Here is a 72,089-nt window from a genome sequence, read left to right as displayed (position 1 = left end):
CTACTACATTAGTCCACTTACGATTGCTTAACATAGCGCTAAATTGTCTTATGACACACTAACATAACTACTAACTACTAACTTTAATTCAAGCATTTAATTTCTTGCAATTTATTTTAATGCAATTTACTTTCTTGCTCATTTGTTCATATTGCTTTTCCCTTTGCTCACTTGAGCACATATTTTATGTTTATGTCATTTTCCTTTTGCTCATTTGAGCTCATTATTGTATATAAATATATTGTTGCTTTGTGTTTGTTTTGTCTTTAATTGTGTGACCCAATGCAAAAAGGAGAAAGGACTTAGAATTAGGACCTTACCTATGCTTAAAGGAGTTCAAGAGCAACTAGGCCCCATGCCTTTAGAATGCTAAATTTGTTGAAGAGCCGCTAGGCCTCATGCCTTTAGAATGCTAAATTGAAAAAGTTGACTTCAAAGAACTTCCTTTCTAAAACTCATTCTTTGTCCATTCTTCTTATTGTGTTATGAACTTTTTGATGTTTGCTCTTGTGTGATAGGGATTCCATCTTGAGATAGTAAGAAGGACCATTGTCATGAGTAGCCAAGTTAAGAGAGACAAACCAAATGGAGATCCTAGGAGCTTGAATCTAAATATTTATTTGATTGCTTGAGTGATTGCTAAGTCCAAAGGAAAAGGGCATCTTGAATCATCTTTATGATTTCAAGAAAAGGAACTCCAAGGGTTTTATCTCTTCTCTTATCTTTGTATGATTTAGGACTAGCCCTTCTCTTCTTCTCCTCACTCTAACCCAAGCCAAACTCTTTATGTGCAAACTTTGACTTTGTTTCAAATTAGAAACCTAGGCCTTATGCCTTTGACTTTTCAAAATCTTTTCATTAATACTCATTGTGAATAAACTTTAATTCAACTTTGACTTCTTTTTGTAAATAAATCTAACTTGTAAATATAACTCACTTCAAGTTGATTTTGTGGTTCCAATGTCCACCTTTGTTAAAACTTTTCACAAACATTAGCCATAGGTTTGAGTTATCATAGTGGTTGATGTAAACCTCACCTTATCCTTAGTGATTGGACTATAAGTCTTCCATACTTATTATAGGGTTAACCTCACTAGTATGTTGAAGCTCTCCTCACATGGTGGATTGTTGGTTTAGGTTGAGTTTTCTCCCTTTGATAACAAAAGACCTTAAGGCTTTTGATCAAATCAATTCACCAATCTTTGAGATTTTTACCCCGAACTACGAGGTTTTGATCCTACCTTTGTGATGGTACATAGGCAATGGGTTCATCCATTCAAACAACAAAATTGTAAATATAATGTATATTCTCTTCTCATCCCCTCAATCTTTTGCACATATTTTTACAAATACCAACCTACAACACACATTTTGCAAAAAGAGGTTCCCTTAGAGTACTAAGGATGTTTTGGGTGCTTAAAACCTTCCCATTTCATAACCAACCCCCTTACCCAGATCTCTGACATTTTTATTAGTTTTTGATTTGATAAAACTTCTTACTTGGCTTTTGTTCGCTTTTTAGCCTTTCCTTTGGACAAATAAAAGTGTGGTGGCGACTCGAATTGTATGCTTACTTTTGGTTTAGTCAATAAGCCATAAGGTAACGAATACCCCGCTACAATTACATCTATGAATGTTGGATAGAATACCATCAAAGAGAATATCCATCACCGGTTAGGATGAACATATCAAGGATAGACTCCGAGGGGGACAAATAGGGATTACATCTATCAGTTACTGGATAGAAGACCACAAAAAGGATATCTGTCACCGGTTAAGGTGAACATATCAAGGATAAACTCTACAAGGGGAGAAAAAGCAGGATTTACAACTACCGGTTACTGGGAAGAAGACCGCAAAGAGAAGGAAACCCGTCATCGGTTAGGATGAACATATCATGGATTAACTCTCTATGAAACTAATAGGGATTACAACTACCTTTTTACTGGGTAGAATACCATCAAAGAGAGAATATTCGTCACCGGTTAGGATGAACATATCAAGGATACACTCAAGGAAAGGGAAGAAAATATCCGTCATGGGTTAGGATGAACATATCAAGGATATACTTCCTGGGGAGACGTAAAAACGAATCCGCTAGGGAGAAAAGCGGGGGTTACTTTTGCCGGGTATTGGGCAAGAAGTAACAAACTGAAAACAAAGAAGAATGTTATCAGTTACTGGGTAATAGACTCTTAGGGGACCATAAATCTCTATCTAGGTAAGATCTAGAAAGAAACGGTCAATCAAAACTCAACCCGATGAGGATATAACTGAAGGGGAGTGGTTCCATCTAGATAATCAACTGGGGAGGAAGCTGAAATGATAATTATCCACGAGGAAATAACTCAATGGGGAAAGGAGAAAGATTAAAGTCTTTCTGCCTATGGGGTTGACGCTCTACAATTGAAGGAGGACAGACACACCAAATCTGTATGGGGATGAAGTACCACCATAAAGGAGAAACAGAATCACCAAAAATGAATATCAAGGTGTAATGATGCAATAATGGAGTTATGTGTGTGTGTGTGTGTGTGTGTATATATATATATATATATATATATATATATATATATATATATATATATATATATATATATATATATATATATATATATATATATATATATATATATATATATATATATATATATATATATATATATATATATATGATGATTATGCTGACAAAATGATCACAAAGGATACGAAAATGTCTCTGATCTGAATCATCAATACAAATCCTAGCCAATCCACAAAAGAGAGAAACAACTGATGGAGAAAAGATTATTATCTCAAAGGCTCAACCCTAGTTGGGGAAGAAGAGAGCAGATCTGCTGAGGAAACTGCTACAAATTCCGTAGGGAATTTTAGGTCAACACCATATCAAATGGGAGACAACCCTACAGGGGAGCAAACACAAATAGTTGCTCAAAAACCAGGAGGAAACTCTGACTGAAAGCGAATCTGATGGAGACTTCCGGGGAAACCAAAGTTCTGCCGACATCAATGCAAACTGCTGCAATACAATGCCTACACTTAGCTGGAGAACCAACACATACTCAGCTGGGAGAATGGTGAATTAACAGCTGGGGAAATCAACAAATACCAGGTGTTAAACATGCTGTCGGGGATGAAAGAGGAATCATACCTACTCCTTTGGGGAGAACCAATAATGCTCCGCATTTAGGGCTTACTGCTTTCAAACCACTATTGATATTCTTTTTAATGAAATTGATTGTTTAGAATTAATGCTTTTATATGTTTAAGAAAATATGTTTTTAATTAAAACTTTAATTTTCAAAAAATTATCATAATAAAATTTAAAACTATTTGGCTGAATTAAATAAGAGTAGAAACAATTGGATAAAAGCTCAACTTTATTTGACAAAATGGTAGTCTGTAAATGACAAGACTCCATAGATCTTTACAAAAATTTGAAAATGATAATTTACATGGAAAAGGGATACATTGAATACAATGATCACTAATGCTTCTACCAACTCATGATATCCACTGTGCTCTTGACTGCTACCAGGGATCAGAATCCAACGGTGTACTCAAGAAAGTCTTTAGAACTGAAGATCAACAGGATGCAGTTACTTGCCATAATCCCTAATTTTTGCATAAATTTCCCCAAGGCGGGGTACTCAATTTATCAGGATAATTCTTTCTGTTTTATGTCTCTAACTTTTTCCCGGAGCGTTCTTTCGGGTTTTCAATCCACCGAGATGCTCATTTTTTCTTAAGCCGCCCTTTCGGATTTTCAACTTAGCGAGTTGTTCTTTCCTTTTTAGGCGAAGTATTTCTTGACTGCATTTGCGTTCATATTTTTTGGATCAATATTAAAATTAATATGAATTAATGAAAATAAAGAAAATAAAATGAAATTCAAATATTCAAAAAAAAAACTTGGACCACTTGATCTCCCTCATTAATTGAGGTGGCAGATCAAGTGGATCCAAACGCGTATTCCACCATGTACAAGAGTCAGCGCGCCACACAAATGGTATTTAAAACTAACGTTCATGATTAAAACAAAATGTAGCGATCATGTGGCTCGGGACAGTCCAACTCATCACCAGAGGAAAGTGTCGCAACCTGTGAAAAAACAACCGACGAAAAAGGAAAATGACAGAAGAGTCGCCACTGTGCGTTATTTATCCCAAAGGGGGGAAAGGAAATGCTCGAAGTAAACCTGGAGAAAGGAAAGGAAAAGACAAGGTCTCGCAACCAAATCTTGGGTTCGGGAGTCGATTATGCGAAGGGAAGGTATTAGCACCCCTACGCATCCGTTGTACTCTACGGGATCCACTCTTGCTGTTCTTGTCTAAAGGGTGTGGGCTTATTTAATGGGTTATTTACTAAAAGAGGGATCAAAATAAAATGACTCGCACGGATGTCGCATCCACTGCATACGTATCTCATCTGAATATGAGAATCAGAGTCTTCGTAGCTCGGCTACCTACGGGTTAAAGAGAAGTGTGCTCGGTAAGACATCGCGTCTTATGCCTACGTATCTCATCCGGAATGAGAATCAGAGCAAAACGTAGATCGGCTGACCTATTTTGTTTGTTTTGTGTTTTTTAGATGAACGACATTACTACGCAATCTACCGGATGCTTGACCTTTGGAGACTTACTCGCCTGTAGTAGAAGGAGTTAACGTGTTCTTAGGAGAAGAAAAATCAATGAGTTTGTTTGTGTTTTAGGAATGCTCATGCAAAAAGGAAGTCCTAGACGAAGGAACCGTGCTACCTTAATTGACATGCAAACGAGAGACTATACGAAGCCTAGCGATCCTATGGGGAGACGATCACACCATACAAAACATGTATCTTAGAGTAACGTGCCAACATGGGGCTTAAACACACGTGGGTAGGGCTTTAGTCAAGAGGGGTCATATCAATCTCGACAAACAAGCCATGGAAAGGTAATCAAATGGGCCCTTAACCACTGACACTGAACGTCAGGGTGAGGAGATCAAAAGGGTAATGAGGATAAGACCTCATAGCTCTTAACCCTGGACAGGGTGAGCTCATGACAAAAAGTGGGGATTCAGAAAGGTGGAACCCTCTCCACTGACCGACTGGATAAAAGATCTTGGGATTTTGTTCTGAAGCATCGACACGTAGTGTGAGCATAAAGAACGACACACTGAATAACGGGGGATTGACTAATAATCCCTTTTATCCGTCAATTGCCTCTTCATGGAGGTCTTTAGGCACAAAAGTAAACACACAATAACATCGCCTCCTATCGAGGTCTTCCAGCTAAGAAAGCGGTAAAATGCGGGAAAGAAAAAAGGGATCAGGAGATCTACCACACGGATAAAGATCCGAAGTAACAGCAACTAAAGGGACGAGAAACCCAGAGATCTCTCAAGCTGGCACCATCAAAGAAAGCAAGTCAGTATAAGTAATCGGAATGAATCTCCAAGTGGTATCCCACAAATAAAGCGGAATACCAAGCAGGCTATCTCCTCAAGAGTCATGTGAGCCCTCACAAAAACTCAACAAACAGGTTAGAATAATAAGATGCAATCAAGAATTGCACCAAACAAAAGAAACATAACAATAACAGTGTCAGGTAAACAGTGCACGGATGCAATAGAAAACATGTCACAACAAAACACAAAACAGATTAGAGCAAGCAAAAAAAACAACTACTGTCACGCTCGCTGCTGCTTCGCTTAGCGTGGTGCTAGTGAAGCTTCGCTACATGCTCGCCTAGCGAGGCGCTAGCGAATGACTGCGGGTTTTAGATTCTTCCTTGATAACAGTCCGATTTCAGGGACCCCAAACCCTATGGTACACACTTCAGAAACTAAACGATTAAACATTCAAGGCATTGTTTTAAACCCACATGTGAAACCTAACGATACCCACTCTTCCAAATTCCTCATACATTTAGAAATTTCAAATTGAAGGCGTAAAGTAATAGGAATAGGGCAAACCTGATTGGCGAGATCGGTTGAAATTGAATTGCACCCTTGGGTTTGCAGAGCAATCTCAGGGTTTATATGAGAGGGAATTGGTTCTTTGCAGATGAATTCCCTTCGGTCTCTAGAGGCTGTTCTGAATTCTGTTAGCTCTTCACTAGGGTTTTATCCCGAGGAAACTTCAGAGTCTCCTCAGCTTTCATCCATTCTCCCCTTTTTATAACCTGATTTTCGTGGCTTTGTGGGCTCAAATGAGAGAGGTCCAAGTCCAAGATTTTTCTGTTATATATATTTTTTTTAAAACGCGCAGACTTCGCCTAGCGAAGGATTTGCTCGCCTAGCGAGCATGACAGTTGAGATTCGCTAAGCGAACCATGCTGCTCGCCTAGCGAGCATGACAGCTCAGGGAAGTCTTTCCAAATTTGGTAACCTGTGCATCAGACCTTTGTTCCTTCAAGAGTACTATGTTGACTGATGAATAGACCCCATTTGAACATGTTGGAAGTAAATCAAATCATTCTCTAGCCATTTGACCTTCAGTTGACCAAAGTTGACCAGAGGTAATTCAGATGAACTTTGCTGAAATGCAATATGAAATGTTAAATGACCTAAAATGAATGCATGAATGAGGGAGGCAAATTTGTGGTGCTACAGCTGCCCCTATTCAATCAACTGTGAACCTGAACGGATGAAAGCAGCGACTATCAGACTTTCGAGGTAAATAGGGATTGAATACCAAAAGAACCGGAGAATTTGCACTCTGTAGGTGACGAATCAAAGAATGCGAGGCCATTTACCGATGGCGGCTTCAAAACAAAATTGATATTTACCGATATCAAAGAAAGCGAGGCCATTTACCGATGGCGGCTTCAAAACAAAATTTGATATTTACCGATATCAAAGAAAGCGAGGCCATTTACCGATGGCGGCTTCAAAAGCAAATTGATATTTACCGATATCAAAGAAAGCGAGGCCATTTACCGATGGCGGCTTCAAAACGAATTTGATATTTACCGATATCAAAGAAAGCGAGGCCATTTACCGATGGCGGCTTCAAAACAAAATTTGATATTTACCGATATCAAAGAAAGCGAGGCCATTTACCGATGGCGGCTTCGCTGGGGAGAAAGAAAGATGTTTACAAGACCAGACATTTACCGATGACTGGGAAGGAACTCGATGTTTACCGACATTGAACAATGATGTTTACAAGACCAGACATTTACCGATGACTGGGAAGGAACTCGATGTTTACCGACATCGAACAATGATGTTTACAAGATCAGACATTTACCGATGACTGGGAAGGAACTCGATGTTTACCGACATCGAACAAAAAATGTTTACAGACACCAAGGAAAGAATACATTTATGAAACGAAACCATTTACCGATGGCAAGAATGAAATACTCGATATTTATGGATAGCGAATATGCTGGGGAATCTTGAGTGACAAAACCATTTACCGATGGTTAACAAGCGGCTGATGTTTACCGACATCGAACAAAGGTGTTTACCGACACCAAAAAAGGAAAGGACACACACGGGTGTTAACAGAACGATTTTTGAGATATCATGAGGGACATGCCATTTACCGGTGGCCAACGATTGGAATTCGATGTTTACCGACATCAAAAGATGATGTTCGCCGACATCAAAGAAAAGCACAGACATTTTACGGGGATCAACACAACATTTACCGGTATCGCAAGGATGATATTCACATATTTCAAAATAAGGCAGACACTTGTCGGGGGGTAAATCGGAAGAGGATCAGGCTCTCCTTTCACGGATTGGTGAGAAAATAAATCTCACTGGGATTATCGATTCTGAACGTTGCCAAGAGCAACTGCTGCAAATGTGCTATACTGATGTTGAAAAATGATCCGTCTCTTCTGGGGATATGATCCAACCTGGTTTAATGCGTGTATGCATATGTTTGAGTTTTTTCATGGCGTAATGCTCCATACTGAATGGAAATGCTATGCGATTTGAGAATGTGAATGCAAATGATGATTACTACATGCGAGATCCAAAGGGAGGAAAACTCCTGCTGGGAAAGCAAATGATCACTTTACTGAGCACACAACTCTGTGGGGACATACAATAATTCTGCTGAGGATACTTACTGATCTGACATTCTCGGTACGGTAGAAAACCAACTCAACGGGGGAGTCACTTGTCGGGAAAACACCAACCTCACGACCATGCTGGGGAAACAAATCCTGAACTCGACTTAGACTACCCAACCTCTTACACGACTGGACCGTGTTGAAACAACAGGGTCTTCCTTCGAACAAACTTTGGATCATCTGCTTTAGCCATCAATCAAAGATAGTAACCTGCAAAACGGCAAGACATGCATGCCCCAGGGGATCGTATGGACAAAATATACTCAAGTGTACTCAACATTCAAAATGATTTTCAGATGTTTTATCTTTCCGCACGTCATTGTCCCGCCTTCATGTTTTTAGATGCAATGTTTATCAAAAATTCGGATGTTTTTGCAAACAAAACAGTAAAAATAAAAAACAAGAGAGCAATTTGATGGAATAACGACTTTTATTGATTGAAAATGGCCTATAAAGGCAAATACATCAGGAAGCAATTCCTAGGAAGAGGTAATTGCGCCAAAAGAGAAAATAAACTATCCTATTGGCAATGTGAACACGGCATTCCACTATTTTCCAATTCTGTTATAACTCATAGATCTTCAATTTCCCCAATATTCTTTGCTTTCTGAGAATAGTGATTGGACCGATCATATCCTTCAAGATGGTAGACACTGAAACGTGATGAAGTACAGATAATTCAGACTGTAGTCTTCGCTTTAATCCCTCTTTTGCCTGGACCGCCTTTTCAGGTTTTCAATCCACCGGGATACCCATTTTTGCCTAAGCCGCCTTTGCAGGTTTTCGACTTACCGGGTGTACATATTATTTTTTATTCTTTATCCCTAACTTTTTCCCGAACCTTTTTTCTTTTCTTTTTCTCTTGGTTCGCCGGGATGCTCTTTTTTGCCTGGACTTTCTTTTTTTGTCCAGCGGGTCAGTTTATGCGAAGTATTTTTTGACTACGTCTGAATTCACAGGAGACGGAAAATCTTCACCATCCATAGTTGTAAGCATCAAGGCTCCACCAGAAAAGACCTTTTTAACAACATATGGACCTTCATAATTCGGAGTCCACTTGCCTCTGTTATCTGTACCAGGAGGAAGCATCCTCTTCAAAACTAAGTCGCCTATCTGATAGCTTCGAGGACGCACTTTCTGATCAAAGGCCTTCTTCATCCTTCTCTGATATAGTTGTCCATGGCACACAGCTGCTAATCTCTTTTCCTCAATTAAATTTAACTAATCAAACCTGGCTTGAACCCACTCAGCCTCGTCGAGTTTTACATCCATCATCACCCTTAAAGAAGGGATTTCAACTTCTACTGGCAAGACTGCCTCCATGCCATACACAAGTGAAAACGGAGTTGCCCCGGTTGACGTACGCACTGAGGTACGATACCCATGCAAAGAGAAATGCAACATCTCATGCCAATCCTTATACGTCACAACCATCTTTTGCACAATCTTCTTAATGTTCTTGTTTGCCGCCTCTACAACACCATTCATCTTTGGTCTGTAAGGAGAAGAATTGTGGTGTTCGATCTTAAAGTCTCTGCAAAGCTCTTTCATCATCTTGTTATTGAGATTCGAACCATTATCAGTGATGATTCTCTCAGGAACCCCATAACGACAAATAATTTCTTTCTTAATGAACCGAGCAACCACTTGTCTGGTAACATTGGCATAGGAAGCCGCTTCCACCCACTTGGTAAAGTAATCAATCGCGACTAGGATGAAGCGATGTCTATTAGAAGCAGTAGGTTCAATCCTTCCAATCATATCGATGCCCCACATCGCGAATGGCCAAGGAGAATTCATAACATTCAGAGGGTTTGGTGGTACATGCACTTTATCTGCATAGATCTGACAGTTGTGGCACTTCCGAGCGTATTTGAAACAATCAGATTCCATGGTTATCCAGTAATAACCGGCTCTTAACAACTTCTTGGCCATTGTATGACCACCAGCATGGGTACCGAAAGATCCCTCGTGTACTTCCTGCATTAACATGTCTGCTTCGTGTCTAACCACGCATCTGAGCAGAACCATGTCAAAGTTCCTCTTGTACAACACATCATCCTTGTTCAAGTAAAAGCTTCCAGCTAGCCTTCTCAGTGTCTTCTTGTCATTCTTTGACGCTCCTTCAGGATACTCTTGGCTTTTGAGGAAATTCTTAATATCATGAAACCACGGTTTCTCATCAATAACAGACTCGACTGCAAACACATACGCAGGCCTCTCGAGTCGATTCACAGCAACATGTGGCACATGATTCTGCCAATGAACTTTAATCATGGAAGACAATATGGCCAAGGCATCAGCCATTTGATTTTCATCTCGGGGTACATGATACAACTTTACTGTCTTGAAGAAAGTCAGGATCCTTCTGGTGTAATCTCTATAAGGAATCAAATGCGGCTGATGAGTATTCCAGTCTCCATTGACTTGGTTAATCACTAGAGCAGAATCTCCATAAATGTCCATAGTTTTGATCCTTAGATCGATGGCTTCCTCAATCCCCATGATACAGGCCTCGTATTCAGCTTCGTTGTTGGTTACTTCAAAAGTCAATCTGGCGGAAAAAGGTATGTGTGCACCTTTAGGATTAATGAGTACTGCCCCAACACCATTTCCATTCATATTTACCGCCCCATCAAACATCAGTGTCCACTTGTCATCGGGATCCGTTCCTTCCTCGACAAGAGGCTCTTCACAATCTTTCATCTTTAAGTACATGATATCTTCATCGGGGAATTCAAACATCATCGGCTGATAGTCATCAATTGGTTGCTCGGCAAGGTAGTCAGACAGAATACTACCCTTGATGGCCTTTTGCGACATGTACTGGATATCATACTCTGTTAGAATCATCTGCCAACGAGCCACTCGTCCGGTAAGAGCCGGCTTTTCAAAGATATACTTTACCGGGTCCATCTTAGAAATCAACAAGGTAGTATGGTTCAACATATACTGTCTTAGTCGGCGAGCAGCCCATGCCAAAGTGCAACAAGTTTTCTCGAGCAGCGAATATCTTGTTTCACAGTCGGTAAACTTTTTGCTAAGGTAGTATATTGCATGCTCTTTTCGACCAGACTCGTCATGTTGTCCCAATACACACCCCATCGAATTCTCTGTTACTGAAAGGTACATTATTAGAGGCCTCCCAGAAACTGGAGGTATAAGAATCAGAGGTTTCTGCAAATATTCTTTTATCTTATCAAAAGCTTTTTGACAATCATCGTTCCACCTGATTGCTTGATCTTTTCTTAGCAATTTAAATATCGGTTCACACGTAGCTGTTAGGTGAGATATGAACCGTGCAATGTAGTTCAGCCTCCCTAAAAACCCACGGACATGCTTTTCCGTTCTTGGTTCAGGCATTTCTTGAATAGCTTTTACCTTCGCGGGATCAACCTCAATCCCTTCCTCACTGACAATGAAACCTATTAGCTTTCCAAATCTCACTCCGAATGTACACTTGTTTGGATTCAGCCTCAGTTTGAACTTTCTCAATCTTTCAAACAACTTTTGCAGGTTTACCAAGTGTTCCTCTTCTGTCTGAGACTTCACAATCATATCATCCATGTAGACTTCAATTTCTTTGTGCATCATGTCATGAAAGAGAGTCGTCATAGCTCTTTGGTAGGTAGCGCCGGCGTTCTTCAACCCAAATGGCATTACCTTATAACAGAACGTGCCCCAAGGTGTAATGAATGTCGTCTTCTCCATGTCTTCAGGCGCCATCTTGATCTGATTATAGCCAGAAAATCCATCCATGAAAGAGAAAACCGAGGACTGAGTGGTGTTATCGACCAATACATCAATGTGAGGTAATGGGAAGTCATTTTTCGGGCTGGCTCTATTTAAATCTCGGTAATCGACACACATCCTGACTTTACCATCCTTCTTCGGCATGGGTACGATGTTGGCCACCCAAGGGGGATAATGAGTAACTGCTAGAAAACCTGCATCCAATTGCTTCTGAACCTCCTCTTTGATCTTTACAGCCATATCAGGACTAGTTCTGCGAAGCTTCTGCTTTACCGGAGGACAATCTTCTCTGAGAGGTAGCCTATGCACCACAATATCTGTATCCAAACCAGGCATATCTTGATACGACCATGCGAATACATCCACATATTCTTGCAACATTTCAATAAGCCCTCTCTTGACCTTTTCCTCTAAAGCAACCCCTATCTTGATCTCTTTCTTTGCGTCCTCGGTACCAAGGTTAATGACTTCCAACTCTTCCTGATGAGGTTGAATGACCCTTTCCTCCTGTTTCAATAGTCTGGCCAATTCTTTGGGGAGTTCACAATCTTCTTCACTCTCCTCTTCGGCTTGGTAAATGGGATTATCGAAGTCATATTGAGCCATAAGAGAACTGTTTTTAATGGAATCCGCAAGATCAATTCTGCACGAGCGATGTTTCATGCTTTATTTTAGAAAAGAGTTCAAGGAAGTCACAAAAAAACAAAAAATATTGCCATTTTTATTGTTTTGAAAATGAAAGTAATAAAAACAGAAAGACAGGGAGCACAAATTTGATTGCAAAACGTCCTTTATTGATGATAATCATTGAAAATTCAAAACATGATGTGGCCCTACAATGAACCACTACGCCTTGGGCAGAGCGTAGGGTTTTCATGCAAAATGCAAAACAAAAGAAAATTACTCTGTCTGAAGAGTAACTTCGACTATTTCTTCAGCAGTCCAGTTATTGATCTTCTCCCCTGGAGCACACGGACACACCCAACTATCCATATCGCAATCACTATCACCACCTTCATTGTCTGTTGCAAAGACATCCTTGTGATTCATCAATCCAGCACTAGTGAAAGTACACGGCCCTTTCTGATTCTGGACACCCTGCTCTGATGATTGAAAAGGCTGATAACCAACGCCAAGCATGTCTTATTTTACGGGCACATCAATCATCTTGCCCCAACCTTCCACGTTACCTGAATGAATGACCTCCAGAGCTTGTTTATAGGATGCAATCGAGGTACCTGATTTCTTCTGTTCAACAAAAGCCACCTTCTCAATACTGACAGTCTCAAAAGCTTGACATAGAGTTTCATGAATTTCACCATCCATATCCACATATTTGAAGGAGGATAAATGGCTCACAAAGATGTCCTCTTCGCCACACACGGTCACAACTTGACCATCCCACACATATTTTAGCTTTTGGTGGAGAGTCGAGGAGACTGCTCCGGCTCCATGTATCCAGGGATGCCCCAACAGACAACTATATGCTGGCTGAATATCCATCACATAGAAGACAATATTAAACACTTCCGGGCCTATCTTCACAGGCAACGTGACTTCACCAAAAACTGATCGCTGGGATCCATCAAAAGCACGGACAACAAGATCACTTGGTGTGAGAACAACCCCTTCGACATCTAGCTTACTCAAAGCCTTTTTGGGCAGCACATTCAAAGAAGAACCGGTATCGACCAAAACATGCGACAAAACTGCGCCTTTGCATTCCATCGTGATATGCAGAGCTCTATTGTGATTGCGACCCTCAGGTGTCAAGTCTAGATCCGTGAATCCCAAACCATGTCTCGTGTTAACATTTGCAATAACACCTTCAAGCTGGTTAACAGAAATCTCTTGAGGCACATAAGCCATATTCAACATTTTCAACAGGGCGTTACGGTGTGCTTCGGAACACATTAACAGAGAGAGAATAGAGATTTTTGACGGTGTCTGGTTCAACTGATCCACGATCTTGTAATCACTTTTCTTGATAATTCTCATAAATTCCTCCACGTCCTTCTCAAAAGAACCCTCGGGCACTTCCTTTCGCACTGGTTCTTCTTCAACTACAACTTGTTTTCCTTTTGTTCTAGCAAGAGCCTCAGCATTGTTATCCTTCGGAACCTGTGGTGCAAACAAGCGACCGCTTCTCGTAAATCCTCTGGGTCCTCCCACATTACCCACAGCCGAACCAACTGTTACGGGAGTCTATTTGGCTGATCTTCTGTTTCTGCAAACAACATTGTCATATTGCCACGGGATTGCTTTACTGTTCTCAAAAGGTTTTTCACCAGAAGCAGCAATGGTGGTGGGAGTACTGATAGTTACTGGAGTGTTAATAATCACGGGAACACCAATAGTCACCAGAGCAGATATGGTCATGGGCGCAGCTACGGTCACAGGAGTACCAATAGTCACAGGCGCACTGATAGTTCTTGGAGCATGTACAGGACCTTCTGACGGTGTAAAGTAAGTGGTAACAGTCGATACCTCTTCACGGTCTTTCACTACTTGATCGAACTGTAAACAACCTTCATCCATCAATTCCTGGATACCTTCTTTCAATTTCACACAGCCGTTTGCATGATCACCACAATCTGAACAATTCTCGTCACATCCTGGGAATACTCCCCCTTTAAGCAGACGATCCTTTACTACAAACAACGAAGTCTGAACATCATTAACATCGACTATCAAGTTCAAATTCTCCCCATCTTCCACACTATTTACTCTGGGCCCTCCATGCTGAGGCATAGGATTATTCACCACATTCGGAGTAGGAGCAAAGTTAATTGTCTTGGCATCAATCAAATCTTGAACTTTATGATGGAAAGCCCGACAATTCTCGATGTGGTGCCTTGGCGCACCAGAATGAAAATCACAACGGACATTAGCATCATAACCAGCGGGAATCCTTGTTAATGGAGCCATAGTGCGAAGTTCAACAAACTTTAACCTGAGCAGTTCAGGGAGTAATTCAGCATAAGTCATTGGCAGCGGATCAAAATGACGATCTGGCATTCTTTATCTCGGTTGGAATTGGCGTTGTTGTTGTTGTTGTGGTTGTACTCTTTGTGGTTGTTGAGGTTGGGTTGCTGAAATAGTCACGGCAACCGCATGATGATATTGTTGTCCTCTGCTTCCACTTCTCTGATCATGTATAGCATTTGTCTCACCCTCTCTCCTTTTGGGTGCCCCTGAGAATTGTTTCTTAGCACTTGAAGAACTTGAAGAACTTGAAGAACCAGGGTCTTGGATTTTTCCCGCTTTGATAAGACTTTCAGTTCTCTCTCCACAAATCACAACATCTGAAAAACTACCAAATGGGCAACTTCCCATACGATCCATGAATACACCTTGCAGGGTTCCAATGAACATATCAGTCAATTCTCTCTCCAACATCGGAGGTTGTACTCTCGCAGCTAATTCACGCCACCTCTGGGCGTACTCCTTGAAACTCTCACCGGTCTTCTGAAACAAACTCTGCAATTAGGTTCTGCTTGGAGCCATGTCCATGTTATGCTTGTACTGCCTCAGAAAAGCTTCACCCAACTCTCTCCAGCTTCTGACAGATTCTTTTTTCAAGTCCATGTACCAATCCAAAGAGGCTCCAAACAAGCTGTCTTGGAAAAAGTACATCCACATCTTTTCATCATCAATGTAAGCGGATATCTTCCGGTAGTAAGCTTGCACATGAGTTCGGGGACAAGAAGTGCCATTGTATTTGTCGAAAGAAGGCGCTTTGAACTTGTACGGGATCCTCAACCCATAAACTAAACCCATGTTAGTAACATCAAAACCCAAAGAATTCTGGCACTCCATGGCGCGAATCTTTTCAGCAAGGGCGTCGGCCTTCCTATCTCTCTCTTCTGCCTTTCCAAATTCATCATCATCACTGGGAATGGTGAACATATCTTCTTGCTTGTCAACCAAATGAGAAGGATGGTGAACTGGAGCACGTGCCGCTCGAGCGTTAGCAGCTTCTGTAATGATGGGTTGTCCATTGATTCTAATACCACGCAATTCGTCACCAGTAGCATGGTTATTGACAGGGTTGGTAACAGCAGCGTCATCGACAGGGGTCCCTTCTGGCGGGTTCTGACCGATAGGGGGAATCACAGTTTCTTGTCTCTGGACCAAAGCTCGGAGTTCCTCCTGCCCTTGCACTACCCCTTGCATCATACTCATGAATTGGGCCATGTTGGTCCTCATCTCCGCTAGATCTGCTTGAAAGCTTTCCATTACTCTCTGTTGGTTTCCGCGGGTACCGTACTGATGAATTCCTGAATCATCTATCCTGCTGATGAACACCAAATAATATAAGAACACCGCAGCGGTACCTGTTATGCATGACATGCTAATGAATATGCAAACGCAATGTGTAAATGTAATGACATGTTTATCAATTCCAACGGGTATTCTACCCCCTTGATTCTAGTTTCACATCAGACAAAAAGCGCAAGAAGACCGAATTGTGGATAAACTTCTGAGATCAAGATGCAATAGGGAAACCATTAAATAAATGAGTTCAAGAAGGGAAAGGCCTTAGCCGACAGTACATCAAAAAGGATCTCCACAACAAGCCTGTGGATCATCACCATAATACAATAAGTAAAGAGAGGAACAAAAATCAGGAATCAACCTCCTGTATACAACCCATAAGGACTACTCCTCACTTCAGCCAGTAGTACCACTGTGTCAGGATGATCCAGAGATTCTGTCAAACACCGAATAAGTAGATTCCTCTTGCGAATAACTCCATCCAACTTGTTGATGTGTTCTCTGTAGTAATTCCCATCATCTTCTCCGAATACCTCTTCAAGTCTGGATTTCTTCAAACCTGCCAGCACTTTGAGTTCCTCAATCTGTCCTTGAGCTTTGTTGAGTTGATCTGTGATATAACCATTGGTTGAACGGGCGCACAGAAGCTCATTGTTCTTCTCCTTCAGCAAAGTCTTCAACTTCTCCATCTGACCAGTCAATTCGGCCACCATCTCCTCCTCCTTTACCTTCCTAGAAGCTGAAAATGTACCCCATTGCTCTTGCCATCCAGCTAACTTACCATGAGCATCTGTTAACTGCTGTTTGACTCGCCTCAACTCAGAACTGGATGATCCCAGGGCTTCGTCTGTCTTCCTGAAGAAGTCCACCTTCATAACTAATTTCCTCTCTGCTTCTCCTTGCAATCTGACGGCTTCCCCCTTCTGATATTCCGCCTCATGGAATTGATGCATACAGTCTTGCAGGTTCACATTTAACTCCGAGTTTTCAGTTTGAAGTTCCTTCATGGCATTCTTTAATTTGTCATACTCCTCTCGACTCACCATCGTTGACTGCTCAGGAGTAGGTGAATACAAAGGTTCTTCAATAGGAAACGGAAGACCAAACTCTTCGACCCTTCCTCGAAGCCACTCTTCATACTGAGGATAAGTTCTACAATCTCCTTTTCCAAGGACAATTCTTCCTCTCTTGATCACCTTGAGCCAAGCCTCAACTGCCTTACGGGATACAGTCAAATCAGATGAAGAATGGAAAAACAGATATTCTTCCACATCTTTTTCCAGAGGCGGAGTTCTTAAAGCATATCCAAACTGTCTGACTGCCAGAGAAGGATTGTAGTTGATACTTCCTCTTCTTCCTAGCAATGGTACATTCGGGAAGTCTCCACAACTATGAATAATATCTGCCCGAAGCAAGTGATAACTTGAAATTATATCACATTTTAGGACTTAATTCAATTAGATTATATTATCATTTACTTTAATTTATCTCATTTTATCAGATATTATGCGGTATTTTCCTTTCTATTTATGTCAGGCATCCATTTTGAAGCAAAAGTGAAAAAGGGAAGAAAAGGAGGTGTAAAAAGGAATAAAAAGGAAACAAATAACAAAGACAAAGCCCAGCCCAAAGAAAGCGCACGTTATGCCTGTGACGGGCGTCACAAAGGTTGTGACGAGCGTCACACTAAGCACACTCTTGTGACGAGCGTCACACATGGTGTGACGGACGTCACACCATTCCCCTATATTTTTGGCGCTAGGAACTCAACTGACCACGTTGAAAGCTATTTCCACGCACGCTTAACCCTCGGAACGAAAAGACCGCGCATACGGAAACCCTTGGAAAGCAGTTACACCAGCAGCTGTATAAATAGCAGCTAATTGGGAAGTTCCAGCCGCCCCGTTTTTCCACGCTGAGATTGCCGAAGCTCTGCCCATTTTTCTTTTCACGCTTTTGCTTATTTTTCTTTTCCAGCACTTAACATTGTTTATTTTATTTATTTCTTCTGCAAGTTCTACATTCTGTTTCCCTTGCAATTTACCTTTCCCTTTTTGGCATTTAGATATTTTTCGCATAATAGTTTCTACACCGGAAGCTATTGTGCAACTTTTTATCGGATCTAACCTTACGTTAGATTCTAGTTTTATTTCCTTGGTTTAATTTATTGTTTAATTGAAGAATCGAAGAACAAATCCTACCGGCTTGTGGTGGAGTGTTCAAGACTATTGTATTACGCATTCAGGTTCTTTAATCATTATTTAATATTTTGTTTTATTATTTATCTATATTATCTGCCTGGAATGAGTCTGTTTATGCATGATATGTATTCTTGTTTATTTAGCATGTCTGGCTAATTCGCCTAGGTATCGGTATGTAAAGTAAGCAGAATAAGGGATCAAGACTGAGTCGGTCTATCTAAACTTAAAATTAAAATCAATCTTTTTACGGTCTCAACTTACAGGTTTAATAACAAGATTTTTTACAAAAGTAAAGGACATAAAGAAGTTAAAATCAATAGAGCGAGAGTTTGAGGTTTTAACTGGACAGTGTAAGTTAGGCATTAATTCTAGATCAGGGCGAGAGCAAGTTTTAGAGTTAATTAAATTCTGACATTTTCCAAAAAGTATTTTTAAAGATTGAATGTGAGGACGAGAGTTAAGCATTTGGATTTGATTATATAACCTAAGTCAACAGAGCGAGAGTTTGAGATAAGTGTGAGTCGAGAATGGGATACAAACTGCAAGTGCACAGTTCTATCGCGTAGTTTTAAAAGATATCGATCCCACAGGGACTTATGAATCGATATACCGTTATCTAAGGTTACTACGTAAATCTAAGGTGAAAATGTTTGATTTTTTTGGGGAAAAACTAAGAGCTAAACTAAGATCTAGATTAAATATTAATAAAACGGATATCGGTATGTAGTTCGTCAGAACTAGGGAATCAAGTCTTTGTCGGTTTCTTGGTTTTAAAATAAATCGTTTCGGTTAACTTTATTGGTTAAAGGTTTTATCTCAAACTCTCGCTCTGTTGAATAAACCATGATTTTATATTAATGTAGCTGTCACTTATAATTAAGTCAAAAATCATATTTTGAAAACAATAAAGTTGCAGAAACTCTTTTTAAGAAAATACTGACCGTTTTAAACACCCTTATCTCAAACTCTCGCTCTGTTGACTTAGGTTATATAATCAAATCCAAATGCTTAACTCTCGTCCTCACATTCAATCTTTAAAAATACTTTTTGGAAAATGTCAGAATTTAATTAACTCTAAAACTTGCTCTCGCCCTGATCTAGAATTAATGCCTAACTTACACTGTCCAGTTAAAACCTCAAACTCTCGCTCTATTAATTTTAACTTCTTTATGTCCTTTACTTTTGTAAAAAATCTTGTTATTAAACCTGTAAGTTGAGACCGTAAAAAGATTGATTTTAATTTTAAGTTTAGATAGACCGACTCAGTCTTGATCCCTTATTCTGCTTACTTTACATACCGATACCTAGGCGAATTAGCCAGACATGCTAAATAAACAAGAATACATATCATGCATAAACAGACTCATTCCAGGCAGATAATATAGATAAATAATAAAACAAAATATTAAATAATGATTAAAGAACCTGAATGCGTAATACAATAGTCTTGAACACTCCACCACAAGCCGGTAGGATTTGTTCTTCGATTCTTCAATTAAACAATAAATTAAACCAAGGAAATAAAACTAGAATCTAACGTAAGGTTAGATCCGATAAAAAGTTGCACAATAGCTTCCGGTGTAGAAACTATTATGCGAAAAATATCTAAATGCCAAAAAGGGAAAGGTAAATTGCAAGGGAAAAAGAATGTAGAACTTGCAGAAGAAATAAATAAAATAAACAATGTTAAGTGCTGGAAAAGAAAAATAAGCAAAAGCGTGAAAAGAAAAATGGGCAGAGCTTCGGCAATCTCAGCGTGGAAAAACGGGGCGGCTGGAACTTCCCAATTAGCTGCTATTTATACAGCTGCTGGTGTAACTGCTTTCCAAGGGTTTCCGTATGCGCGGTCTTTTCGTTCCGAGGGTTAAGCGTGCGTGGAAATAGCTTTCAACGTGGTCAGTTGAGTTCCTAGCGCCAAAAATATAGGGGAATGGTGTGACGTCCGTCACACCATGTGTGACGCTCGTCACAAGAGTGTGCTTAGTGTGACGCTCGTCACAACCTTTGTGACGCCCGTCACAGGCATAACGTGCGCTTTCTTTGGGCTGGGCTTTGTCTTTGTTATTTGTTTCCTTTTTATTCCTTTTTACACCTCCTTTTCTTCCCTTTTTCACTTTTGCTTCAAAATGGATGCCTGACATAAATAGAAAGGAAAATACCGCATAATATCTGATAAAATGAGATAAATTAAAGTAAATGATAATATAATCTAATTGAATTAAGTCCTAAAATGTGATATAATTTCAAGTTATCAAACTCCCCCATACTTAGATCTTTGCTTGTCCTCAAGCAAAATACAGTATAGAAATCGTTTTAAAATTTTAGCCAGATGAAATTTCAAAACACACATCAATTCGTAATAGGTTGCAAGTGGATTTTGTTTAGAAGCGACTTGAGTTAAATCTTGATATCAATAACTACCATCACAACCTGCCTTGTGCAAATCAGTTCAAGTACCCTATTATAGCTATCCTAGTTCCTTTACTCTTATTTCACCCGTTTTCATTCTAGCGAAATCACATTAAGCCCTTTATCTTTTCGCGCACATAGTGGAGTAACCGGTTAGTGATTATGATCCGCTTTTAGCTAGAAGTTCTGGTACATAAGTCGGATAACTTCGTTATTCAGTCCATTGCAAATTGTGGGGGATCGAACCGTAGTCCGCCCTACCGAGTTCAGTACCAGATACCTACTGAACCAACTCATAATGGATTTTTCATATTGTGTTTTTGCATGATCTGCAACCTTTAGATTAAATGATCTGGTAAGGATCACCTAATTTAATCAGTGCATTTCCTGATATATTCATATATTTTATGTTACTTTGGGGATCATTCACTTATATTCATCGGCTCTCCACGTAGTTTGCTATTAAGATGGTGCTGACTTCTCGTATAAACTACTCGGGGTTACTATAAAACTAAAAGTTCAAGGGATTGGTATAATAGGTACTTATCCCGATCTAACATGTTGAGGTTCTCAGAGCGTTGTTATGGTAATGATTTTTTGTCTTGATTTCACTCAAGTTTTATGAGGTAAGCAACCTTTATACTTATTGGGTGTGTTAAAAAAAATTTTTTTTTGTTATGGCTCAAGAAAATTGAGGGAATAGATAATAGAAATTTTTCACACTCTTAACTTAAAATTATAATAAATTTTTTTTTTTTTTTTTATAATGATTAAAGGGAAATAACAATGAAAGGGAAAATAACATACTTGAAAAATGGAAATAGGAAGAACAAGTTTTCCCCCCCATACTTAAATTAAACATTGTCCCCAATGTTTTAAGGAAATGAAATACAATATGGAAAGGAAAAAGAAACTACAACTAAGGTTGTCTTCCGCCTCTGGTTCTTGGACCTGGTGATCTCTGACGTAAGTCTAAGTTGTCGAACCTGCTGAACAACTCAGTAAACCGCTGGTCGGTTATGGCATTCCTAGCATCCTGTTGCTATTGCATTTGATGCATCATCTGCAGCATTTCGACATTCTGTGCCTGCATGCCATCGATAGCATCCATAATGTCGTCGTTGGTTGCAGGCCTTCTTCGTCGACGACGTTGGGAGGATGGGCCAGTTGTATTGCCGGAAGGGTTGAGCGGGACTGACTGTTGTGTAGGCGGATGATCACCTTGTTCCATTTCTTCAAACTCATCTGTTTGCGGGTTTGTTTGTGAAGGCTCGGTGGTTTCAGGAGCGTTTAGATCATAGAGGTGGCGGTCGGGGTTTGTGACATCAGTGAGGGCAGTATTTGGTAGAACAACGCTTGGGACTGCCTGGTTGTTCACCATAAGATAATATCCTCCGCCTACTCTGTTCTTAATCAAGCGGCTAGATCGACAGTAGCTGATATCCATAGATAGGGGAGGTAGGGATTCTAAAGTTTGGAGTTTATCCCCTAGGTTTAGGCCAAGTGCGATGGTGGTTATTAATCCACCAATTATAAAAGGTTGCCGGCCTCTAGCACATAAGGTGCGGATGTGATGAAATAGAAAGGAGGCGGCGTTTACCTGAGTATCTGGTTCGAAGACGCACTGGAGGAAAAATAGTTCCTTTGAGTTGACCTTGCTGTTGTTTGGCCTTCCAAAAATTGTGTTTTGCAAGATGCGGATAAAGTACCGGATAGTGGGGTTATGTATATGGGAGAGAAGGAGCTCTTCCCAGTTGTAGGTATCTATACCGGAAATTTTCTTAAAAAGGCCGAAAACACCAACTGTGTTCCAGTTTGAGGTTGGAGGGATTCTGGCATGCAGCAGACCTTCTGTGGGAAATTGTAGCATGGTACTCAATTGGTTTTGGGTTAGAGAGTACTCGGTGTTAAACATACGGAAGGTTGCCGTACCGGTTAGAAATTCGTCTTCACCGGCGGGGGTGGTGTAGTCGTAGGAACTTAAGAATTCTAAGGTTAGGGATGGGTAGGTGGGTTGATTATGGGTGCAAAGGAAGGTTAGGTTGGCTTGACGGAGCATCCATTCGATACCTTGGAGTAAGCCTAATTGTTGTAAACAAGGTAAATCGGGGTACCTGGTGGAAACGACGCCTCGCTGTTGGAAACGCTCGAATTGCTCCCTCTGATAATTGTCATCTACGGATCGGAAGATGATATTTCCGAAATTTTGATTTCCCGCCATTGTGATGAATTTTGAAGGGATGATTTGGAAAGAAAAAGAAATGTATTTGATAGGAGAGAATTGTTTTGTGGTGAATGAAGGAAGGTTTGGTGGGTATTTATAGGAGAAGAATTTGGAAGGTGAAAAGAAAAAGTGGTTGAAAAGTAATTAAGTGTGGTTAAATGAAAAATGAATGGGGAAGGTAAAAAGTTAAAGGTGTAACGTTCGTCTCCAACGGCTCCTTAACGTTCACTAGTCTGAGGAGTGTTACGCTCGTCACAGGGGTGTGACGCTCGTAACAGGCACTAAGCGTGCCGTCTGTTATGGATAGTGTGACGCTCGTCACACATTCCTTTTTGGAAAGGCTTAGTGGCGCTTCACAGAATTACTTGTAGCGTATTTTTAATGTTTTGTTTTGCTTATGATCAGTTTAGTATGCAGTTTAATTTATTGTGCACGCTTAATCTGCTTGTATAGTAATAATTCATAGGAAGCAACAGTAGAGCATAATAGCTTTTGCATAATAAAATTAAATAAACAACTTCAATAAAAATTGATCATAATGTAATACAGGAAAGGAAAACAATGAAATGAAATAGAAATAAACATGAATTCAAATAACATTAATGAAAAATCTAATTTAAAACTAAATAACTTAGGAAAGTAACTAAACTCTATCCCTCTGTACGATCTCTGGCCGGTGGAGCAAAAGAGTTAACATGATGTAGCAACTCGTGAAACTGATTCGTCATACTGCTCATGTATCCTAGAACTTCGTCTCTCATGTTAGTAAATTCTCCTCTGAGGGCGTCTTGTTCTGACATCAAAGCTTCAATGGCGGTGTTATAATCAGTTCCGGGCATATGATGTCGGAGGTCAGGTATGGCTGATTCTTCGGTCGGAACAGGCTGAGGAGGAGGGTCAATATCATGATAGCCGGATGGTGTCTGAGGGTCAGATTCAGCATGAGAGATCTGGTCAACATAATTCTCATAGTCATCACAAATCTCATAATCCTGGATGGATTCAGTGGATCCAGCAGGAGTTGGGGTTTCATTCAGGTTATAGAGCCAGTTCCTTTGGTTATGAACACTAGTCCTAGGATCGGGCATGGTGAATAGGCAGAGAACCTGGTTATCAATAATAAGCTCAAACTCATCAGACCCTATGTTTGCTATAAACATAGTGTTGAAGAGGAAAGGTATACTCATAGTAGTAATGCCACAAAAAGGGCTAAGGTCAAGCATAGGCTGACGTAATCCAATAGCATTACCTATCATAGTTATCAAACCGCCTATTCTAATGGGTGCTTGCTCATCCTGGATAAGGTGGTCCAAATTAGCTAACATAAAAGTAGCACCGTTTACTGGACGGTTCTGGGAAGCACAGAATATGATGAAGAGTTCATCACGTGAAACTGAAGTACTATTTGGCTTCTTCCCAAATAAAGTGTGGGTTAGGATCTTATGGAAATAGCGAAAAGCCGGGTTATGTATGTTTCCAGAGAGAAACTCATGTTCTTCGGGCTCATCATTTCCAGTCAGCTTACCCCAAAAGTGTTCAAGCTCTCTATATTCAAAAAGTTCTTCCTGGCTTACAGTGAATGTATCAAAGGAGGTAGGAAAACCCAAAAGGTTGGTAAAGTCTCTAATATTAAATTGGTACTCCATATTGAACATTCTGAACTGGATAAAACCTCTGCTAATTCCTTTTCCATGGCTGGGTAGATAGATTAGTGAGCTAAGGAATTCTAGTGTGAGTCTCCGGTAGGTGGTGAAATGTCTCAGAATAGGGGATGTCTCCCATCCTATCTGATTCAGCAAATACAGGACACTCTGTCTCAGTCCAAGGGCAGTCATAGCCCAATCATCAGCATATAAACTAGGTAGCATCTCTCTAGCGGCTAGTTCTTCAAACTTTTGTTTCTGAGCCATTCCTCTGAACTTGATACCCATACGATCAAAATGTCCCATCTGGTTAGTGTTAGCTAGAGAAAAGAAAACATGAGTTTAAGTCAGGATTTGGCCAAATGCCGAAAGAAGAAAAGATTATTATTATTATTTATTTATTTTATTTTATTTTTGAATAAATCAAGAATGAATACTAAACAGAAATTAAAAGAATAATTAAGAAAGAAATAGGGGAATGATAATAATAGAATAATAAAATAACAAATTAGTTTGTGGGTTGTCTCCCACTAAGCGCTTTGTTTAAATGTCGCAAGCTCGACAAAGAAACTGTTAAATATAATCTATAGATCCTGGGGGCGTTTCGTCTAAGTGTAGGATTTGCGAATCCTCGTTGGTTTCCGCATAGTGATAGTGTTTCAGACGTTGCCCGTTTACGGTGAACGGTTCTGTAGATTGTCCTTTTATTTCTACCGCTCCACTGGGAAAGATTTTAGTGATATGAAAAGGCCCTGACCATCTGGATCGTAGTTTTCCCGGAAATAACTTTAGTCTAGAGTTAAATAAAAGTACTGCGTCGCCTTGCTTGAAGATTTTCCTTGATATACGCTTGTCATGCCATTGTTTTGTTCTTTCTTTATAGATTCTGGCATTTTCATAGGCGTCTCTTCTGAGTTCCTCTAATTCGTTTATGTCAAGGATTCTCTTTTCACCGGCGGCTTTATAATTCAAATTTAGGTTTCTAATAGCCCAATAGGCTTTATGTTCTAATTCTACCAGGAGGTGACAGGATTTTCCATAAATGAGCTTAAATGGGGTCGTCCCAATGGGGGTTTTATAAGCAGTTCGGTAAGCCCACAAAGCTTCTGGTAATTTCAATGACCAATCTTTCCTTGAAGTGGCTACCGTTTTTTCTAGTATTTGCTTGATTTCTCTGTTAGATACTTCCACTTGTCCACTAGTTTGAGGGTGGTAAGGTGTTGCTATCCTATGTCTCACTCCGTATTTAAATAGTAGTTTTTCGAGTACCTTGGATATAAAGTGTGATCCACCATCACTGACTACTATTCTTGGGATGCCAAATCTCGGAAATATTATATTTTTAAAGAGTCTAGTTACTACTCGGGTGTCATTTGTTGGAGAAGCTACAGCTTCGATCCATTTTGATACGTAGTCAACTGCCACGAGTATGTATTTGTTACCGAAAGAGGATGGGAAAGGTCCCATGAAGTCTATCCCCCACACGTCAAAAATATCTACTTCCAAAATACCTTTTTGTGGCATCTCGTCACGTCTAGATATGTTTCCCGTGCGTTGACATCTGTCACACTCCTTAATAGCCGCATGTACGTCCTTCCATATAGTTGGCCAATAAAAGCCAGCTTGTAGGATTTTAGAGCAGGTCTTGGATGTACTTGTGTGTCCACCATAAGGAGCGGAGTGACAGTGTTGGATTATATTTTCTACCTCTTCTTCGGGTATACATCGACGGAAAATACCATCGGGGCCTCTTTTGAAAAGTAAGGGATCATCCCAGTAGTAGTGTTTTATGTCGTAGAAGAATCGTTTCTTCTGCTGGTAAGATAAAGTAGGTGGAACTATTCCGGCAGCTAAATAATTGACTAGATCAGCGTACCATGGTGTGACAGATATAGCTAAGGTGGTTTCTACTTGCATGTCGGAGTTGTTCTCTTCCAAAGTAGCTATAAGTTTATCATACGAGAAATCATCATTAATTGATGTTCTTTCCGGTTCAAGGTTCTCAAGTCTAGAGAGGTGGTCTGCTACTACGTTTTCAGTTCCTTTCTTGTCCTTGATTTCTAAGTCGAATTCTTGTAGTAACAAGATCCATCTTAGGAGTCTAGGTTTAGCATCCTTTTTTGTTAAAAGGTACCTGATAGCAGCGTGATCGGTGTAGACTATTATTTTGGCTCCTACCAAGTAAGAACGAAATTTATCTAGTGCGAATACCACTGCTAGGAGTTCTTTCTCGGTAGTGGCGTAATTCATTTGCGCTTCATCCAGGGTTCTGCTTGCGTAATATATAACGTGAAGCTTTTTATCCTTCCTTTGTCCTAAAACAGCTCCTACAGCATAATCACTGGCATCGCACATTATTTCGAATGGTTCATTCCAGTCTGGTGTCTGCATAATGGGTGCTGAGATTAATGCTTGTTTAAGAGTTTGAAATGCTTTTAAACAGTTATCGTCGAATATGAATTCAGCATCTTTCATCAATAGTCCGGTTAGAGGTTTAGTTATCTTAGAGAAGTCTTTGATGAATCGTCGGTAAAAACCGGCGTGTCCTAAAAAGCTTCGTACTTCTCTCACGGTCCTTGGGGGTTGAAGATTTTCGATTACCTCTATTTTGGCTTTGTCTACTTCAATTCCTCTGTTCGAGATGATGTGTCCTAAAACAATTCCTTCTTGTACCATAAAGTGGCACTTTTCCCAATTAAGTACTAAGTTTACTTTTACACATCGCTCAAGAACTCTTTCCAGGTTTTCAAGGCATTCTTCAAAACTTTGTCCGTATACAGAAAAGTCATCCATAAATACTTCCATGATGTTTTCGAGAAAGTCGGCGAAAATCGCCATCATGCATCTTTGAAAAGTTGCAGGGGCATTACACAGACCAAACGGCATTCGTCTATAAGCGAAGGTACCAAAAGGGCATGTGAACGTTGTCTTTTCTTGGTCATCAGGGTGAATTGGTATTTGAAAGAAGCCTGAATAACCGTCTAGATAACAGAAATGTGAATGTTTTGCTAATCGTTCTAACATTTGGTCAATGAATGGTAAAGGGAAATGATCTTTTCGGGTTGCTTTGTTTAGTTTCCTATAATCAATGCACATTCTCCATCCCGATTCGATTCGTTTAGTTATAGTTTCCCCTTTTTCGTTTTCAATAACGGTTATGCCTCCTTTCTTTGGTACAACGTGTACAGGACTAACCCATTTGCTATCAGATATAGGATATATAATACCTGCTTCCAATAACTTGGTTATTTCTTTCTTTACTACCTCACTCAGGATCGGGTTTAGTCTTCTCTGGTGTTCCCTAGAGGTTTTACAGTCTTCTTCTAACATGATGCGGTGCATACAAATAGAAGGGCTTATTCCTTTAAGATCGGTGATGTGGTATCCTAGTGCGGTTGGATATTTCCTTAAGATATGTAAGAGTTTTTCTGTTTCGAGTCTTCCTAGATCTGCATTAACTATCACAGGTCGTTCAAGTTCTAAGTCTAGGAATTCATATCTCAGATTTTTGGGAAGTGTTTTCAAATCAGGGGTTGGTTTGTTAAGACATTGCGTAGGGTCCGGTGTTATTGCTAAGCATTGTTTAGATTTGTCCTCTAAAAGATAGTCTGATGATTTGTCTTCTCCTGACTCTGCTTCTTTTATGCATTCATCGTTGATATCCATGAAGTAACATGTATCTTCTATTGCAGGTGCTTTCAAGAATTGGGAAAGAATGAATTCAATTTTCTCTTCACCTACTTCGAAGGTGAGTCGTCCTCGTTTTACGTCTATGATTGCACCGGCAGTTGCTAAGAATGGTCTTCCTAGTATAATGGGTGTAATATCATCTTCTCTAATGTCCATAATTGTAAAGTCGGTGGGAATGTAAAACTGACCTATGCGTACTGGAACGTTTTCAAGGATTCCTACAGGATATTTGATGGAACGATCTGCTAGTTGCACGGACATTTTGGTTGGTCTTAATTCTCCCATTTCCAGTTTCTTACATATGGATAAAGGCATAACGCTAATTCCGGCTCCTAAATCGCATAAGGCTTTGTCGATGACAAATTTTCCTATGTGACAGGGTATAGAGAAACTACCCGGATCCTTGAGTTTAGGTGGCATGTTTTGGATTATAGCGCTACATTCGGCAGGGAGTGTAACGGTTTCGCTATCCTCAAGTTTCCTCTTATTAGAAAGAATTTCTTTTAAGAATTTAGCATATGAGGGCATCTGCGTAATAGCTTCGGTGAACGGAATTGTAACGTTTAATTGTTTAAGGAGATCAACAAATTTTCTAAATTGGCTCGCATCTTTGGTTTTAACAAGCCTTTGAGGGTAAGGTATAGGTGGTTTGTAAGGTGGTGGAGGTACATAAGGTTCCTTCTTTTCTAGGGTTTCCTTATTTCTCTCTTCCTTTTCCTTAGGTTCACTTTCCTCAGTTGATTCCTTAGGGTTTTGGTTTTCTATCCTTGGATCAGACGGTCCTTCCACTTCCGTTCCACTTCTTAATATAATTGCATGAGCTTGGCTTCTCGGATTAGGTTGGGGCTGTCCAGGGAATGTACCAGTTGGGGCAGCAGTAGGTGCTTGTTGTTGAGCTACTTGAGATATTTGTGTTTCCAGCATTTTGTTATGGGTAGCCAAAGCATCTACTTTTCTTGCTAGTTGTTTAAGTTGTTCGCCAGTATGTATGTTCTGGTTTAAGAAATCTTTATTGGTTTGTTGTTGGGAAGCTATAAAGTTTTCCATCATGATTTCCAAGTTGGATTTTCTAGGGGTATTATTGTTAGGTATGGATGGATTCGGTTTCTGATATCCCGGAGGTATAGATGGGGCTTGATTTGGAGACTGTCCAGGTGCGTATAAAGCATTATTACTCTTATATGAAAAGTTTGGATGGTTCTTCCAATTTGGGTTATAGGTATTCGAATAGGGGCTTCCTTGAGCATAGTTTACTTGCTCTGCTTGGATTCCAGTCAAGAGTTGACATTCCGCAGGAGTGTGGCCTTGGATTCCACTGACCTCGCAATTCTGAGTTATAGCAACCACGGCGGCTGGAGGTGATATGTTTAGACTTTCAATTTTCTGGACCAAAGCATCCACTTTTGCATTAACGTGATCAAGGTTACTTATCTCGTACATGCCAGTTTTCGGTTGAGGTTTTTCCACCGTTGTTCGTTCGGTTCCCCACTGATAGTGGTTTTGGGCCATGCTCTCGATAAGCTGGTAAGCATCAGCATAAGGTTTGTTCATTAGTGCACCACCTGCAGCGGCGTCTATTGTTAACCTTGTATTGTATAAGAGGCCATTATAAAATGTGTGAATTACTAACCAGTCTTCCAAACCATGGTGTGGGCAAAGTCTCATCATGTCTTTGTATCTTTCCCATGCTTCGAAAAGAGACTCGTTGTCTTTCTGTTTAAATCCGTTTATCTGGGCTCTTAACATAGCTGTTTTGCTTGGCGGAAAATATCGGGCAAGAAAAACTTTCTTCAACTCGTTCCATGTGGTGACTGAGTTGGAAGGGAGAGATTGAAGCCATCTTCTAGCGCTGTCTCTTAATGAGAAAGGAAAAAGACGAAGTCGAATTGCCTCTGATGTGACACCATTAGCTTTAACAGTATCAGCGTATTGGACAAATACAGATAAATGAAGGTTTGGATCTTCGGTAGGATTTCCAGAGAATTGGTTCTGTTGCACAGCCTGCAACAGCGAAGGTTTGAGTTCGAAGTTGTTTGCTTCGATTGCGGGTGGAGCAATACTTGAATGCGGTTCATCTTGCGATGGAGCGGCGTAATCTCTAAGAGCACGAGCTGGTTCTGCCATCTCGGTTAAAGAAGGAAGATCTTTGAGATCAGGAAAGTCTATAGGAGGGAGATTGTTCGCAGCACGATATTCCCGAATTCGTCGTAAGACTCGGAGATATAGTTCGATATCGTTGATTCGTAAATAGAGCGGTTCGCCTTGTGAGCGAGTGCGTGGCATACAAATCAACGAAAGAAAGAATAGAAGAAAAAGAAACCTTAGTCTCTACAGCGTAACGGAAGAGTTACGATATCGATTAAATAAAAGTCCCCGGCAACGGCGCCAGCAAGCTCCGGTCTGACCACCAAGAAATATCTTTAGCCCTTATCCCCATCAGTCTCTTTGACCAACTCAACGAGTTTTTGACATCAACGAACGCTCCTGACTTGGCTAGGTGGGAACTGAACCACTTATAAAACAGAGGCGCGCAACAATTCACCAATCCCCCCTTCTATTCTCATTCCTATGATGCAGTGAATGAAAGAAATCTCCCAACAAGGTCGGCACCAGATTTCCCAACACGAAGAGGCGTATGGCGTATACATCCACAAATTTCGCCACATTAGGGAACAGGATAATCCCATACACACAAAGAGCCAACACAGCATTGAAACCCTTCTGGTCACCATCTTCAAGCTTCTTCTTTGCTTCTCCCAGTAGGAAACTCAGATGAAAACCATTAACTTTTCCCTTCTGACACATATTAGCCTGCAAGACTGACTTCCCCAGATATGTGGCCGAAGCAACCATGCTAAGATCGGGCAGAAACTCTGAACTGTAGAATAGCAACTGCGACTTGATAGGAACTATGAGAAAACTAGCAACCTCCTCCAAAGTAGGGACCAAAATATAATCTGGGAACGTGAAACACCTCAATGGAGGGTCATAGAACTGTAACAATGTAAAAAGAGCATCGTTTTGATCCTTGGAGAGAACCGTAACGAAACTTAGAATCAAACCATAATCCTTCCGGAATCCTTGTAGAGAATCGTGATCCATTAACTTCATCAGCTGTTGAATAGGCTCCAAGCAAACCACAGGAAACTTGTAGGCGACGTGTCTCTTTCTGCCAATATCCATCTCAGGAGAAACAGAAAACCCCGACCGGGATCAAGAAGAAGATGTAAACCCCTGGTAATTGATAAACATGTGTTAAATGATATGAATGCAAAATAATGTGATGCAATGCAGTGACATGGAAATCAGGACTGCTGTATCTGCTTGGACATCTGTTGGGTTGCACTGTCTGAAGAGAAAACCACTGAGGAACATATAAGAGATCAAAGCTCTGCTCCAATAAGAATACCAGAAAAACGGGTTGGTTGAAGGTTAAGGTTTCCTGAATTTAGCCCGCCCCTCACTGGTAGGTTCTAAGAACAGAAGTTTGTCAGCTTCTGCCCTTCAGCCGAGAATAATACATTTACCACTGAAGGTTTGGCATTATTACAGGATAAAAGACCTCCACTGACTCCCCTCAACAGGATATCCTAAAGCAAGTTCCCAGTCTCGGGGTCCTCGGATTGAGCAACAAGAATGCGCCCACCAGAGCTAACATTATCACGTCTCGGAGGAGAGGCCTTGACTGAGTCCTCGGGAAATGGTCACCAGAGTCGACGATTTCTAGAGGAACATCTATCATTATGGAACACCCATAGGACAGAATATATCCAACAGAAACCTCGTCTGGGTGTGGGTTTTCATGAACGAATTAACGTAGCAACATGCCACGCAAGCCTCATGACTATCCACTCTAAAACCTGTGTGTACGCTCGAGCCTGGGTAGTGGGCTTATCTCATAGAACATCCCACTCCAACAAACAAACAAACCACATAACCCACAGATACAGCAGACATATGTACATGAATGCAATAAGATAAAGCAGGTAAATAAATAACTGTACAAAAGAAATAAACACATAACAAACAAGAAACTACAAAAGCTAGGAGGGACTCGCTTAGGGAAACCGGGTCCCCAACAGAGTCGCCAGCTGTCGCAACCTGCGAAAGAACAACCGGCGAAAAAGGAAAATGACAGAAGAGTCGCCACCGTGCGTTATTTATCCCAAAGGGGCGGAAAGGAAACGCTCGAAGTAAACCTGGAGAAAGGAAAGGAAAAGACAAGGTCTCGCAACCAAATCTTGGGTTCGGGAGTCGATTATGCGAAGGGAAGGTATTAGCACCCCTACGCATCCGTAGTACTCTACGGGATCCACTCTTGTTGTTCTTGTCTAAAGGGTGTAGGCTTATTTAATGTGTTATTTACTAAAAGAGGGGTCAAAAGAAAATGACTCGCACGGATGTCGCATCCACTGCATACGTATCTCATCTGAATATGAGAATCAGAGTCTTCGTAGCTCGGCTACCTACTGATCGTGACTTTATGAGTCGATTGGGGTACTGACTGCAAGTGCACAGTCTTATCGCGTAGTTTTAAAAGATATCGATCCCACAGGGACTTATGAATCGATATACCGTTTTCTAAGGTTACTTCGTAAAGCTAAGGCGGATGATACTTTGATGACTTGGGGGAAAAATAAAACTAAAATAAGATCTAGATTTAATATCAATTAAGCGGATATCGGTATGTAGTTCGTCGTAATTAGGGAATCAAATCTTCGTTGGTTTCTTGGTTTTAAAATAAATCTTTTCAGTAGACACTATTGATTAAAAGCCTTTTCTCAAACTCTCGCTCTGTTGAATAGACTATGACTTTATATTAACGTAGCTGTCACTTATTAGTTAAGTCCAAAATCACTTTTTGAAAACAACAAAATCTATAGAAACTCTTTTTTAAGAAAATACTAACCGTTTAAACACCCTCGTCTCAAACTCTCGCTCTATTGACTTAGATTATATAATTAAACTTAAATGCTTAACTCTCGTCCTCACATTTAACCTTTAAAAATACTTTTTGAAAAAGATTAGAATTTAATTAGCTCTAAAAATTGCTTTCGCCCTGATTTAGAATTAATGTCCAATTTACACTGTCCAGTTAAAAACTCAAACTTTCGTTCTATTGATTTTAACTTCTTTACGTCTTTTACTCTCGTACAAAAACCTTGGTATTAAACCTGTAAATTGAGACCATAAAAAGAGTGACTTTATTTTTAAATGAAATTAAACCAACTTAGTTTTGATTCCTTCATTCCGCTTACTTTACATACCGATATCTAAATTACTTAGCCGGACATGCTAAACAGGTCTAAACAATTATCATGTTTAAATAAAACCATCTCAGGCAAACAATATAATAAACAGCAATGCAGAGCATATATAAATTAAAACAATAAATTAAAGAACCTGAATAATTAATAGCAATCTTGAACACTCCACCACAGACCGGTTGGATTTGTTCTTGAACTCTTCAATCGGACAGGAAAATAAAAGCGAAGGAATAAAATACTATGATCTAACGTAAGGTTAGATCCAGTAAAAGATACACAATAGTTTCCGATGTAGAAACTATTGTGTGAAAAATTAATTAAGTGCTCTAAAAATTGACTGGAAAAGAAAAAGAAATAAAAGTTGCTATGAAGATAGAATGCTGAAAAAAATAGAAAGTAGTAAAAAAATTGCTATGCCTTAAACTGGGAAATTTTTTTTCTCCTTTAGGGTTCCATAATTGGTCCTATTTATACCAATCCATTAAGTGACCGTTTTCCCTTTGGTAGGTTTCTCACGTCAATTGGTCAAGCGAAGAAAGAGGAGGAACGTGCTTCCGTTGCTTCTGTTACGCGTCAAACCCAAAAATATAGGAATGGGGTGTGACGGTCGTCACACCTTGTGTTACGCTTGTAACACTTAGCAGGGGGCGTGACGCTCGTCACACCTTGTGTGGCGTTCGTCACAGGGCCTCAGCGCATTTCCTTCTGGTTGTGGGCTGGGCTTTAGTGGAATGCTTCTTTTTTTTTTGGAGAATCCTCTTTTCTTTTGCACCCCTTTTCTTCCTTTTTCACTTATGCCTCAAATAAGTTACCTGAGACAAATAGAAGGGAAAATACCACGTAATATCGAATAAAATGAAATAAATCGAAACAAATAATAATATAATTTAATTAAATCGAGTCCAAAAATGTGATATTATTTCATGTTATCAAACTCCCCCATACTTAGACCTTTGCTTGTCCTCAAGCAAGATACAATATAGAAATCGTTTTAAAAATTTGGCCAGATGAAATTTCAAAACACACATCAATTCGTACTAGGTTGCATGCAAACCTTGTTTAGAAGTAACTTGAGTTTAATCTTGACATCAACAACTACCGTCACAATCTCAGATAACTCTACCTTATGCAAACCAGTTCGAGTAATGCTATTATAGCTATCCTAGTTCCTTTACTCTTATTTCACCCGTTTTCATTCTAGCGAAATCACATTAAGCCCTTTATCTTTTCGCGCACATAGTGGAGTGACCGGTTAGTGATTATGATCCCCTTTTAGCTAGAAGCTCTGGTACATAAGTCGGATAACTTCGTTATTTAGTCCATTGCAAATTGCGGGGGATCGGACCGTAGTCCTCCCTACCAAGTTCAGCACCAGATACCTGCTGAACCAACTCACCATGGATCGTTCGTATTATGCTTTTGTATGATCTGCAACCTTTAGATTAAATGATCTGGCACCTAACTTAATCAGTGCATTTCCTGATATATATATATATATATATATATATATATATATATACATATATATATATATATATATATATATATATATATATATATTTTGTTATTTTGGGAATCATTCACTTATATTCATCGGCTCTCCATGTAGTTTGTTATTAGGATGGTGCTGACTTCTTGTATAAACTACTCGGGGTTACTATAAGACTAAAAGTTCAAGGGATTGGTATAACAGGTACTTTTCTGATCTAACATGTTGAGGTTTGTTTAGAGTGTTGGTATGGTAATAATTTAGTCTTGATTTCACTCAAGTTTGATAAAATAAGCAACCTTTATATTTACTGAGTGTGTTGGATTTTTGTTATGGCTCAAGAAAATTTAAGGGGAATAGATAATAAGAATTTTTCACACTAGGGACTTAACTTAAAATAAATATGTATTATAAATAATTTTTTTTTCATAATAATAAGAAAGGGAAATAACAATGAAAGGGAAAATAACATACTTGAAAAGGGAAGGTTGAAAGAACAAGGTTTTCCCCCCCACACTTATATGAAACATTGTCCCCAATGTTTCAAAGAAAACAAAAGAAATAGAAAAAAAGAAAAGGAAACTAAAATCAATGCTGCCTGCCGCCTCTTGTTCTTGGACCTGGTGATCGTTGACGTACTCCTAAGTCGTCAAACCTACTGAGCAACTCAGTGAACCGCTGGTCGGTTATTACATTCCTCGCTTCCTGTTGTTGTTGCATCTGGTGCATCATTTTCATCACTTCGAGATTCTGCGCTTGCATACTGTCAATAGCATCCATGATGTCATCATTAGTGGCTGGCCTTCTTCGTCGACGACGTCGTGAGGATGGACCAGTTGCATTATTGCAAGGGTTGAGCGGGATTGATTGTTGCTCAGGACCTTGATCACCTTGCTCCATTTCTTCAAACTCGTCTATAGGCGGGTTTGCGTGTGTAGGCTCGGTAGCTTCGGGAGCATTAAAGTCGTAGATGAAGCGGTTGGGGTTGGTGACATCTGTGAGGGCAATGTTGGGTAAAACAACGCTTGGGACTTCTTGGTTGTTTACCATAAGATAATATCTTCCGCCTACCCTATTTTTGATTAGGCGGCTGGACCGACAATAGCTTATATCCATAAATAGGGGTAGGAGAGATTGTAAATGTTGGAGTCGGTCCCCTAGGTTTAAACCAAGTGCTATGGAGGTTATTAATCCTCCAATCACGAAAGGTTGACGGCCTCTAGCACATAGGGTGCGGATATGATGAAATAAGAAAGAAGCAGCGTTTACCTTTGTATCCCTTTCAAAGACGCAGTGGAGGAAGAATAATTCCTTGGCGTTGACTTTGCTGTTGTTCGGTCTTCCAAAAACTGTGTTTTGCAGGGTGTGGATAAAATACCGGATGGTTGGGTTATGTATATGCGAAGCAAGTAGCACATCCCAGTTATTGGTTTCCACACCGGATATTTTTCTAAAGAGGTCGAAGGCGTGTATGTGCCACTGGGAGTTCGGAGGGATTCTTGGGTGGACTCGGTCTCCTATAGGGAACTGTAGCATGGCACTCAACTGATCCTGGGATAGTGAGTATTCGGTGTTGAACATGCGGAAGGTTGCGGTACCGGTTAAGTACTCTTCTTCACCGGTGGGAGTGTTGTACGAATAAGAACTTAAAAATTCTAAGGTGAGAGATGGGTAGGTAGGTTGATTATGAGTGCATAGAAAGGTTAAATCAGTAAGGCGGAGCATCCATTGTATACCTTGAAGTAATCCTAATTCTTGTAAACAATTTAAATCAAGATACCTGGTAGATAAGACACCTCGTTGTTGGAAACGCTCGAACTGCTCCCTTTGATAATCATCATCTTCGGATCGGAAGATGATATTTCCGAATTGTTGGTTTCCCGCCATACTGATAAGTGGGTTGAAAGGAGGAGAAGGGATGAAAAAAGGATTTTGTATGGAGAAATGTATGTTGGAATGATGTAGAAAGAAAGGTATGGTGGGTATTTATAGAGAAAGTTTTGGAAGTTGGAAAGGGAGTGGGTGAAAAATAATTAAATGTGGGTAAATGTGAGTAAATGGGTAAGTGAATGGGGAAGGTAAAAAGTGGGGTGGTGTAACGGTCGTGTCCCCAACGGTTACTAACGTTCACCTAGTCTGAAGGTGTCACGCTCGTGACAGGGGTGTTACGGGCGTCACAGGCACTTGGTGTGACGACCGTGATGGCGTGTGTGACGCTCGTCACACAGTCAGCTTGCAACGGTCACTGCTTGCGTGGGTGCTTCATAATTTGTTTTTATTACTATATTTTATTTTTGTTATTTTGTTTTGCTTATGCTTATTTTATTTTACTATTGTAATGCTTTTAAATTGCCTTGCATGCTATTCTACTACCATAATATATGTATTTCTTTAACAGGCATAGCATATAGTGGATATCATTACTTGTAATTATAGAAATTGCATAGATCAAAATAAACTAATAATGCAATAGCTTCATAAAATAATCATAATGTAACATTGGAAAACAAAAGCAAACATGCGAAAGAAAAACAAATACTAATATTAAAAATAATGTGAAACAAAACTATAAATAGCCTAAACTAAAACTAAGTAACTAAGAAAAACAACTTCTAGCCACTTGCAGGATCTCTGGCCGGATGAGCGAATGAGTTAACACGGTTTAGCAACTCGTGGAATTGATTTGTCATACTGCTCATGTATCTCAGAAATTCTTGTCCCATATTAGCTAACTCTTCTCTGAGGGCGTCTTGTTCTGACATCAAAGCTTGAATGGTGGTGTTATAATTAGCTCCGGGCATATGATGTCTAGGATCAGGTATTGCCGACTCTTCGGTCGAGATAGGTTGAGGAGGAGGGTCAATATCATAATAACCAGATGGTGTCTGAGGGTCAGACTCAGCATAAGGAATCTGGTCGTCACAAATCTCATAGTCCTGGATGGATTTAGTAGATCTAGCAGGGGAAGGTGTTCCGTTCAGGTTGTAGAGCCAGTTATTGCGGTTATGAACACTAGTCCTCGGACTAGGCAAGGTGAATAGGCAAAGAACTTGGTTGTCAATTATTAGTTCGAACTCTTCAGGCCCGAGGTTTGCTATAAACATAATGTTGAAGAGGAAAGGTATACTCATAGTCGCAATGCCACAAAAAGGGCTTAGGTCAAGCATAGGTTGACGTAATCCGATAGCATTACCAATCATGGTTATCAATCCGCCTATTTGAATCGGTGCTCATTCATCTTGGATAAGGCGGTCAAAGTTTTCCAACATAAAAGTGGCACCATTCACTGGACGGTTCTGGGAAGCACAAAATATGATGAAGAGTTCATCACGTGATACTGTAGTAATATTTGACTTCTTCCCAAAAAGGGTGTGGGACAGGGTCTTATGGAAATAACGAAAGGCCGGATTATGTATGTTTCCAGAAAGAAACTCATGTTCCTCGGGGTCGTCATTTCCAATCAAACTTCCCCAAAAATGTTCAAGTTCTCTATATTCTAAAAGGTCTTCTTGGCTCACTGTGAATGTATCAAAAGAGGTAGGGAAACCTAAAAGGTTAGTGAAGTCTTGAATGTTAAACTAATACTCCATGTTGAACATTCTGAACTGAATGAAACCTCTGCTTATTCCTTTTCCATGACTGGGTAGATAGATCAGAGAGCTAAGGAATTCTAGAGTCAGTCTCCGGTAAGTGACGAATTGTCTTCGAATAGGAGTGGTTTCCCACCCTATTTGACTCAACAAATACATGACACTTTCTCTTAGTCCAAGGGCAGTCATTGCCCAATCATCAGCATACAAGCTAGGAAGCATCTCTCTCTCTGCTAGTTCCTCAAACTTTTGTTTCTGAGCTTTCCCTCTGAATTTGATACCCATACGATCAATTTGTCCCATCAGGTTAGTGTTAGCTAGAGAAAAGAAAAAGAAAAGTTTTAGTCAGGATTTGGCCAAATGCCGAAAGAAGAAAAGAAGAAAAATTTTATAAATTAAAATAAATGAAGAATGAATACTAAATGGAATTTAAAAGAATAATCAAAGAAGAAATAAAAATAAAAAAATATTTGTGGGTTGTCTCCCACGAAGCGCTTTGTATAATGTCGCAAGCTCGACATAAAAACTATCAAATATAATCTATAAATTCTGGAGGCATTTCGTCTAAGTGCAGGACTTGCGAATCTTCATTGTTCTCAGCATAATGATAATGTTTTAGACGCTGCCCGTTTACGATAAATGGTTCAATAGATTTTCCTTTAATTTCCACCGCTCCACTTGGAAAGACATTGGTGATTTGGAAAGGGCCTGACCATCTAGAACGTAGTTTTCCTGGGAATAACTTAAGTCTAGAGTTGAACAAAAGGACTATATTGCCTTGTTTGAAGATTTTTCTTGATATACGTTTATCATGCCATTTTTTCGTTCTTTCTTTGTAGATTCTGGCATTTTCGTAGGCGTCTTGTCGAAGTTCCTCTAATTCGTTTATGTCAAGAATTCGCTTTTCACCAGCGGCCTTATAGTTTAAATTTAGATTTTTAATAGCCCAGTAGGCCTTATGTTCTAATTCTACCGGGAGGTGGCAAAATTTTCCATAAATAAGCTTAAATGGGGTTGTTCCTATGGGAGTTTTGTAGGCGGTTCGATATGCCCATAAAGCTTCGGATAGTTTTGATGACCAGTCTTTCCTTGAGGTGGCGACTGTTTTTTCTAATATTTGTTTAATTTCTCTGTTAGAGACTTCCACTTGTCCACTGGTTTGAGGATGGTAAGGTGTCGCTACTCTATGTCTTACACCATACTTAAACAGTAGTTTTTCGAGTACCTTAGATATGAAATGCGATCCACCATCACTGACTACTATTCTTGGGACCCCAAATCTTGGAAAAATTATATTCTTAAAGAGTCTAGTTACTACTCGTGTGTCGTTTGTTAGAGAAGCTATAGCTTCAATCCTCTTTGATACGTAGTCAACTGCTACGAGTATGTACTTGTTACCGAAAGAAGGTGGAAAAGGTCCCATGAAATCTATTTCCCACACGTCGAAAATTTCTACTTCCAAAATGCCCTTTTGTGGCATCTCGTCACGTCTAGATATGTTTCCTGTGCGTTGACATCAATCACATTTCTTGATAGCCGCATGCATATCCTTCCATATGTTTGGCCAATAAAGACCGGCTTGTAGGATTTTGGAACAGGTCTTGGATGTACTTGCATGTCCACCATAAGGAGCGGAGTGACAGTGTTGGATTATATTTTCTATCTCTTCTTCAGGTATGTAGCAACGGAAAATACCATCGGGGCCTCTTTTGAAAAGTAAAGGGTCATCCCAGTAATAATGTTTTATGTCATGGAAGAATCGTTTCTTTTGTTGGTAAGATAAATTAGGTGGAACTATTCCGGCAGCTAAATAATTGACGAGATCAGCGTACCATGGTGTAACACATATAGCTAAGGTGGTCTCTACCTGTTTATCAGCTTTATTTTCTTCCAAAGTAGCTATAAGTTTATCGTACGAGAAATCATCGTTGATCGATGTTCTTTCCGGTTCCAGGTTTTCCAGTCTAGAGAGGTGATCTGCTACTACGTTTTCAGTTCCTTTCTTATCTTTGATTTCCAAATCGAATTCTTGTAGAAATAAAATCCACCTTAGGAGTCTAGGTTTAGCGTCCTTTTTTGTTAAGAGGTACTTAATGGCGGCGTGGTCAATGTAAACGATTATTTTAGCTCCGACCAAGTAAGAACGAAATTTATCTAGTGCAAATACTACTGCTAAAAGTTCTTTCTCGGTCGTGGCGTAATTCATTTGTGCTTCGTCTAGGGTTCTACTTGCGTAATATATGACGTGAAGCTTTTTATCCTTTCGTTGTCCTAAAACAGCGCCTACGGCGTAGTCACTTGCGTCACACATTATTTCGAATGGTTCATTCCAATCCGGAGTCTGCATTATGGGCGCGGAGATCAATGCTTGTTTAAGCGTTTGAAATGCTTCTAAACATTTATTGTCGAAGATGAATTCAGCATCTTTCATCAATAATCCGGTTAAAGGTTTAGTTATTTTAGAGAAATCTTTAATGAATCGTCGGTAAAAACCGGCATGTCCTAAGAAGCTTCGTACTTCTCTCACAGTTTTCGGAGGTTGAAGGTTTTCGATTACTTCTATTTTGGCTTTGTCTACTTCAATTCCTCTATTTGATATGATGTGTCCTAAAACAATTCCTTTTTGTACCATAAAGTGACATTTTTCCCAATTAAGTACTAGGTTTACTTTTACACATCGTTCTAGAACTCTCTCTAGGTTTTCAAGACATTCTTCAAAGCTTTGTCCGCATACGGAAAAATCATCCATAAATACTTCCATGATGTTTTCGAGAAAATAGGCGAATATTGCCATCATGCACCTTTGGAAGGTTGCAGGAGCATTGCACAAGCCGAACGACATTCGTCGATAAGCGAAGGTACCAAAAGGACATGTGAATGTTGTCTTTTCTTGGTCATCAGGATGAATTGGTATTTGAAAGAAGCCTGAGTACCCATCTAGATAGTAGAAATGAGAATGTTTTGCTAATCATTCTAACATCTGGTCAATGAATGGTAAAGGGAAATGATCTTTTCGGGTTGCTTTGTTTAGTTTCCTATAGTCAATGCACATTCTCCATCCCGATTCGATTTGTTTGGTTATAGTTTCTCCCTTTTCATTTTCAATAACTGTTATACCTCCTTTCTTTGGTACTACGTGTACAGGACTAACCCATTTGCTATCAGATATAGGATATATGATACCTGCCTCTAATAACTTTGTTACTTCCTTTTTCACTACCTCACTCAGGATCGGGTTTAGTCTCCTCTGATGTTCCCTAGAAGTTTTACAGTCTTCTTCTAGCATGATGCGGTGCATACAAATAGAAGGACTTATCCCTTTAAGATCGGTGATGTTGTATCCTATTGCGGTTGGATATTTTCTTAAGATATGTAGGAGTTTTTCGGTTTCGAGTTTTCCTAGGTCTGCATTAACTATTACTGGTCGTTCAAGTTCTAAGTCTAGGAATTCATATCTTAGATTTTTTAGGAGTGTTTTCAGGTCGAGGTTTGGTTTCTTAAGGCATTGCGTAGGATTCGATGTCATTGCTAAACATTGGTTAAGTATGTCTTCTACACGATAGTCAGACAATTTGTCATTTTCTAACTCTGTTTCTTTTATGCATTCATCGATGATATCCATAAAGTAACATGTGTCATCTATTGCAGATGCTTTCAAAAATTGGGAAAGAATGAACTCAATTTTCTCTTCTCCTACTTCGAAAGTGAGTCGTCCTCGTTTTACGTCTATGATCGCACCGGCGGTTGCTAAGAATGGTCTTCCCAATATAATGGGTGTAACTTCATCTTCTCTTATGTCCATAATTATAAAATCGGTTGGAATGTAGAATTGACCTATGCGCACGGGAACGTTTTCAAGAATTCCTACAGGATATCTAACGGAGCGATCTGCTAATTGCACAGACATTTTAGTTGGTCTTAATTCTCCCATTTCCAGTTTCTTGCATATGGATAAAGGCATAACACTGATACCGGCTCCTAAATCGCATAGAGCTTTGTCTATGACAAATTTTCCTATGTGACAGGGTATAGAGAAACTACCAGGGTCTTTAAGTTTAGGAGGCATATTCTGGATTATAGCACTGCATTCAGCAGTGAGTGTAACGGTTTCTCTCTCTTCAAGTTTCCTTTTATTAGAAAGAATTTCTTTTAAGAACTTAGCATATGAGGGCATCTGCGTAATAGCTTCTGTAAAAGGAATTATGACGTTTAATTGTTTCAGTAGGTCAACAAATTTTTTAAATTGGCCCGCATCTTTGGTTTTAATAAGCCTTTGAGGGTAAGGGATAGGTGGTTTATAAGGTGGTGGAGGTACATAAGGTTCTTTCTTTTCTACGGTTTCCTTATTACTCTCTTCCTTTTCCTTAGGTTTATTTTCTTCCTCAGTTGACTTTTTAGAGTTTTGGTTTTCAATTCTTGGATCAGACGGTCCTTCTACCTCTGTTCCACTTCTCAATATGATTGCATGAGCGTGGCTTTTCGGGTTAGGTTGGGGCTGTCCAGGAAATGTACCAGTTGGGGCAGCAGTAGGCGCTTGTTGTTGAGCTACTTGTGATATTTGTGTTTCCAGCATTTTGTTATGGGTAGCCAGGGCATCTACTTTACTTGCTAGTTGTTTAATTTGTTCGCTAGTGTGTACATTCTGGTTTAAGAAATCTTTATTGGTTTGCTGTTGAGAAGCTATGGAGTTCTCCATCATGATTTCCAAGTTGGATTTTCTAGGAACATTATTGTTAGGTGTAGATGGGGTCGGCTTTTGATATCCAGGGGGTATAGCTGGGGCTTGATTGGGAGCTTGTCCTGGTGCGTATAAAGCATTATTACTCTTATATGAAAAATTAGGATGGTTCTTCCAGTTTGAGTTATAGGTATGCAAGTAGGGGTTTCCTTGAGCATAATTCACTTGCTCTGCTTGGATTCCTGTTAGGAGTTGACAATCTGCAGGAGTGTGACCTTGGATTCCACAGACTTCGCAATTTTGAGCTGCGGCAACCACGGTGGCTGGAGGTGATACATTTAAACTTTCAATTTTCTGGGCCAGAGCATCCACTTTTGCATTAACATGATCAAGGCTACTTATCTCGTACATGCCACTTTTCGTTTGAGGTTTTTCTACCATTGTTCGGTCGCTTCCCCACTGATAATGGTTTTGGGTCATGCTCTCGATAAGTTGATAAGCATCGGCATAAGGTTTATCCATAAGCGCACCACCTGCGGCAGCGTCTATTGTTAACCTTGTGTTGTATAAGAGACCATTATAGAAGGTATGAATTACTAACCAGTCCTCTAAACCATGGTGTGGACAAAGTCTCATCATGTCTTTGTATCTTTCCCATGCTTCGAAAAGAGATTCGTTATCTTTCTGTTTAAATCCATTTATCTGGGCTCTCAACATAGCTGTTTTGCTTGGAGGAAAATATCGGGCAAGAAAGACTTTCTTCAACTCATTCCATGTGGTGACTGAGTTGGAAGGAAGAGACTGAAGCCATCTTCTAGCTTTATCTCTTAACGAGAAGGGAAAAAGACGAAGTCGAATCGCCTCTGAAGTGACACCATTGGCTTTAACAGTGTCAGCGTATTGGACAAATACGGATAAATGAAGGTTTGGATCCTCGGTAGGATTTCCAGAGAATTGATTTTGTTGCACTGCTTGTAACAGCGAAGGTTTAAGTTCGAAGTTGTTTGCTTCGATTCCGGGTGGAGCAATACTCGAAAGCGGCTCATCTTGCGATGGAGCGGCGTAATCTCGAAGAGCACGAGCTGGTTCTGCCATCTCGGGTACCGGCGAAGGAAGAAGATTTTTGAGGTCGGGCACTTCGATAGGAGGGAGATTGTTTGCAGCACGATATTCCCGAATTCGTCGTAAGACTCGGAGATATAGTTCAATGTCGTTGATTCGTAAGTAAAACGGCTCGCCTTGTGAGCGAGTGTGTGGCATACAAATCAACGAAAGAAAGAAATAAAAAAAAACCTTAATCTCTACAGCGTAACAGAAGGGTTACGATATCGACTAAATAAAAGTCCCCGGCAACGGCGCCAAAAACTTGATCGCGACTTTATGAGTCGATTGGGGTACTGACTGCAAGTGCACAGTCTTATCGCGTAGTTTTAAAAGATATCGATCCCACAGGGACTTATGAATCGATATACCGTTTTCTAAGGTTACTTCGTAAAGCTAAGGCGGATGATACTTTGATGACTTGGGGGAAAAATAAAACTAAAATAAGATCTAGATTTAATATCAATTAAGCGGATATCGGTATATAGTTCGTCGTAATTAGGGAATCAAATCTTCGTTGGTTTCTTGGTTTTAAAATAAATCTTTTCAGTAGACACTATTGATTAAAAGCCTTTTCTCAAACTCTCGCTCTGTTGAATAGACTATGACTTTATATTAACGTAGCTGTCACTTATTAGTTAAGTCCAAAATCACTTTTTGAAAACAACAAAATCTATAGAAACTCTTTTTTAAGAAAATACTAACCGTTTAAACACCCTCGTCTCAAACTATCGCTCTATTGACTTAGATTATATAATTAAACTTAAATGCTTAACTCTCGTCCTCACATTTAACCTTTAAAAATACTTTTTGAAAAAGATTAGAATTTAATTAACTCTAAAAATTGCTTTCGCCCTGATTTAGAATTAATGTCCAATTTACACTGTCCAGTTAAAAACTCAAACTTTCGTTCTATTGATTTTAACTTCTTTACGTCTTTTACTCTCGTACAAAAACCTTGGTATTAAACCTGTAAATTGAGACCATAAAAAGAGTGACTTTATTTTTAAATGAAATTAAACCAACTTAGTTTTGATTCCTTCATTCTGCTTACTTTACATACCGATATCTAAATTACTTAGCCGGACATGCTAAACAGGTCTAAACAATTATCATGTTTAAATAAAACCATCTCAGGCAAACAATATAAATAAACAGCAATGCAGAGCATATATAAATTAAAACAATAAATTAAAGAACCTGAATAATTAATAGCAATCTTGAACACTCCACCACAGACCGGTTGGATTTGTTCTTGAACTCTTCAATCGGTGATCTAGTAAAAGCGAAGGAATAAAATACTATGATCTAACGTAAGGTTAGATCTAGTAAAAGATACACAATCCATTAAGTGACCGTTTTCCCTTTGGTAGGTTTCTCACGTCAATTGGTCAAGCGAAGAAAGAGGAGGAACGTGCTTCCGTTGCTTCTGTTACGCGTCAAACCCAAAAATATAGGAATGGGGGTGTGACGGTCGTCACACCTTGTGTTACGCTTGTAACACTTAGCAGGGGGCGTGACGCTCGTCACACCTTGTGTGGCGTTCGTCACAGGGCCTCAGCGCATTTCCTTCTGGTTGTGGGCTGGGCTTTAGTGGAATGCTTTTTTTGTGTGGAGAATCCTCTTTTCTTTTGCACCCCTTTTCTTCCTTTTTCACTTATGCCTCAAATAAGTTACCTGAGACAAATAGAAGGGAAAATACCACGTAATATCGAATAAAATGAAATAAATCGATACAAATAATAATATAATTTAATTAAATCGAGTCCAAAAATGTGATATTATTTCATGTTATCACCTACGGGTTAAAGAGAAGTGTGCTCGGTAAGACATCGCGTCTTATGCCTACGTATCTCATCCGGAATGAGAATCACAGCAAAACGTAGTTCGGCTGACCTATTTTGTTTGTTTTGTGTTTTTTAGATGAACGACATTACTACGCAATCTACCGGATGCTCGACCTTTGGAGACTTACTCGCCTGTAGTAGAAGGAGTTAACGTGTTCTTAGGAGAAGAAAAATCAATGAGTTTGTTTGTGTTTTAGGAATGCTCATGCAAAAAGGAAGTCCTAGACGAAGGAACCGTGCTACCTTAATTGACATACAAACGAGAGACTATACGAAGCCTAGCGATCATATGGGGAGACGATCACACCACACAAAACATGTATCTTAGAGTAATGTGCCAACATGGGGCTTAAACACACGTGGGTAGGGCTTTAGTCAAGAGGGGTCATATCAACCTCGACAAACAAACCATAAAAAGGTAATCAAATGGGCCCTTAACCACTGACACTGAACGTCAGGGTGAGCAGATCAAAAGGGTAATGAGGATAAGACCTCATAGCTCTTAACCCTGGACAGGGTGAGCTCATGACAAAAAGTGGGGATTCATAAAGGTGGAACCCTCTTCACTGACCGACCGGACAAAAGGTCTTAGGCTTTTGTTCTGATGCATCGACACGTAGTGTGAGCATAAAGAACGACACACTGAATAACGGGGGATTGACTACTAATCCCTTTTATCCATCAATTGCCACTTCATGGAGGTCTTTAGGCACAAAAGTAAACACACAAGAACATCGCCTCCTATCGAGGTCTTCCAGCTAAGAAAGCGGTAAAATGCGGGAAAGAAAAAAGGGATCAGGAGATCTACCACACGGATAAAGATCCGAAGTAACAGCAACTAAAGGGACGAGAAACCCAGAGATCTCTCAAGCTGGCACCATCAAAGAAAGCAAGTCAGTACAAGTAATCAGAATGAATCTCCAAGTGGTATCCCACAAATAAAGCGGAATACCAAGCAGGCTATCTCCTCAAGAGTCATGTGAGCCCTCACAAAAACTCAACAAACAGGTTAGAATAATAAGATGCAATCAAGAATTTCACCAAACAAAAGAAACATAACAACAACAGTGTCAAGTAAACAGTGCACGGATGCAATAGAAAACATGTCACAACAAAACACAAAACAGATTAGAGCAAGCAAAAAAAACAACTACTGTCACGCTCGTTGCTGCTTCGCTTAGCGTGGTGCTAGCGAAGCTTCGCTACATGCTCGCCTAGCGAGGCGCTAGCGAATGCCTGTGGGTTTTAGATTCTTCCTTGATAACAATCCGATTTCAGGGACCCCAAACCCTATGGTACACACTTCAGAAACTAAACGATTAAACATTCAAGGCATTGTTTTAAACCCACATGTGAAACCTAACGATACCCACTCTTCCAAATTTCTCATACATTTAGAAATTTCAAATTGAAGGCGTAAAGTAATACAAATAGGGCAAACCTGATTGGCGAGATCGGTTGAAATTGAATTGCACCCTTGGGTTTGCAGAGCAATCTCAGGGTTTATATGAGAGGGAATTGGTTCTTTGCAGATGAATTCCCTTCGGTCTCTGGAGGCTGTTCTGAATTCTGTTAGCTCTTCACTAGGGTTTTATCCCGAGGAAACTTCAGAGTCTCCTCAGCTTTCATCCATTCTCCCCTTTTTATAACCTGATTTTCGTGGCTTTGTGGGCTAAATGAGAGAGGTCTAAGTCCAAGATTTTTCTGTTATATTTTATTTATTTATTTTAAAACGCGTAGGCTTCGCCTAGCGAAGGATTTGCTCGCCTAGCGAGCATGACAGTTGAGATTCGCTAAGCGAACCATGCTGCTCACCTAGCGAGCATGACAGCTCAGGGAAGTCTTTCCAAATTTGGTAACCTATGCATTGGACCTTTGTTCCTTCAAGAGTACTATGTTGACTGATGAATAGATCCCATTTGAACATGTTGGAAGTAAATCAAATCATTCTCTAGCCATTTGACCTTCAGTTGACCAAAGTTGACCAGAGGTAATTCGGATGAACTTTGCTGAAATGCAATATGAAATGTTAAATGACCTAAAATGAATGCATGAATGAGGGAGGCAAATTTGAGGTGCTACAGAAAGCACCGGTCATCTTCTCAAGCGACCTTGGCCGGACTGGCCCACTCATCACCATCACAAAAATGAAAAAGAAGGACATGATTTTAAAGTAAAAATGGCACTGATCACGAATCTAACCTCAATTCATCCTAACTCCAAGTATATTGAGAGATACATGGAGTTGAAATTTAAGGTACTTGATTTGAGTTGCTTCGATTTGACCTCAAATCAACTCAAATCTTCTTGCCTACATTGGTAGGACTTTAGACAACCAAGGATCCAAGAGAATTGATGAGAATTGAGAGAGAATCGAAGAGAAGAAAAAATATGGAAAATACCTTCAATGATGTGCAGAATTTGATTGCTCTTGCTTTGATTCTTGCTTGATCTCACTCAGGAAGCTTGTAGAATAGATTAGAATGAAACAAAAGCTTTGGATCCCTAGAGCTTTGAATCTCCAAACAGTGAGATTCAAACTCAATTTTCAAAGAAAATTCTCAGGTTTTTACTTTCAAATGTGAGGGTTTGAGGTATTGGAGCAAAGCTGGCGCACAAGGGTCCTTAATTCTGATGCTAGAGGCCTCTATTTATAGCTGCAACTTGTGATATTTGCACCTTCAAATTCAACTTCCAAATTTAGAAATGGATGATGCATGCTTGCATGGGCATGTACAAGCCCATGAAGTCACTCAATTAGGTCCATAATCAAGTGTGAATGAGTGTGAAAGTGAATTGGAATGCAAGGCAAATGTGTACAGTTGTTTGAAGTCTTGATCTTGCCAAATGATGATGCCATGTTCAAGCCATGCGCATACCACTCAAACCTTATCCAAAATGGATGAATTTTCACTCTTTGGAAAGGTTAGATCAAGAGGAACAACTCTTATGTTGAACTCTTTTCCATTTGAAGCTTGTATCATGATGAATTTTGAGGTGGAAGTTTGGAAATTTTAACATATCAGAATTTTTTCTAAGTGTCAAGCCATATGTTCACTTATTCCACCTTGTCTAACTTTTTACGTGAGCTTAAAATGAGAAAAGTGTATGCATAAAAGTTGCATATATTTCAAAATCCTTCAAAATGGTCACAAGTTTGACCTCATTGGATTTGAGATGAATGAGTTATGCATTTTTGAAGTTGAGGAAAATCACATTTTCAATGGTATTGGTCCAAAATGACCTATAATGCATCCTCATATCACATGCTCAAAAAAGTTGAATTAGCTGTTCCTCTGAACATCAAAGTTGAATTAGACAACTTGAATTTGATTTTGCAACTTGTAAATCTTTCATCTCTTAAAAAAATGAGCAAGTTATGGCTTTGGGCAGTTAACCTCCAAATTAGGGTTTAGACAAAATGATATATAATCTTTCACCATAAAAAATGACTTTCCAAGAAAAACGAGCTCTAGACCTCAACATGAAAGTTGTTTGGAATGTCATTTAGAGTAAATTTTATCTTGGAATAATTTTAATATGATATATATTGTAGGAGATAGGGTCTAGGGGACCCTAGTTTTGATCAGATGAATTCCTTTGGTCAACCACCATCAACCAACTTGCTAACTTGCAATTATCTTGACTCTTGGGACTCATGGGAGATCATATATGCATAAGATGATGAAATTTGAAATATCCCTTGAAATATTTGATCAATTGTTGAAGAAGCTTGGTGAAGAAGTACCACACAAGATACCTAGATGCACTAGGGTTTCCAAGGTAAACCAATTCCAAACTCTTGAAGAATTCTTGATCAGAATAACATGCAAAGATCATAGGGACTTGTAAGAACAAAGTTGGTTCTACAATGTATCTCTAATATTTTGATGATAACAAAGGATGAAAAAAATGGTACTCTAACGAAATTTCTCTTAAGCGTGCAGGACTCTGATCAAACAATCAGATAGAAAATTACATCATATACAGAATTCAACTATCAGATGCTACTCAGAGAAAATGAGTCCAGAAGGCTATGACTCTAATCAACGCAGTTACCAGCACAACAGAAAGAAGTCAGAAACTCTGGTAAAGAAGACTGAATCCATACTCTGAATCTGAAGAAGTCAAGAGCATAGAGAAACTCTGATGTGGTCAGATAAAATCAACCTCTGGAGTTAAACTCTGACTTACCAAGACTCTGATACAGATTCACCAGTTCCGAACATGTAACCAAAAAGAAATCTGGTTTTGGAAAGAAATTATTTATAGAAGGAAATAATGAGGCGCACAAAACTGTTTAGAAAGAAACAAGGAGAGTAATGACAATAAACATTCTTCAATAACCAAGATTTTGTCATCACTGCAACGGTTCTTTTCAACGTCTATATAAAGGACTGAATACTTTTCAAGAGAACACATATGAGACACACAGAATATAACAACTCTCATTCTTCTTCTCTTTTTGTTTCACGAGCTGCTGCTCTTACGTGAAAAGCTATTGTTCTTATAATTTTGTAATACTTGTTTGTTTGTTAGAAGCACATTACATTACAATTCATACTTTTGCTTAAAACACTTCCTCAAGTGACTCTATATAGTCTGAATACTTGAGAGGGCTAAGGGATTATTCTCCTAGACGATTGGTTGTGTAATCTTTCAAGATTAGTGGATTAAGTACTTTTTAAAAGGCGAAATCACCTTGGTCGGGTGGACTGGAGTAGCTTTGAATTTCAAGCGAACTAGTATAAAATCTTGTGTTATATTTCTTTTATTCTGTGTGTGTCTAATTTCTCAAAAAGTTTTTATTTCCAAAAACAATTCAAACCCCCTTTCTTGTTTTTCTCTACCTTCAATTGGTATCAGAGCTTCGGCTCTGTTATTGATTTTCTAATCAAACACTTGACAGTGTAGAGAGATCCAACGTGAGAAAAACTATGGCCAACACCAATGAAAGAGATAGTTACAATGCTAAACCTTCAATCTTTGATGGAGAAAAATTTGATTATTATTAAGACAGAATTGAAAATTTATTTTTGGGCTACGGCGCTGATCTATGGAATATTGTCACAATTGGCTACACACCACCTGTGACGGACGTTGACGTTGCTATTCCCAGAAGCAGAATGCTAGATGATCAGAAGTGTGAACTCAAAAACCATCACAAAGCCAGAGCGATACTGCTAAATGCCATTTCCTACAATGAATACGAAAAGATCACCAACAGGGAAATAACTAAATAAATACTTGACTCTCTGAGGATGACTCACGAAGAAAATTCTCAAGTCAAAGAGACAAAGGATCTGGCTCTAATTCAGAAATATGAAGCCTTCAAAATGGAGGACGATGAAGTTGTAGAGGTAATGTTTTCTAGATTTCAAACTTTAATTGTAGGAGTCAAAATGCTGGACAAGGGCTACACAACTACATATCATGTCAAAAAGATTGTTAGAAGCTTGCCAATGAAATGGCGACCCATGGTCACAACTTTAAAGTTATCAAAAGATCTGAACAATATCAACCTTGAGGAACTCGTCAGTTCACTCAGAAGCCACGAGATAGAACTGGAGGAAGATAAGCCTCAAAAGAAGATCAAGTCTATAGCACTAAAGTCCAGATCTGAAAGACGTAAACTAGAAAGAAACAAAGCCTTCCAGGCTGAAAAGGAAGATAATGACGACTCTGAGAAGGAAGACTCTGACGACGAAGAAGAGTTATCCCTTTTAACTAGAAGAGTAAAACAACTTTGGAGAAAAAGGAATAATAACTTCAGAAGACCAAGACCCAAGGGAGATCACTCATAATCAACTTTCAGAGGTAAGTCAAACAAAGATATAACATGCTATGAATGTAAGGAAACAAGTCATTACAGAAATGAATGTCCCAAACTAAAGAAAGAGAGCTCTAGAAGAGAAGGTTTCAAGAAAAGCTCATTCAGAACCAAAAAGGGACTGATGGCCACCTGGGATGACAATGGATCTAATTCCTCAGAATCAGACTCTGAAGAACAGGCAAATGTTGCACTCATGGCTACCACCTGTAGAAATACATCAGACGGAGAATCTAACTCTGAAGAGGTATTTTCTGAGCTTTCTCGCTCTGACCTTGAATCATGCCTTTCTGAAACTCTAAACTCATATCAGAAACTAAAACAAAAATTTAAAGTAGTAAAAGAGGTTCTTGAAGGAACCATCGAAGAATGTGATAAACTTGAGATGATAGTTTCAGAACAAAAAGATGAAAACCGAACTTTGATACTAGAAAGAGACTCCATAAAGAAACAATGTCCAAAACTTGAAGAAGATTTATCTCAAGCTCCACAAACTTCTAACACAATAATATATAAATATGAAAAATCTTTTCAAAAGTTTCTGAAAAATGGGATATAGAGAAGTAGAATGGCGTCCATGATTTATGGAGTTAGTCAGAATAATAAAAGAGGAATAGGGTATGTCCCAAGTGAAGATAAATCTTCTACAAATGACAAACCAAAATCTCCTTTTTCTTATCATTACACACATACACATCACAAAGTTTTAATAATGTAAGAAAACCCAAAGTTCTAAAGAACTCTGGGAAAACTAATCACAAAGGACCCAAAAGATTTTGGGTACCAAAGGATAAGATTGTTTATGTTACAGATATCTTATGCATCAGAGTTAAGACACCAGTCATGTTACTTGGACTCTGGATGCTCGCGACACATGACGGGAAGAAAGTATATGTTCCAAAACCTGGAACTTAAAGATGCAGGCTTTGTAGGTTTCAGAGGAAATCAGAAGGGGAGAATCAGAGGCTCTAGAACTATTGGTAATGGAACTCTTCCTTCTATATCTGATGTCCTCTATGTAGAAGGATTAATGCATAACCTGTTATCAATAAGTCAATTAAGTGATAACGGATATGATGTAATCTTCAATCAAAACACATGTAAAGCAATTAATCAGAACAATGGAACAATCCTATTAACTGGAAAGAGGAAAAACAATATTTACAAGATAAATCTTTCAGACTTAAAAGAACAAAATGTAAAATTCCTACTATCTGTTCACGAAGAGCAATGGGTATGACATAGACGCTTGGGCCACGTTAGCATGAGAAAAATTTCTCAGCTAAACAAACTCGAGTTAGTCAGAGGTCTACCCAAGCTGAAGTATTCTTCAGATGCTCTGTGTGAGACATGTCAGAAAGGGAAATTTTCCAAAACATCTTTTAAAAATAAAAATATTGTTTCCACCTCTAAGCCTTTAGAACTTCTTCACATTGACCTGTTTGGGCCTATTAAGACAGCATCAGTCAATGGAAAGAAATATGGACTAGTCATTGTTGATGATTTTAGTCGCTGGACATGGGTAAAATTCCTAAAGCACAAGAGTGAGTCTCACTCTGTATTCACTAGCTTCTGTTCCAAAGTGCAAACTGAGTTTAACTCTAAAATCATCAAACTCAGAAGTGATCATGGTGGTGAATTTGTGTAGCGGGGTATTCGTTACCATTAGAGATATTTACTAAATCCAAGGTAAATCATACAAGTCGAGTCGCCACCGCACTTTTATTTATCCATAGGAATGGTTAGAAAGCGAACAAAAACCTAAAAGTTTTAACAAAAACTAGTAAAAGAAACAGAGATCTGGGTAAGGGGGTTGGTTATGCAATGGGAAGGTGTTAGGCATCCAAAACATCCTAGGTACTCCTAGGGAGCCCTTTTTGCAAAGTTTTATGGTAGGTTGGTATTTGTGAAAATATTTGTGCAAACATGATTGGGGAGATGAGAAAAGAATATACAAATTACTTACAATTTTATTGTTTGAATGGATGAACCCATTGCCTACGTACCATCACAAAGGTAGGATCAAAACCTCGTAGTTCGGGGTAAAAATCTCAAAATATGGGTGAATTGATTTGATCAAAAGCCTTAAGGTCTTTTGTTATCAAAGGGAGAAAACTCAACCTAAACCAACAATCCACCATGTGAGGAGAGCTTCAACATACTAGTGAGGGATCCACCCTATAATAAGTATGGAAGACTTATAGTCCAATCACTAAGGATGAGGTGAGGTTTACATCAACCATTATGATAACTCAAACCTATGGCTATTATTTATGAAAAAGTTTAACAAAGGTGGTCATTGGAACCACAAAAACAAACTTGAGTGAGTTGCATTTACAAGTTAGAAGTATTCACAAAATGAAGTCAAAGTTGACTTAAAATTCAATTCAAAATAAGTATCAATGAAAATAGTTTGAAAAATCAAAGGCATGTGGCCTAGGTTTCTAGTTTTGAAAACAATGTCAATGTTGGCACAAAATGAGTTTGGCTTGGGTTAGAGTGGAGAGAAGAAGAAGAATGGCTAAGTCCTAAGTAAAACAAAAAGGTGAGGGAAAGAAATGAACCACACTAGGAGTTCCTCTCTTGAGATCATATTGATGATCCAAGTAGCCCCCATCCTTTGGAATAAAAGCAATCACAAGCATAAACTCAAGCAATTAACAATCAATGAATTCTTGGTAGGTCCTCAATGTGTCTTGGATCTCTCTCTCTTAGGAGCTCATGGTAATGATTCCTCAATTAAGCTCAAGTGGGAATTCCTAACACAAAGAAAACACACATCAAAAAGTTCTAATAACAAACAAAGAAAATGGACAAGAGGGAGTTTAGAATATGGTCCTTTCAATGTTTTCCTTAAGCTTTAAGCATTCTAAAGGCAGGAGGCCTAGTTGCTCTTTGACATTTAAGCACTCTAAAGGCATGAGGCCTAGTTGCTCTTCAAATTCCATTTGCTTGGGTAAGGTCCTAAATTCTAAGTCCATATTGTCCAATTCTTGGTATTTTGTCCACAACAAACAGACAAACACAAGCACAACAGATATATATATATACAATTATAAACCCAAGTGGGCAAAAGGCAAATGGCATTAACATAAACATGTGCTCCAATGAGCAAAGGAAAAAGCAAATGAATAATATGTGCAAGAATAGTAAATTGCATAAAAGTAAATTGCATAAAGTAAATGTTAATTGTCAATAGTTAGTGTTAGTAGTTAGTGTGCCATAAGGCAAATTTAGCGTTATGTTAAGCAATCGTAATTGGACTTATATAGAAGTCACAACTATCTGAGGTCGGTCAATAATAATATAGGCAACAACACAAGTTAGAAGTCTTGATTAGAGAACCAAGTTCCAACAACTTGCCATGCCAAAAAGAAAATAAGAATTGATCTTGTATTGGTTTAAGCCTTTTGCATGATTTATAAGACAACCTATCCTTAATGCAAAGCCATTCACTTGATCACTTGATCAAGATGAATTAGATTTGAATCAAGGAAGATTAAATCTCCCTAACCAATGCTAACTTATCAACCTTCAACTCATTGATCAAAAGGAAAATGAAGAAGGAGAAGAGAAATGGGAAAGGCAAAATTAAAGTGCATTAAATGAAGTACAATGTACCAATCATCATATGTTGACCAATGGCATTGAAAGTCAAGGTCAAACCATCAAAAACAGAAGTGAGATGAAGATTGGAAGTCAAGAAATAAACAAAATATTTTTGGCATCTTTTAATATTTAACATTAAACTTGAATTTAAAAAAAAGAAAGGTCAAACTTCAAAATCACTTCAAATCAACTTTGAAAAGTCCAAGTGATTTATCCTAAGTTCAACAAGGTCAAACAAAGTTTGACAAAAAAATTCAGCATTTTTAAAAGTGAGAAACTATTTTTAATCAATTAAAAATGAATAAAAATAACCTAATTAAACTAAAATCTCAAATAAATCTCAAATCAATTCCAAAATTGATGAGAATATTTTTCATAGATCCATCATCCTTCAAATAGGTTAGGAAAATATTTTTGCATTTTTTGGATATCAAAAACTATTTAAAATGAATTAAAAATAACCAGAAAAGAGAAAATTCACAAAAAATATCAAATGACAAAATAAAAAATATTAAAAATCAGAAATAGAAACTAGAATTTATTTGGGAAATGATGCAATTGGTCTCATAATTTTTGGATTAAAAGTGAAAGAGATATTGATTTTTGAAAATAATTGGAATTAAAGAAATTAAAACCAGAAAATAAAAAAAATAAAAAAAATGAGAGCCCTTGGATCTGAGCTCATTAATTGAGCTGGCAAATCCAAGGATCCAGAGGCGCGCGCCTATTGTAGTCCACGGTCAATGCAATCACATGGAAAACAATAAAAAGTCATAACAAGCAATGGTCAGGATTCGATTTGGGAATCACATCCAAGGGCCAGGGTTCAAACTGGAAACAGGCGGCCACCGGAGCCACCTTCTTCTCCGGTGAGCCTGCAGATTCCGGTCAATTTTGCAGGTTTTCAAACCTTCATGGAAATGCACGATCCTTATACCAAAATGAAGCTGGGGTGATGTACATCACCCCTGTAACCTTGAACCACACTCAAGATCCCTATAAATGGAGAAATCTGAGGTGGAAGATTCAGGTATGCAAAATGCAGATCAAGGAAAAGCAAAATTGAAGCTACCACTAGCTTGCCTCTCAAGTGAGGACTTCAGAAAATATTAGATCCAAGCAAAAAGGTCCATGGATGATGAGAATCGAAGAAAATACCAGTTGGAGTGTGTGCTTGATTTCTGGAGAATTGGACTTGATTCTTTGCTTGCTTTACCAAAACAGAAGTTCAATGAGATGAATGATGGAGGTTTAGAAGCATTAGATCTAAGAATTCAACCAGATGAAGTTGAACTTTAGATCTGAAAAAAAATCGAAGAAAATGCAATTGCTTCTTTAGTGATGGCTATGGAGAGAATTCTGCAGCATTTTAGGTTGAATTAGGTGTGTGAAATGAATGGAATGAGGTCTCTATTTATAGAGGAAGTGGCAAGGAGAATGTGATCAATCTGTGTGCATGGCATGTGGAGCTTCATTGCATGGGCTTGCATGATCATGCACAAGGCCCAAAAACAATGCCAAATGAGTTCTGAGCATCAGCCAAATGAAATTGGACGTGTGACCTACAAGGCAATTGCTTATGCACCAAGATTTCAAGTGAATTCCTCATTTGTACCTAAACATTCATCTCTTCGAAAATCCCAATGAAAAAATCCAAACATGATCATGTGAGTAATGGTTGGAAAGGTATTGATGTAAGGAACAATTGTTATGTTGGGAAAAAATCCATTTGGAGTGTGGAAATTTATGAAATTTGAGTTTAAAGTGTGATGTGCAAAACATGTCAATGCAAGGTTTCTAAAATTGGCCAATTTTCAAGCCCCTCTGTTTTGATGATGCAAGCCTCAAATGAAAAAACCTACAACATCAAAGTTGTATATCTTTTCAAGACAATCAAAATGGACTTACATTTTACATCATTTGGATTTTTGATGAAAACGTTATGGGCACTTGAAGTTGGACTTTTTTGCCTTTTAATGCATTTGGTCAAAAAGGACCTATAATGTCTTGCATTATCACATGCATTTCCTTTTATATTGTGAAATTTTTCTCAACATAACATTTTAAGTAGACATCTTAAGCTTTCTAATGCATTTGATCCCACCTCAAAATCATAAAAAATGAATGAGTTATGTCCTTGGGAAGTTGACCCAAAATTAGGGTTTCATTCAAAATGACCTATAATTTCTTGGAATGGATGATGACCTTCCAAGCTTCAAATCATTTTTTTATGAACATGAAAGTTGTTCATATTTTCCTTAAGAACATTTTTTATTTTGGAACCATCTCCATTTGACCAACACATAAAAAGTTAAGTCTCAGTGTATTTCAAAATAGTCAGATGAATTGACTGCTTAACTTCTCAAGTCCATGTCTCATATCTTGATGAACTGATGATTGAGGACACTCAAATAAGTTCAAACATGCATGAAATGATGAATTAAAGAACTTCCCTTGATTGTATTTGATCATGGGCTGAGGTTGCTTCAAGGACAAGGGATTGTAGTGCACAGATGGATTAGGGTTTCTCTGGGGAACAAACCTCAAACCCCTTGACTTGTTTTGATCAAAAATGATGAATTGAGATACTAGGGAGGCATATTTGATGGATGAGAGCTTTGGGAACCATTACCATGCTTGCTTTCATCTTCTCTTGACCATATCTTTGCACAAAGGATCTCCTAGAAGCTTTGAACCTTGTGATTGCTCAAGCTACAAACAAAAGATGTTAGTGACATATTTTTTTGTGCTTTTGGTTAGTAAACAAAAAATGAGAAAAGCAATAATATATAATTTAGGCATGCTTGGTGATCTCAAACCACTCACAAAGAGTCCCACCCAAAGGCAAGGGGAACCAAGATGCTTATGATCCTTGAGGCTTTTGCAAATGCAATGTTATGATGCCATGAGGGATCTTAGGGACAAAATTGGGGTCTTACAGATGCCCCTATTTAAGGTCATTCTAGCCGGAGAAGTGAAGGTTAAAATCTTCGTCTCGACGAGGTAGAATGGGCTTAAATAATAACAAAGAGACGAATTTTGGTCCCTTTAGAGACCTCGTGATGCAAATGTATGTATGCGAAAGGTAACACTCTGTGGAGATATGTGTCTACAAAGGAGTCAAGAGACATTGACAATCCATATGAGTAATTCACTCCATGGGAAAAAGACCCTGGGGACTCTCATGGGGATAATAAAGGGAGCAAAAATGCGTGAGCAGGGCATGACTCAAAGCTTGGGAGCAGAATTCCAAAGGGAATAAACCAATCGAAAGACTCAAACTGACTTAAAGATGCATGTATTGGGGAATATGCCAATACAGCAAAAATTATCCACAACGGATACTTCGGATAAAAATCCGGACGAGGACGATTCCACTAAGGGACTTCGCTGGGGATGTCTAAAAAGACCTTCCTGGGGCAGCAGCGGGATGAGGTATTACCGGTTACTGGGTAATAAGCTCAAAGAGAACATGTGATCTGAACACCGACATAAAGGTGAGAGATACAACATGCTCGGGAAGAAATGAATATCTAAGACCGGTATAAGGGTGAGAGATATCAAAACTTCAAAACATCTGAGGAAGACCTAAAAGGTATATCTCAACTCAGGAAAATCTGACTCCACAGGGGACGAAAGTCATAATAGGGAGCAAAAGGAAGGGACACCAGGGATGCCGGTTACTGGGCATATAATAGGTGACCAACCAAAGCGTGAATTGGGGAATATTTCCAAGACACTCATCATCCAAAAGAGGGCTAAAAACAATCTCGATTATAGGATGGATATTCGATTCCTCAAAGGGGATACGAATCTTACTCGACTGGGGAAGAACAAAAGGCTTTGACCAAAGAGCGCATGAGATATATTATCTATTACCATCAAAACATAGATAACATACTCGCATGAACGATTATCCACAACCGGTTACTGGGTTAATAAAGGATAAATCGAACGAAAAGAAAAGGCATCGGGATACCGAAACTAGGTATATAATGATGACCAATTCAGGAGAGAAACAATCGCTTACCAACAACAACAGGGTAAATGAGAAATGACTTACTGGGGATAAATTGTGTAATCAGAGCAATTATCCAGGCAAATGAGGGGATATCAACACCGAATATTGGATGAAGATAACTGCCCAGAAGGGGATTACACCTACCAGATACTGGGTAGGAAACCACGGGAAAAGTAACCGTCATCGATTATGATGAACAAAAGGTTAACTCTGCAGGGGAAAGAGGACAGGGTTTACAACTACCGGTATAAGGGTAGAAAACCATAGACTCCGCCGGGGATAATATGAATGATTACTAATTATTGAGCAATTATTCATTTATACCACAGGGGAGCAAAGGAAACAGTCACAGGACGCCAATTTAGGATCAAACCAAAGAGGCACACTGAATCAAGACTTGTCCTAGTGAGGGTATAACTCAATAGGGAAACCCATCCCAATATATGTGTTGGGAAGGAACAAAAACAAACGTCATCCACGAGGATATAACTCGGCGGGGAATGTGGGAGAAAGGATAGACGCTTTCTGCTTATGGAGCTGACTCTATATGGAGAGATCAGACACATACATCTTCTTGGGGAGATATATATCACCAAATAGCAGGAGCTAACAAACAACGATAAATGGCAAAGAATGCAACATGAATATCTGAATATTATGATTATGCATGTTTATGTGTGGTTTATGTATAATGAATGTTGACAAACAGACATATCTAACACAAACAGGTCCAGGAATCAACCACCCGGTACTACATCTCGAGAGAGAAAGCCAAATCCACTAAGGGCAACTGTTAATGGGAGACAAAGATCTCTGCAGAGGGACAAACATCATTCATTCCAGCTGGGGACAGGGATCATCACAGATAAAGTCCACCACAAAAACAACTCTTTTGGGAAACCCATCCGAAGAGATAAAGGAATTCTGGGGAGTAACCACCAAATACCAAATCTTCCAAAGAAAACACATCTGCCGAGGAAGGAAAGATCGATACTCTGCTGAAGGGAGGAGAGGTGAACATCTCAACAAGCACTCCACTTGGTGAGATAAACCACAACAATATTCTGGAGGAAGAGGATACAGTCCTGCCAGGAATATGAACAAATCTCTTACCCTGTTGGAGATCATACCACCCTTGGGAGAGCACTGAGGATCTCTTAAGTATCCTTTCGTCATTGTGAATGTTCACTTTGTTTAAAAACAATTTATGAAAAATTTGATTGTTTAAAACAATGATATTTTCTCAATTGCAACATGCAAAATATTTGTTGGATAGAAACAAATAAGAGTGCAAATAATTGGATAAAGGCTCAAATTTATTTGATGGAATGGTAGTCTACAAATGGCAAGACTCCATAGATCTTTACAAGTCTGAAATTGGTGATATATATTGGAAAAGGGCTACATTGAACATAATGATCATTTCTCCACCAATTCTGAATTCGATGTGTTCGAAGCTTCGGTTGATGATGAAGGAGCAAGAATCCCCGATGGATGACAGTTGCAGAACAAAGTCTTGTCAGGAGGCAGTTACTTGCCAAATCCTTAATTTTTGCCTAGATTGCCCCAGGGTGAGGTACTCAATCTAGCGGGATACAAATATTCATTTTTTTATGTCTCTAATTTTTGCCTGGACCGCCCTTTCGGGTTTTCAATCCACCGAGACGCTCATTTTTGCCTAAGCCGCCCTTTCGGGTTTTCAACTTAGCGAGCTATTCTGTTTTTATTTTTTAGGCGAAGTATTTCTTGACTGCATCTGAATTCACAGGACGAGTGAAATCCTCCCCATCCATAGTTGTAAGTATCAAAGCACCGCCTGAAAAGGCTCTCTTAACAACATATGGTCCTTCATAGTTTGGAGTCCACTTGCCCCTGGAATCGGGCGCGAAAGACAAGACTTTCTTGAGCACGAGGTCACCTTCTCGAAAAACACGAGGCTTGACCTTCTTATCGAAAGCTTTCTTCATTCTTTGCTGATATAACTGACCATGGCACATGGCAGTCAATCTCTTTTCTTCTATCAAATTCAGCTGGTCATAACGACTCTGAACCCATTCAGCATCAGTCAACTTGGCTTCCATCAAGACTCTCATTGATGGGATCTCCACCTCTACTGGGAGCACAGCCTCCATGCCATAAACAAGAGAAAAAGGGGTTGCCCCTGTTGAAGTGCGGACAAAAGTACGATATCCATGCAAAGCAAATGGCAGCATCTCATGCCAATCTTTGTACATGACAACCATCTTTTGGATAATTTTCTTGATGTTCTTATTAGCAGCTTCAACAACCCCATTCATCTTGGGTCTGTAAGGAGAAGAATTATGATGTGCAATCTTGAACTCACTACACAACTCTTTCATTATTTTGTTGTTCAAGTTAGATCCATTATCTGTAATGATCTTATCTGGCACACCATATCGGCATATGAGTTGATTCTTGATAAACTTTACGACCACCTGCCTGGTCACATTTGCATATGACGCCGCTTCAACCCATTTGGTGAAGTAATCAATTGCTACGAGAATAAATCTGTGTCCGTTGGATGCTTTCGGCTCTATCATGCCAATCATGTCGATTCCCCACATGGAGAAGGGCCATGGTGATGAAATCACATTCAGAAGTGTCGGGGGAATATGAATTTTATCCGCATAAATCTGACACTTATGGCATTTCTTCACGTATTTGCAGCAGTCAGACTCCATTGTCAGCCAATAGTAGCCTGCTCTCAACATCTTCCTAGCCATGGCATGTCCATTGGAATGAGTACCAAATGACCCTTCATGGACCTCAGTCATTAACAGGTCTGCTTCGTGTCTATCCACGCCTCTGAGCAAAACCATGTCAAAATTTCTCTTGTAAAGCACATCACCATTGATGTAGAAACTGCCTGACAATCTCCTCAAAGTTTTCCTATCCTTCACAGATGCCCCAGGTGGGTAAATCTGGCTCTGAAGGAAACACTTGATATCATAATACCATGGCTTATCATCTTTTACTTCTTCAACCGTAAATACATGAGTTGGTCTGTCCAAGCGCATCACAGTGATATTGGGGACTTTGTTCCAAAGTTTTACCACAATCATCGAAGCTAGCGTAGCAAGAGCATCTGCCATCCGATTCTCATCTCGAGGAATATGATGGAAGTCAACCTCAGTAAAGAACGTTGAAATCCTCCTCGCATAATCCCTATAGGGAATGAGACCAGGCTGATTCGTTTCCCATTCACCCTTAATCTGATTAACAACGAGGGCCGAATCACAGTATACATCAAGATGCTTGATCCTAAGATCAATGCATTCCTCCAATCCCATAATGCAGGCCTCGTATTTAGCCATATTGTTCGTGCATTTGAAAGTTAGCCTTGCTGTAAAAGGAATATGTGTGCCCTGAGGAGTAATAATTACTGCCCCAATGCCATTTCCATACTGATTTACAGCGCCATTAAACACCATACTCCATCTGGAACCAGGCTTTGGCCCTTCATCGAGTGTAGGCTCATCACAGTCTTTCATTTTCAAATACAGAATCTCCTCATCCGGGAAGTCAAACTGAACTGACTGATAATCCTCAATCGGCTGATGTGCCAAGTGGTCAGCCAAGATACTACCTTTAATAGCCTTCTGAGCTCGATATTCAATATCATACTCAGATAACAACATCTGCCAACGGGCAATCCTCCCAGTTAAAGCAGGTTTCTCGAATATGTACTTGATTGGATCCATTCTGGATATCAACCAAGTCGTATGATTTATCATATACTGGCGTAACCGCTTAGCAGCCCAAGCCAAAGCACAACATGTTTTCTCAAGCATTGAGTATCGAGACTCACAATCAGTGAACTTCTTACTTAAGTAGTAGATGGCATACTCTTTCTTTCCTGATTCATCTTGCTGGCCAAGGACACAACCCATTGAATCTTCTAGAACAGTCAGATACATAATCAATGGTCTCCCTTCCACAGGCGGAGACAGGATCGGAGGCTCAGACAGATACTCTTTAATACTATCAAAGGCTTTCTGGAAATCCTCGGTCCAATCATGAGACTGATCTTTCCGGAGGAGCTTGAATATTGGCGCACATGTGGCAGTCATGTGGGATATGAACCGGGAAATGTAATTCAAACGGACAAGAAAACCTCTGACTTGCTTCTCAGTTTTGGGCGCGGGCATCTCTTGTATTGCTTTGACCTTTGCAGGATCAACCTCAATACCTCTTTCACTAACGATAAAGCCCAATAACTTGCCAGAACGGACTCCAAATGTACACTTGTTGGGATTCAGACGAAGCTTATACTTTCTCAACCGCTGAAAAAGCTTCAACAGGTGCTCTACATGTTCAACTTCTGTTTTTGACTTAGCAATCATATCATCAACATACACCTCGATCTCCTTGTGCATCATATCATGGAACAAGGTAGTCATAACTCGTTGATACGTGGCTCCGGCGTTCTTCAAACTGAAGGGCATCACTCGATAACAGAATGTTCCCCAAGGTGTGATGAATGTTGTCTTCTCCATATCCTCGGGTGCCATTTTGATCTGATTATATCCGGAAAATCCGTCCATAAATGAGAAGACTTTGAATTTAGTTGTATTGTCTACCAACATATCAATGTATGGTAGAGGGAAATCATCTTTCGGACTAGCTTTATTCAAGTCTCTATAGTCCACACACATCCGGACTTTTCCATCTTTCTTAGGCACGGGCACAATATTGGCCACCCATTGAGGATATGTAGAAGTCACCAGAAACCCCGCATCAATTTGCTTCTGAACTTCCTCTTTGATCTTTACTGCCATATCGGGATGAGTTCTTCTGAGCTTCTGCTTCACAGGCACGCACTCAGGTTTCAAAGGTAGGAAATGTTGCACAATATCAGTATCTAGACCGGGCATGTCTTCATATGACCAGGCGAAGACGTCCATGTATTCTCGTAGCAATTTAATCAACCCCTTCTTAACAGACTCTTCTAGGAGTGCCCCAATCTTTACCTCTCGCACACAATCTTCAGACCCCAAGTTGACTGTTTCCAGATTCTCAAGATGCGGCTGAATGATTTTCTCTTCATGCTCAAGTAGCCGGGTGATCTCATCAGGAATCTCTTCAACATCATCTTCCTCTACCTCAAATACAGGGAATTCAAATTTAGGAGATGGTGTTGGGTCATTATGTTCAATGGGTCTAGAAATCAACCTGCATGATGATTTTGGATATGAAAAGCTTTAGAAACCAAACAAGGCAATCATTATGCAAATGAAAAGATTGATTTTATTTTATTTTTTTTAGGTTTTATGTGATCACCAATTTCATGCAAAAAGTGAAAAGGGAAAATAATTGGAAAAACAAACATTTAACATGAATTTATTGAATGAAAATATCATTGTATTTATGTGCCAACAATGTCATCACTCCTCCTTTTGGCATGGGAGAAGGGTTTTTAAACAAAGTGATCATTACGTTGACTTGTGGATAACTGTAGGAGTATCCACAGCGACCCAATTGTTGCAGATCCCTCCAGGGATGATGAAATGGCCCGAATCCTCTGCATCCTCTTCCAAGACAGCAGCAGCTTCCTCTTCTTGACCGGTGTGGATGAAACCTCCACTCTTGAACAACCCTCTAGTGTTGAAAACCTTAGAAGAAAAACCAATGCCAGCTCGGGACTTGTTGTCTTCCAACTCAATCATTTTCCCTAAACCAGCAGTTGCACCACACTCAATGGCCAACTTCACATCTTTGTAGGAAGCAAATGAAGGAGTTCTCTTCTCGATAGGCTCAGCTATGGATAAAGCTTGGAAAGGAGTTCCAACTTCATCCTCAGCATCTATGTACGAGAAGGAAGACAAATGGCTAACCAGGAGAGCCTTTTCTCCCCCTACCACCACCAGTTTCTTGTTCTTCACGAACTTCAGTTTCTGGTGTATGGTGGATGTCACGGCGCCAGCCTCGTGAATCCATAGTCTGCCTAAGAGACAGTTGTACGATGGGTGAATGTCCATAACCTAGAAGGTAATCTGGAAATCACTTGGTCTGATCTTGATTGGGAGATCAACTTCCCCAATCACCGTTTTACGCGACCCATCGAAGGCCTTCACAACTACTCCACTCTGCCTCATGGGAGGCCCTTGATATGATAGTTTTGAGAGAGTGGACTTTGGCAATACGTTCAATGATGACCCAGTGTCCACCAACACATTGGAATGGCATCGTCTTTGCAGTTCATGGAGATATGTAATGCCAAGTTGTGATTTCTTCCCTTCTCAGAGAGATCGGAGTCACAAAAGCTCAAGTTGTTACAAGCAGTAATGTTTGCAACAATGCTATCGAATTGCTCTATAGTGACATCATGATCTACATATGCCACATCCAAAACCTTCTGCAGAGCCTCTCTATGTGGTTCTGAATTCAGAAGCAATGATAACACGGATATTTTGGATGGCGTTTGTAGAAGCTGGTCTACAACATTGTACTCGCTCCTTTTGATGAGCCTCAGCATCTCATCACAGTCTTCTTTCTCATTGCCACTAGGGCCAACAGAAGTAGGAGTTACCAATGTAGATGAGGGCTTAACAACAGGTGCCGGATTCGGAGTGCTCACCGCATTCTCAATCGGGCGTTCAACAAAATCAACACTAGCTTGGGGCTTTGGTGGTGCTGAGAATACACGACCGTTACGTGTCAGACCACTAACATCAGCAACATTCACAACAGACGAAGAAAGCAAGGACACCTCTTTCCCATTCTCCACTACTACAGCATTGTAGCGATAGGGAACTGCCTTTTCGGAAGAGTAAGGTATTGATCCGGCAGGCTTAATGATCAGAGAAGGAGAAGCCCTCTGCTTGCTACCATCATACTTGATGATAACAGGTTCGGGTATCTGGAATACTGGGGAAATTACGTTGACCTCAGGCTCATCTTCGTCAACATTCCTATTCTGAAGGATCTCAATAACTCCTTCATCCAGCATTTCCTGAATGTCCTTGCGCACCTGGCGACAACCCAATCGATTAACAGAGCAGACTCGACATCTATCATGGTCATGCTCATAGTGACTGTAATCACATAGCAAACGATGCATTTCGACAAGAGACTGTCGAATATGACTGACATATTTGACATTGTATTTGCCAGGGCAACCCTGGACCATGTTGACAGATTTCCCATGCTCGGGCAATGGGTTCTTCTTCACATTAGGACCTACGTCCTCGAAACACAAAATACCACACCTTACAAGGTCTTGAACCTTGGTCTTCAAAGGGTAGCAATTCTCCACGTCGTGGCCGGGAGCACTAGAATGATAGACACAATGCAATTCGGGCTTATACCACCATTAAGGGTTAGCAGGTATAGCCGGTGGATCTCTCGGAGTAATCAGCTTCCTCTCTATCAAAGAGGGGTATAATTCTGCGTACGTCATTGGAATAGGATCAAAGGTGACCCTTTTCCTCTCGTAACTCGTGCTGGTTTGATTACTGTTTCGAGGATGGTAGGCTTGCTGTTGCGGTCGGTGTTGTTGTTGCTGATATTACTGAGGTGGTTGCTGATTGTTGTGATGCTGGTGCTGCTGATTGTCTCTGAAGACAGGTGCTATATGAGCCACCTGGTGCTGGTTATTGGCGGGACGCACAGTCTTCCTCCTCATAGAGGGTCTTCTAGGTTTCACATGGGAGGTCACAACATGTGCCTCTCCATCTTTCTTCTTTCCAAACGCCTCATAACGTTTGGCAGAAGAGCCTTCATCTCTGGTCAGACGCCCTTCTCTGACCCCTTCTTCTAAATGCATCCCCATATTCACCATCTCGGTGAAGTCAGAAGGAGCGCTAGCAATCATCCGCTCATAATAGAATGAACTCAAGGTCTTCAGAAAGATCTTAGTTATCTCTTTCTCTTCTAGCGGAGGCACGATCTGTGCTGCCACCTCTCGCCACCTTTGGGCGTACTCTTTAATTGTTTCTTTGTCCTTCTGGGACATGGCCCTCAATTGATCCCTATCGGAAGCCATATCCACGTTGTACTTGTATTGCTTGACGAAGGCCTCGCCAAGATCGTTGAAGGATCGGATGTTCACACTATCTAACCCCATGTACCGTCTCAGAGCAGCACCAGACAGACTGTCCTGAAAGTAGTGGATGAGTAATTGGTCATTATCGGTTTGAGTCGACATCTTCCTAGCGTACATGACCAGGTGGTTGAGAGGACAAGTATTTCCTTTGTACTTTTCAAAGTCAGGGACCTTGAATTTCACAGGAATCTTCACATTAGGGACCAAGCACAGTTTGGCAGCAAACTTGCCAAAAAGATCCTTTCCTCTAAGAGTCTTCAATTCCTTGCGAAGCTCAAGAAATTGATCGTTCATGGCATCCATCTTCTCATAAACATCTGGACCCTCAGACGGCTCAGAATGATAGATGGTGTCGTCTACTCTAGGCAAAGTATGCACGACAGGAGGAGGAACAGCAAGGACCGAGCTAGATGCCGGCATAGAAGCAAAGGTGGGAGCAGGACCCTCGGGCATGAAGTTGGGAGGCATCCCCCACAGAAAACCGGTTGGCATGGCTGTTGGAGCAAAGTGGGCACTGGCCGCAGGCACAGTCGAGGAGACAATCTCAGAGATAACTGTCCTGAGTTGAAGGTGTCGGAGAAGACTGGCTCTGGGCAGCCATGAATGACTCCATCAGGGCAGTCAATCTGGCTACTTCTTCCTTGAGTTCTCGGTTCTCTTGCTCTAGATGATCCATCAGTCTTGAGATGTTGGCTCTAGTGTAGTACCGGTGAGTCAGCTTGTCTTCAAAATAAATGAAGAGCACAGAGTTAGACCACAGGACTAGAGGCCGGAAACAAAACCTGCTTATGCACATGATGCATGCAATGTTGGTGCATATGATTCGTTTTTTATTTCAAAGGAACTTTTAGAGTTCTATTTGCAAATTTTCGGGAAATATTACATCTGTATCACATATGAAAACATCTCATCAATGATATCTGGAAAATATTTTTTACATCAAAGAAGTACAACCAAGATACAATTCAAGAGAGAAGGAAAATGATCATCCTATGGATCCCCTTGAAACAATCATCTAAAGCTCGGGATACAGGGAGATAAGACGCACGAAGCCTCTTCACCTCCTCCTCATAGGCTGCCTCCATATCTGCCTTCTCCTTGGCGAGTCGATCGTACTTCCTCTTCCAGGACCGGGAAGACTGAGGAAGTAGAGAAGTCCATGCATCATCAGGATCATATATAACCTGATGCTCAAGAAACTCTATCAAAGCATCCTTCTCCTTAATCTGTTGAAGCAGCTCTTCTCGTTCACGGATCCAGGCACGTGAACGGTCTTCGTCTCTCAACTCCTCTACTCCTTGATTAGGGAGGGTTGAAGGCCCAGCCATAATCATAGGTGTAGGTCTCGGATACTCATAAGGCATGAGATACTCAGACACTCTCTTCCTCACCCAAGCAGTGTAAGGCTCCAAAGCGATGCAATTCTTAGGACCCAAATCCTTCCTTCCTTTCCTATGAATCTTGCGTCAAGCACGGACCATCCTGGCTTTCAAGTTTTGGGGATCTTTACCCTCCTGAAAGAACACACGCTCTAACAGAATATTATTAGGTTTATCCTTTAGGGGGAACCCAAGCTGACGACGTGCCAAAACAGGGTTGTAGTTAATCCCACCACATGTACCAAGAAGAGGTACATTGGAGAATTCACCACAAGAGTCAATAATCTGCACACCATCATACACACGATTGTACCAAAAGATATTGTTAATACCTTAGGATTGACATTAATTTTGTAAAAAAAATAATGTAATCACCTCTGTTGTTTTAATATGTTGGGTTGAAGAAGTTCAACATCTGGACCAAAATGTCATGTACGATGTCACGACATCGTGACTGTGACATCACACATGTGTAGAAAACTGAATTAGTTAATTCAGGCATACATTCTGGGATTAGTGAGGATATTTGGTGAATATCCTAACTTCCTTGTGGAGGTCTTAAAGACTCAATCAGAATATACAGTTTCTAAATATGGAGATATATATGGAGATATTTTAGGAACTAAAAGATTGAAGACCTTGATTGTAGCAGAAGTTTTCTGCTGACTTTGTAACAGCAAAGAAGAAGTTTGCTGCGATTTCTGAAGGCCCAAATCCAGTTGGGTGCTTAGGTTATAAATAGCATATTGTAACTTAGGTTTTGCAAGCCTCAAACAATGTAAAAATTAGGGGTGTGTGTGAGGTAAACCTCCCAACCTGTGGGAAGGTTACCATGTGTTTCTCAGTGCTCAAAGCTGAGATTATTTGTAGCTCAAAGCCTGTAGGTAAGAGTTGTTATGGTCTTGAACGAAGCTGTGAAGCAAGTTCAATTTGTTTAACATTACTTTGAAATTGTAGTGATAGGAATGGAAACTGGTGGTTTCTATCTAGGAGTTCCTAGGTATAGATTGCATTGGGTAGGGATTAAGTGAAGAGTTGTAAACGGGGGAGTTTAACTCTGAATTAATACTACTGATAGTGGATCTTCTTCCTGGCTTGGTATTCCCCCAGAGTAGGTGATGTTGCACCGAACTGGGTTAACAATTTCCTGTGTTCGTTTTTCTTTCTGCATGTTATAATCCTGTCTGTTATAACTCAGCATGTATTTCAGTCTGTTTATCAAGAGAATAACAGACCTGGTACATAGCATACTGATTGAATGTCAATCAGAATGTTTTGACATTCATCATTGATAGCATATACTGAACAATAGACAGGGTTGGTCTTTCTGCTTCAGTTCAGTATTTATTTCAGTCTATTCTTCAGGAGGATAACAGACCTGGCATAAGGTTCATTGTGAAAATGTCAAACTGGATGTCTTGACATTTATTACTGTAAGCTATACTGGTTGGTCTTTTACAGTACAACATTTTGTACAGTCTGCTTTCAGAAAAATAACAGACTTAGCATATGTTCTATGTTCTAGACGTCAAATTGAATGTTGTGACATTCATTCCTGACAGCATAGGCTAAATTATAGGATGGTTAGTTTTTCTGTTTCAGCATTTTTCTCAGGCTATTCTTCAGGAATTCAACAGCTGAGCTAAAATCCAGGAAACTAACAACTGAGCTACAATTAATGAACCTAACAAATAGCCTATTTGTTAGCACCCTAATATATGGAAAGTAGGTTAACTTGTTTAACCTTTATTTTAGGAAATACAAGTACAAGGCCAGCAAACTGTAATACTGTAATAGGTGATGTTCAAATCACTATTGAGACATCATGCTGATAACTGTGCAGGCTCAACAGAAGTTAGTGCTATGTTTGATCTCTGTTGAGTCTTTGTACCAGATGGACAGAACTGGGTGTTCTTCCATTCTATGGTAATATAGTAGCAGATGTCATGACATCAGTGAATGTGTGCACATTAGTACTGGGTGTTAATTGTATCGCTATCTAGCTGTAACAATGTTGGATCAGATGTCATGACTTGGAGTAGAACATCTGAACTCTGACTACACCAGAATTTCAATTGGTATCAGAGCGGGCATCCTAATCTGTTTCTGGATGAGATCCATGGGTGATACTTTCTGGTATCTTGCAAGGAGTTATGTTAGTACTGATGTTGGAACCTGTGGAAGGTTATGTGATTTCCCTGAATGGTCCCTTGAAGTAGGTGGATGGACTATTCATGACAGGAACTGTGTGTACCTGCCTCTGGAGGTTGGCAATTGGCCTTTGTGTGGGACAGCCGTGCTAGTATTGATTCATATTCAAACTTGGTATGTTCTTGGAGGCTGATCTGGTGAAGTGTGTGTTCATAGGTTGAGTTGTATTATGATGTCCGCTGCATAATACCTGGCAAAACTCAAACTCTGATGTAGTTTCCCCTCAAGTGGATGAAAGGCTGCTGTATTCAAGATTTCATCATAATCTACTGAAGATGTCAAAGATACTTGAGTCTCCTCAAGTCCACTCATCATGGTAAGAATCACCTGATCATTGATTCTTTTACTCTCTTGGGTAGTGTATATGAAGACCTTGAAGACTTTCAAGGAGGGTTTGTTCCAAGGAGGTGGAACTAATGTTCTATGTGATGTTAGAACATGTTGTTCAACAAGTACGCAGCTACTGGTTGAAGAGCAGATGTTTTAGGTGTCAAACAAAGGGATAATTTTGTTTGGAACCTACTCCTGACCTGGAAGAGGAGACATCTGTTTGTGCTAAGTTGACAAGGGTAGGGTCAACTGTGTGTGCTCAAGAAGGTCACTTTTAGAAGTCTGATCTCTAGAAGTGGAGCTGGTTGAGATGTGACATTGTGCAATTTCCTGCTGTTTGTCTTATTCTTGTAGATTGATCAGGGTTGGATAGTTGTTCCCTGAAGTACTATGTTGTGTTGA

General features: G+C 39.7%; 1 non-coding gene and 1 pseudogene across 1 annotated transcript; both read left to right on the top strand.

The window, feature by feature from the left end:
* The first annotated feature begins 29,909 nt into the window (after window positions 1–29,909).
* LOC127099096 (uncharacterized) lies at window positions 29,910–30,009 on the top strand (annotated as a pseudogene).
* A 13,895-nt stretch (window positions 30,010–43,904) lies between these two features.
* Window positions 43,905–44,011, top strand: LOC127099591 (small nucleolar RNA R71). Its single transcript, XR_007794077.1, has one exon. It is a non-coding gene; the product is annotated as a small nucleolar RNA R71 (small nucleolar RNA).
* The last annotated feature ends 28,078 nt before the right edge of the window (window positions 44,012–72,089 follow it).

The sequence above is a fragment of the Lathyrus oleraceus genome, chromosome 6, assembly GCF_024323335.1.
Source record: "Lathyrus oleraceus cultivar Zhongwan6 chromosome 6, CAAS_Psat_ZW6_1.0, whole genome shotgun sequence".
NCBI lineage: Eukaryota > Viridiplantae > Streptophyta > Magnoliopsida > Fabales > Fabaceae > Lathyrus > Lathyrus oleraceus.
Note: the sequence above shows the minus strand (reverse complement) of the source record. Positions and strands in the feature narration are given on the sequence as shown.